Source organism: Dipodomys merriami, unplaced genomic scaffold (genome assembly GCF_024711535.1).
Source record: "Dipodomys merriami isolate MVZ:Mamm:240054 unplaced genomic scaffold, mDipMer1.0.p SCAF_3, whole genome shotgun sequence".
NCBI classification, from domain to species: domain Eukaryota; kingdom Metazoa; phylum Chordata; class Mammalia; order Rodentia; family Heteromyidae; genus Dipodomys; species Dipodomys merriami.
The window spans coordinates 77230275-77302184 of NW_027204492.1; positions in this window are offsets into that span (position 1 = coordinate 77230275).

The window sequence follows — 71910 nt, forward strand, 5'->3', positions numbered from 1 at the left end:
GGCACGCCACCACTCTCCATCCAGCATTATGGACGGCACTGCCTACATCTGGCTCTAATGAGTCCACGGTTGTATTCAGTCGAATGACCTCTGCCGGGAAAACTCAGAATGATGTTCTGAGTTGTTGGAACATAGGAGCGTTTCACTGCTTTCAAAGCTTCACAGGAAGAATTCCGGAATCTTGCTGCCGGCAGTCCTCCGGCTGTTCCGGGTGAACATCTCCTTCTAAATCCCCCGTCGTTTCTTGTACACCCGTGAAATTTGGGGAGGTTATGCAGCTTGCATTGCTGCACAATTGCGCCTGCCTAGCTCTGCGGAGGTTGCAAACATTCAGGCGTGGCAGGTAGATAGGCTTGTCCCCATCGGACACTACCAACGGACTGGGTATATCTGCTTCCGGTTCTTCTCACCTGAGTGCTACTGATTCCAGCTTTGACGGCTACACTCTGCTCAACCGGAGCAGTAAGTTGAACCTCAACTTAGGGCACTTTGTGAAAGTGTTGAGAATTAGAGCTCAGTTGTTTGGCACGCCACCACTGTCCATCCAGCACTATGGACGCCACTGCCTACATCTGGCTCTAATTAGTCCTCGGTTGTGTTCAGCCGAATGACCTCTGCCAGGAACACTCAGAATGAGGTTCTGAGTTGTTGGAACATAGGAGCGTTTCACTGCTTTCAAGGCTTCTTAGGAAGAATTTCGAAATCTTGCTGGCGGCAGGCCTCCTGCTGTTCCGGGTGAACATCTCCTTGTCAATCCCCGGTGGTTTCTTGTACACCCTTGAAATTTGGCCAGGTTATGCAGTTTGCATTGCTGCACAATTGCACCTGCCTAGCTCTGCCGCGGTTGCAAACATTCAGGCGTGGCAGCCAGATAGGCTGGTCCCCTTAGGACACTGCCAGGGGACTGGGTATATCTGTTTCCCGTTCTTCTCACCTGGGTGCTACTGATTCCAGCTTTGACGGCTACACTCTACTCAACCGGAGCAGTAAATTGAACCTCAACTTAGGGCACTTTGTGAAAGTGTTGAGAACTAGAGCTCAGTTGTTTGGCACGCCACCACTCTCCATCCAGCACTATGGACGGCACTGCCTACATCTGGCTCTAATTAGTCCACGATTGATTTCAGCTGAATGACCTCTGCCGGGAACACTCAGAATGATGTTCTGAGTTGTTGAAACATAGGAGCGTTTCACTGCTTTTAAGGCTTCTTAGGAAGAATTCCGGAATCTTGCTGCCGGCAGGCCTCCTGCTGTTCCTGGTAAACATCTCCTTCTAATTCCCCCGTTGTTTCTTGTACACCCGTGAAATTTGGGGAGGTTATGCAGTTTGCATTGCTGCACAATTGCGCCTGCCTAGCTCTGCCGCGGTTGCAAACATTCAGGCGTGGCAGCCTCATAGGCTGGTCCCAGTCGGACACTGCCAACGAACTGGGTATATCTGCTTCCCGTTCTTCTCACGTGAGTGCTACTGATTCCAGCTTTATCTGCTACACTCTACTCAACCGGACCAGTAAGTTGAACCTCAACTTCAGGCATTTTGTGAAAGTGTTGAGAACTAGAGCTCAGTTGTTTGGCACGCCATCACTGTCCTTCCAGCACTATGGACGGCACTGCCTACATCTGGCTCTAATTAATCCAGGGTTGTGTTCAGCCGAATGAACTCTGCCGGGAACAATCAGAATGAGGTTCTGAGTTATTGCAACAGAGGAACGTTTCACTGCTTTCAAGGCTTCACAGGTAGAATTTCGGAATCTTGCTGCCGGCAGGCCTCCGGCTGTTCCGGGTGAACATCTCCTTGTCAATCCCCGGTGGTTTCTTGTACACCCGTGAAATTTGGCCAGGTTATGCAGTTTGCATTGCTGCACAATTGCGCCTGCCTAGCTCTGCCGCGGTTGCAAACATTCAGGCGTGGCAGCCAAATAGGCTGGTCCCCGTAGGACACTGCCAGCAGACTGGTATATCTGCTTCCCGTTCTTCTCACCTGAGTGCTACTGATTCCAGCTTTGACGCCTACACTCTACTCAACCAGAGCAGTAAGTTGAACCTCAACTTTGGGCACTTTGTGAAAGTGTTGAGAACTAGAGCTCAGTTGTTTGGCACGCCACCACTGTCCATCCAGCACTATGGACGGCACTCCCTACATCTGGCTCTAATTAGTCCACGGTTGTGTTCAGCCGAATGACCTCTGCCGGGAACACTCAGAATGATGGTCTGAGTTGTTGGAACATAGGAGCGTTTCACTGCTTTCAAGGCTTCTCAGGAAGAATTCCGGAATCTTGCTGCCGGCAGGCCTCCGGCTGTTCCGGGTGAACATCCCCTTCTAAATTCACCGTCGTTTCTTGTACACCCGTGAAATTTGGGGAGGTTATGCAGTTTGCATTGCTGCACAATTGCGCCAGCCTAGCTCTGCCGCGGTTGCAAACATTCAGGCGTGGCAGCCAGATAGGCTGGTCCCCGTAGGACACTGCCAGCAGACTGGGTATATCTGCTTCCCGTGCTTCTCACCTGAGTGCTATTGATTCCAGCTTTGACGGCTACACTCTACTCAAGCGGACCAGTAAGTTGAACCTCAACTTAGGGCACTCTGTGAAAGTGTTGAGAACTAGAGCTCAGTTGTTTGGCACGCCACCACTCTCCATCCAGCACTATGGACTGCACTGCCTACATCTGGCTCTAATTAGTCCACGGTTGTGTTCAGCCAAATGACCTCTGCCGGGAACACTCAGAATGATGTTCTGAGTTGTTGGAACATAGGAGCGTTTCACTGCTTTCAAGGCTTCTCAGGAAGAATTCCGGAATCTTACTGCCGGCAGGCCTCCGGCTGTTCCGGGTGAACATCTCCTTCTAAATCCCCCGTCGTTTCTTGTACACCCGTGAAATTTGGGGAGGTTATGCAGTTTGCATTGCTGCACAATTGCGCCTGCCTAGCTCTGCCGCGTTTGCAAACATTCAGGCGTGGCGGCCAGATAGGCTGGTCCCCGTCGGACACTGCCAACGACCTGGGTATATCTGCTTCCCGTTCTTCTCACCCGAGTGCTACTGATTCCAGCGTTATCTGCTCCATTCTACTCAACCGGAGCAGTAAGTTGAACCTCAACTTAGGGCACTTTGTGAAAGTGTTGAGAACTAGAGCTCAGTTGTTTGGCACGCCACCACTGTCCATCCAGCACTATGGACGGCACTGACTACATCTGGCTCTAATTAGTCCACGGTTGTGTTCAGCCACATGACCTCTGCCTGGAACACTCAGAATGAGGTTCGGAGTTATTACAACATAGGAGCATTTTACTGCTTCAAGGCTTCATAGGAAGAATTCCGGAATGTTACTGCCGGCATGCTTCCGGATGTTCCGGGTGAACATCTCCTTCTAAATCCCCCGTCGTTTCTTGTACACCCGTGAAATTTGGGGAGGTTATGCAGTTTGCATTGCTGCACAATTGCGCCTGCCTATCTCTGGCGCTTTTGCAAACATTCAGGCGTGGCAGCCAGATAGGCTGGTCCCCGTAGGATACTGTCAGTGGACTGGGTATATTAGCTTCCTGTTCTTCTCACCTGAGTGCTACTGATTCCAGCTTTACCTACTACACTCTACTCAACCGGAGCAGTAAGTTGAAGCCCAACTTAGGGCACTTTGTGAAAGTATTGAGAACTAGAGCTCAGTTGTTTCGCACGCCACCACTGTCCATCCAGCCCTATGGACGGCACTGACTACATCTGGCTCTAATTCGTCCACGGTTGTGTTCAGCCGAATGACCTCTGCCGGGAACACTCAGAATGAGCTTCTGAGTTGTTGGCACATAGGAGCGTTTCACTGCTTTCAAGGCTTCTTAGGAAGAATTTCGGAATTTTGCTGCCGGCAGGCCTCCGGCTGTTCCGGGTGAACATCTCCTTGTCAATCCCCGGTGGTTTCTTGTTCACCCGTGAAATTTGGCCAGGTTATGTAGTTTGCATTGCTGCACAATTGCGCCTGCCTAGCTCTGCCGCGGTTGCAAACATTCAGGCGTGGCAGCCAGATAGGCTGGTCCCCGTAGTACACTGCCAACGAACTTGGTATATCTGCTTCCCGTTAATCTCCCCTGGGTGCTACTGATTCCAGCTTTGACGGCTACACTCTACTCAACCGGAGCAGTAAGTTGAACCTCAACTTATGGCACTTTGTGAAAGTGTTGAGAACTAGAGCTCAGTTGTTTGGCACGCCACCACTGTCCTTCCAGCACTATGAACGGCACTGCATACAGCTGGCTCTAATTAGTCCACGGTTGTGTTCAGCCGAATGACCTCTGCCGGGAACACTCAGAATGAGGTTCTGAGTTGTTGCATCATAGGAGCGTTTCACTGCTTTCAAGGCTTCACAGGAAGAATTCCGGAATCTTGCTACCGGCAGGCTTCCGGCTGTTCCGGATGAACATCTCCTTGTAAATCCCCTGTGGTTTCTTGTACACCCGTGAAATTTGGCCAGGTTATGCAGTTTGCCCTCCTGCACAATTGCGCCTGTCTAGCTCTGCCGTGCTTGCAAACATTCAGGCGTGGCAGCCAGATACGCTGGTCTGCGTAGGATACTGTCAGTGGACTCGGTATATTAGCTTCCTGTTCTTCTCACCTGAGTGCTACTGATTCCAGCTTTATCTACTACACTCTACTCAACCGGAGCAGTAAGTTGAAGCCCAACTTAGGGCACTTTGTGAAAGTGTTGAGAACTAGAGCTCAGTTGTTTGGCACGCCAACACTGTCCATCCAGCACTATGGACGGCACTGCCTACATCTGGCTCTAATTAGTCCACGGTTGTGTTCAGCCGAATGACCTCTGCCGGGAACACTCAGAATGAGGTTCTGAGTTGTTGGAACATAGGAGCGTTTCACTGCTTTCAAGGCTTCTTAGGAAGAATTTCGAAATCTTGCTGCCGGCAGGCCTCCGGCTGTTCCGGGTGAACATCTCCTTGTCAATCCCCGGTGGTTTCTAGTTCACCCGTGAAGTTTGGCCAGGTTATGCAGTTTGCATTGCTGCACAATTGCGCCTGCCTAGCTCTGCCGCGGTTGCAAACATTCAGGCGTGGCAGCCAGATAGGCTGGTCCCCGTCGGAAACTGCCAACGAACTTGGTATATCTGCTTCCCGTTCTTCTCCCCTGGATGCTACTGATTCCAGCTTTGACGGCTACACTCTACTCAACCGGAGCAGTAAATTGAACCTCAACTTAGGGCACTTTGTGAAAGTGTTGAGAACTATAGCTCAGTTGTTTGGCACGCCACCACTGTCCTTCCAGCACTATGAACGTCACTGCCTACAGCTGGCTCTAATTAGTCCACGGTTGTGTTCAGCCGAATGACCTCTGCCGGGAACACTCAGAATGAGGTTCTGAGTTGTTGCATCATATGAGCGTTTCACTGCTTTCAAGGCTTCACAGGAAGAATTCCGGAATCTTGCTGCCGGCAGGCCTCCGGCTGTTCCGGGTGAACATCTCCTTCTAAATCCCCCGTCGTTTCTTGCACACCCGTGAAACTTGGGGATGTTATGCAGTTTACATTGATGCACAATTGCTCCTGCCTAGCTCTGCCGCGGTTGCAAACATTCAGGCGTGGCAGCCAGATAGGCTGGTCCCCGTAGTTCACTGCCAGCAGACTGGTATATCTGCTTCCCGTTCTTCTCACCTGAGTGCTACTGATTCCAGCTTTGAAGCCTACACTCTACTCAACCAGAGCAGTAAGTTGAACCTCAACTTTGGGTACTTTGTGAAAGTGTTGAGAACTAGAGCTCAGTTGTTTGGCACGCCACCACTGTCCATCCAGCACTATGGACGGCACTGCCTACATCTGGCTCTAATTAGTCCACGGTTGTGTTCAGCCGAATGACCTCTGCCGGGAACACTCAGAATGAGGTTCTGAGTTGTTGGAACATAGGAGCGTTTCACTGCTTTCAAGGCTTCTTAGGAAGAATTCCTGAATCTTGCTGCCGGCAGTCCTCCGGCTGTTCCGGGTGAACATCTCCTTCTAAATCCCCCGTCGTTTCTTGTACACCCGTGAAATTTGGGGAGGTTATGCAGTTTGCATTGCTGCACAATTGCGCCTGCCCAGCTCTGCCGCGGTTGCAAACATTCAGGCGTGGCAGCCAGATAGGCTGGTCCCCGTAGTTCACTGCCAGCAGACTGGTATATCTGCTTCCCGTTCTTCTCACCTGAGTGCTACTGATTCCAGCTTTGAAGCCTACACTCTACTCAACCAGAGCAGTAAGTTGAACCTCAACTTAGGGCACTTTGTGAAAGTGTTGAGAACTAGTGCTCAGTTGTTTGGCACGCCACCACTCTCCATCCAGCACTATGGACGGCACTGCCTACATCTGGCTCTAATGAGTCCACGGTTGTATTCAGTCGAATGACCTCTGCCGGGAAAACTCAGAATGATGTTCTGAGTTGTTGGAACATAGGAGCGTTTCACTGCTTTCAAAGCTTCACAGGAAGAATTCCGGAATCTTGCTGCCGGCAGTCCTCTGGCTGTTCCGGGTGAACATCTCCTTCTAAATCCCCCGTCGTTTCTTGTACACCCGTGAAATTTGGGGAGGTTATGCAGTTTGCATTGCTGCACAATTGCGCCTGCCCAGCTCTGCAGCGGTTGCAAACATTCAGGCGTGGCAGCCAGATAGGCTGGTCCCCATAGGACACTGCCAGCAGACTGGGTATATCTGCTTCCCGTTCTTCTCACCTGAGTGCTATTGATTCCAGCTTTAACGACTACACTCTACTCAACCTGATCAGTAAGTTGAACCTCAACTTAGGGCACTCTGTGAAAGTATTGAGAACTACAGCTCAGTTGTTTGGCACGCCACCACTGTCCATCCAGCACTATGGACGCCACTGCCTACATCTGGCTCTAATTAGTCCTCGGTTGTGTTCAGCCGAATGACCTCTGCCAGGAACACTCAGAATGAGGTTCTGAGTTGTTGGAACATAGGAGCGTTTCACTGCTTTCAAGGCTTCTTAGGAAGAATTTCGAAATCTTGCTGGCGGCAGGCCTCCGGCTGTTCCGGGTGAACATCTCCTTGTCAATCCCCGGTGGTTTCTTGTACACCCGTGAAATTTGGCCAGGTTATGCAGTTTGCATTGCTGCACAATTGCACCTGCCTAGCTCTGCCGCGGTTGCAAACATTCAGGCGTGGCAGCCAGATAGGCTGGTCCCCTTAGGACACTGCCAGGGGACTGGGTATATCTGTTTCCCGTTCTTCTCACCTGGGTGCTACTGATTCCAGCTTTGACGGCTACACTCTACTCAACCGGAGCAGTAAATTGAACCTCAACTTAGGGCACTTTGTGAAAGTGTTGAGAACTAGAGCTCAGTTGTTTGGCACGCCACCACTCACCATCCAGCACTATGGACGGCACTGCCTACATCTGGCTCTAATTAGTCCACGATTGATTTCAGCTGAATGACCTCTGCCGGGAACACTCAGAATGATGTTCTGAGTTGTTGAAGCATAGGAGCGTTTCACTGCTTTTAAGGCTTCTTAGGAAGAATTCCGGAATCTTGCTGCCGGCAGGCCTCCGGCTGTTCCTGGTAAACATCTCCTTCTAATTCCCCCGTTGTTTCTTGTACACCCGTGAAATTTGGGGAGGTTATGCAGTTTGCATTGCTGCACAATTGCGCCTGCCTAGCTCTGCCGCGGTTGCAAACATTCAGGCGTGGCAGCCTGATAGGCTGGTCCCAGTCGGACACTGCCAACGAACTGGGTATATCTGCTTCCCGTTCTTCGCACCTGAGTGCTACTGATTCCAGCTTTATCTGCTACACTCTACTCAACCGGACCAGTAAGTTGAACCTCAACTTCAGGCATTTTGTGAAAGTGTTGAGAACTAGAGCTCAGTTGTTTGGCACGCCATCACTGTCCTTCCAGCACTATGGACGGCACTCCCTACATCTGGCTCTAATTAGTCCACGGTTGTGTTCAGCCGAATGACCTCTGCCGGGAACACTCAGAATGAGGTTCTGAGTTGTTGCATCATTGGAGCGTTTCACTGCTTTCAAGGCTTCACAGGAAGAATTCCGGAATCTTGCTGCCGGCAGGCCTCCGGCTGTTCCGGGTGAACATCTCCTTCTAAATCCCCCGTCGTTTCTTGTACACCCGTGAAACTTAGGGATGTTTTGCAGTTTACATTGATGCACAATTGCTCCTGCCTAGCTCTGCCGCGGTTGCAAACATTCAGGCGTGGCAGCCAGATAGGCTGGTCCCCGTAGTACACTGCCAGCAGACTGGTATATCTGCTTCCCGTTCTTCTCACCTGAGTGCTACTGATTCCAGCTTTGAAGCCTACACTCTACTCAACCAGAGCAGTAAGTTGAACCTCAACTTTGGGTACTTTGTGAAAGTGTTGAGAACTAGAGCTCAGTTGTTTGGCACGCCACCACTGTCCATCCAGCACTATGGACGGCACTGCCTACATCTGGCTCTAATTAGTCCACGGTTGTGTTCAGCCGAATGACCTCTGCCGGGAACACTCAGAATGAGGTTCTGAGTTGTTGGAACATAGGAGCGTTTCACTGCTTTCAAGGCTTCTTAGGAAGAATTCCTGAATCTTGCTGCCGGCAGTCCTCCGGCTGTTCCGGGTGAACATCTCCTTCTAAATCCCCCGTCGTTTCTTGTACACCCGTGAAATTCGGGGAGGTTATGCAGTTTGCATTGCTGCACAATTGCGCCTGCGTAGCTCTGCCGCGGTTGCAAACATTCAGGCGTGGCAACCAGATAGGCTGGTCCCCGTAGGACACTGCCAGCAGACTGGGTATATCTGCTTCCCGTTCTTCTCACCTGAGTGCTATTGATTCCAGCTTTGACGGCTACACTCTACTCAACCGGAGCAGTAAGTTGAACCTCAACTTAGGGCACTCTGTGAAAGTGTTGAGAACTAGAGCTCAGTTGTTTGGCACGCCACCACTGTCCATCCAGCATTATGGACGCCACTGCCTACATCTGGCCCTAATTAGTCCTCGGTTGTGTTCAGCCGAATGACCTCTGCCGGGAACACTCAGAATGATGTTCTGAGTTGTTGGAACATAGGAGCGTTTCACTGCTTTCAAGGCTTCTTAGGAAGAATTTCGAAATCTTGCTGGCGGCAGGCCTCCGGCTGTTCCGGGTGAACATCTCCTTGTCAATACCCGTTGGTTTCTTGTACACCCATGAAATTTGGCCAGGTTATGCAGTCTGCATTGCTGCACAATTGCGCCTGCCTAGCTCTACCGCGGTTGCAAACATTCAGGCGTGGCAGCCAGATAGGCTGGTCCACGTCGGACACTGCCAACGAACTTGGTATATCTGCTTCCCGTTCTTCTCCCCTGGGTGCTACTGTTTCCAGCTTTCACGGCTACACTGTACTCAACCGGAGCAGTAAGTTGAACCTCAACTTAGGGCACTTTGTGAAAGTGTTGAGAACTATAGCTCAGTTGTTTGGCACGCCACCACTGTCCTTCCAGCACTATGAACGGCACTGCCTACAGCTGGCTCTAATTAGTCCACGGTTGTGTTCAGCCGAATGACCTCTGCCGGGAACACTCAGAATGAGGTTCTGAGTTGTTGGAACATAGGAGCGTTTCACTGCTTTCAAGGCTTCACAGGAAGAATTCCGGAATCTTGCTGCCGGCAGGCCTCCGGCTGTTCCGGATGAACATCTCCTTTTAAATCCCCCGTGGTTTCTTTTAAACCCGTGAAATTTGGCCCGGTTATGCAGTTTGCACTGCTGCACAATTGCGCCTGCCTAGCTCTGCCGTGCTTGCAAACATTCAGGCGTGGCAGCCAGATACGCTGGTCCAAGTAGGATACTGCCAGTGGACTGTATATATTAGCTTCCTGTTCTTGTCACCTGAGTGCTACTGATTCCAGCTTTATCTACTACACTCCACTCAACCGGAGCAGTAAGTTGAAGCCCAACTTAGGGCACTTTGTGAAAGTGTTGAGAACTAGAGCTCAGTTGTTTGGCACGCCACCACTCTCCATCCAGCACTATGGACGGCACTGCCTACATCTGGCTCTAATTAGTCCACGGTTGTGTTCAGCCGAATGACCTCTGCCGGGAACACTCAGAATGAGGTTCTGAGTTGTTGGCACATAGGAGCGTTTCACTGCTTTCAAGGCTTCTTAGGAAGAATTTCGGAATTTTGCTGCCGGCAGGCCTCCGGCTGTTCCGGGTGAACATCTCCTTGTCAATCCCCGGTGGTTTCTTGTTCACCCGTGAAATTTGGCCAAGTTATGCAGTTTGCATTGCTGCACAATTGCGCCTGCCTAGCTCTGCCACGGTTGCAAACATTCAGGCGTGGCAGCCAGATAGGCTGGTCCCCGTCGGACACTGCCAACGAACTTGGTATATCTGCTTCCCGTTCTTCTCCCCTGGGTGCTACTGATTCCAGCTTTGACGGCTACACTCTACTCAACCGGAGCAGTAAGTTGAACCTCAACTTCGGGCACTTTGTGAAAGTGTTCAGAACTAGAGCTCAGTTGTTTGGCACGCCACCACTGTCCTTCCAGCACTATGAACGTCACTGCATACAGTTGGCTCTAATTAGTCCACGGTTGTGTTCAGCCAAATGACCTCTGCAGGGAACACTCAGAATGAAGTTCTGAGTTGTTGCATCATAGGAGCGTTTCACTGCTTTCAAGGCTTCACAGGAAGGATTCCGGAATCTTGCTACCGGCAGGCCTCCGGCTGTAATGGATGAACTTCTCCATGTAAATCCCCCGTGGTTTCTTGTACACCCGTGAAATTTGGCCAGGTTATGCAGTTTGCACTCCTGCACAATTGCGCCTGTCTAGCTCTGCCGTGCTTGCAAACATTCAGGCGTGGCAGCCAGATACGCTGGTCCGCGTAGGATACTGTCAGTGGACGCGGTATATTAGCTTCCTGTTCTTCTCACCTGAGTGCTACTGATTCCAGCTTTATCTACTACACTCTACTCAACCGGAGCAGTAAGTTGAACCTCAACTTAGGGCACTTTGTGAAAGTGTTGAGAACTAGAGCTCAGTTGTTTGGCACGCCACCACTGTCCATCCAGCACTATGGACGGCACTGCCTACATCTGGCTCTAATTAGTCCACGGTTGTGTTCAGCCGAATGACCTCTGCCGGGAACACTCAGAATGAGGTTCTGAGTTGTTGGAACATAGGAGCGTTTCACTGCTTTCAAGGCTTCTTAGGAAGAATTTCGAAATCTTGCTGCCGGCAGGCCTCCGGCTGTTCTGGGTGAACATCTCCTTGTCAATCCCCGGTGGTTTCTTGTTCACCCGTGAAGTTTGGCCAGGTTATGCAGTTTACATTGCTGCACAATTGCGCATGCCTAGCTCTGCCGCGGTTGCAAACATTCAGGCGTGGCAGCCAGATAGGCTGGTCCCCGTCGGAAACTGCCAACGAACTTGGTATATCTGCTTCCCGTTCTTCTCCCCTGGATGCTACTGATTCCAGCTTTGACGGCTACACTCTACTCAACCGGAGCAGTAAGTTGAACCTCAACTTAGGGCACTTTGTGAAAGTGTTGAGAACTATAGCTCAGTTGTTTGGCACGCCACCACTGTCCTTCCAGCACTATGAACGGCACTGCCTACAGCTGGCTCTAATTAGTCCACGGTTGTGTTCAGCCGAATGACCTCTGCCGGGAACACTCAGAATGAGGTTCTGAGTTGTTGCATCATAGGAGCGTTTCACTGCTTTCAAGGCTTCACAGGAAGAATTCCGGAATCTTGCTGCCGGCAGGCCTCCGGCTGTTCCGGGTGAACATCTCCTTCTAAATCCCCCGTCGTTTCTTGTACACCCGTGAAATTCGGGGAGGTTATGCACTTTGCATTGCTGCACAATTGCGCCTGCGTAGCTCTGCCGCGGTTGCAAACATTCAGGCGTGGCAACCAGATAGGCTGGTCCCCGTAGGACACTGCCAGCAGACTGGGTATATCTGCTTCCCGTTCTTCTCACATGAGTGCTATTGATTCCAGCTTTGACGGCTACACTCTACTCAACCGGAGCAGTAAGTTGAACCTCAACTTAGGGCACTCTGTGAAAGTGTTGAGAAGTAGAGCTCAGTTGTTTGGCACGCCACCACTGTCTATCCAGCACAATGGACGGCACTGCCTACATCTGGCTCTAATTAGTCCACGGTTGTGTTCAGCTGAATGACCTCTGCCGGGAACACTCAGAATGAGGTTCTGAGTTGTTGGAACATAGGAGCGTTTCACTGCTTTCAAGGCTTCACAGGAAGAATTCCGGAATCTTGCTGCCGGCAGGCCTCCGGCTGTTCCGGGTGAACATCTCCTTCTAAATCCCCCGTCGTTTCTTGTACACCCGTGAAATTTGGGGAGGTTATGCAGTTTGCATTGATCCACAATTGCTCCTGCCTAGCTCTGCGGAGGTTGCAAACATTCAGGCGTGGCAGGTAGATAGGCTTGTCCCCATCGGACACTACCAACGGACTGGGTATATCTGCTTCCGGTTCTTCTCACCTGAGTGCTACTGATTCCAGCTTTGACGGCTACACTCTGCTCAACCGGAGCAGTAAGTTGAACCTCAACTTAGGGCACTTTGTGAAAGTGTTGAGAATTAGAGCTCAGTTGTTTGGCACGCCACCACTCTCCATCCAGCATTATGGACGGCACTGCCTACATCTGGCTCTAATGAGTCCACGGTTGTATTCAGTCGAATGACCTCTGCCGGGAAAACTCAGAATGATGTTCTGAGTTGTTGGAACATAGGAGCGTTTCACTGCTTTCAAAGCTTCACAGGAAGAATTCCGGAATCTTGCTGCCGGCAGTCCTCCGGCTGTTCCGGGTGAACATCTCCTTCTAAATCCCCCGTCGTTTCTTGTACACCCGTGAAATTTGGGGAGGTTATGCAGCTTGCATTGCTGCACAATTGCGCCTGCCTAGCTCTGCCGCGTTTGCAAACATTCAGGCGTGGCAGGTAGATAGGCTTGTCCCCATCGGACACTACCAACGGACTGGGTATATCTGCTTCCGGTTCTTCTCACCTGAGTGCTACTGATTCCAGCTTTGACGGCTACACTCTGCTCAACCGGAGCAGTAAGTTGAACCTCAACTTAGGGCACTTTGTGAAAGTGTTGAGAATTAGAGCTCAGTTGTTTGGCACGCCACCACTGTCCATCCAGCACTATGGACGCCACTGCCTACATCTGGCTCTAATTAGTCCTCGGTTGTGTTCAGCCGAATGACCTCTGCCAGGAACACTCAGAATGAGGTTCTGAGTTGTTGGAACATAGGAGCGTTTCACTGCTTTCAAGGCTTCTTAGGAAGAATTTCGAAATCTTGCTGGCGGCAGGCCTCCTGCTGTTCCGGGTGAACATCTCCTTGTCAATCCCCGGTGGTTTCTTGTACACCCTTGAAATTTGGCCAGGTTATGCAGTTTGCATTGCTGCACAATTGCACCTGCCTAGCTCTGCCGCGGTTGCAAACATTCAGGCGTGGCAGCCAGATAGGCTGGTCCCCTTAGGACACTGCCAGGGGACTGGGTATATCTGTTTCCCGTTCTTCTCACCTGGGTGCTACTGATTCCAGCTTTGACGGCTACACTCTACTCAACCGGAGCAGTAAATTGAACCTCAACTTAGGGCACTTTGTGAAAGTGTTGAGAACTAGAGCTCAGTTGTTTGGCACGCCACCACTCTCCATCCAGCACTATGGACGGCACTGCCTACATCTGGCTCTAATTAGTCCACGATTGATTTCAGCTGAATGACCTCTGCCGGGAACACTCAGAATGATGTTCTGAGTTGTTGAAACATAGGAGCGTTTCACTGCTTTTAAGGCTTCTTAGGAAGAATTCCGGAATCTTGCTGCCGGCAGGCCTCCGGCTGTTCCTGGTAAACATCTCCTTCTAATTCCCCCGTTGTTTCTTGTACACCCGTGAAATTTGGGGAGGTTATGCAGTTTGCATTGCTGCACAATTGCGCCTGCCTAGCTCTGCCGCGGTTGCAAACATTCAGGCGTGGCAGCCTCATAGGCTGGTCCCAGTCGGACACTGCCAACGAACTGGGTATATCTGCTTCCCGTTCTTCTCACGTGAGTGCTACTGATTCCAGCTTTATCTGCTACACTCTACTCAACCGGACCAGTAAGTTGAACCTCAACTTCAGGCATTTTGTGAAAGTGTTGAGAACTAGAGCTCAGTTGTTTGGCACGCCATCACTGTCCTTCCAGCACTATGGACGGCACTGCCTACATCTGGCTCTAATTAATCCAGGGTTGTGTTCAGCCGAATGAACTCTGCCGGGAACAATCAGAATGAGGTTCTGAGTTATTGCAACAGAGGAACGTTTCACTGCTTTCAAGGCTTCACAGGTAGAATTTCGGAATCTTGCTGCCGGCAGGCCTCCGGCTGTTCCGGGTGAACATCTCCTTGTCAATCCCCGGTGGTTTCTTGTACACCCGTGAAATTTGGCCAGGTTATGCAGTTTGCATTGCTGCACAATTGCGCCTGCCTAGCTCTGCCGCGGTTGCAAACATTCAGGCGTGGCAGCCAAATAGGCTGGTCCCCGTAGGACACTGCCAGCAGACTGGTATATCTGCTTCCCGTTCTTCTCACCTGAGTGCTACTGATTCCAGCTTTGACGCCTACACTCTACTCAACCAGAGCAGTAAGTTGAACCTCAACTTTGGGCACTTTGTGAAAGTGTTGAGAACTAGAGCTCAGTTGTTTGGCACGCCACCACTGTCCATCCAGCACTATGGACGGCACTCCCTACATCTGGCTCTAATTAGTCCACGGTTGTGTTCAGCCGAATGACCTCTGCCGGGAACACTCAGAATGATGTTCTGAGTTGTTGGAACATAGGAGCGTTTCACTGCTTTCAAGGCTTCTCAGGAAGAATTCCGGAATCTTGCTGCCGGCAGGCCTCCGGCTGTTCCGGGTGAACATCCCCTTCTAAATTCACCGTCGTTTCTTGTACACCCGTGAAATTTGGGGAGGTTATGCAGTTTGCATTGCTGCACAATTGCGCCAGCCTAGCTCTGCCGCGGTTGCAAACATTCAGGCGTGGCAGCCAGATAGGCTGGTCCCCGTAGGACACTGCCAGCAGACTGGGTATATCTGCTTCCCGTTCTTCTCACCTGAGTGCTATTGATTCCAGCTTTGACGGCTACACTCTACTCAAGCGGACCAGTAAGTTGAACCTCAACTTAGGGCACTCTGTGAAAGTGTTGAGAACTAGAGCTCAGTTGTTTGGCACGCCACCACTCTCCATCCAGCACTATGGACTGCACTGCCTACATCTGGCTCTAATTAGTCCACGGTTGTGTTCAGCCAAATGACCTCTGCCGGGAACACTCAGAATGATGTTCTGAGTTGTTGGAACATAGGAGCGTTTCACTGCTTTCAAGGCTTCTCAGGAAGAATTCCGGAATCTTACTGCCGGCAGGCCTCCGGCTGTTCCGGGTGAACATCTCCTTCTAAATCCCCCGTCGTTTCTTGTACACCCGTGAAATTTGGGGAGGTTATGCAGTTTGCATTGCTGCACAATTGCGCCTGCCTAGCTCTGCCGCGTTTGCAAACATTCAGGCGTGGCGGCCAGATAGGCTGGTCCCCGTCGGACACTGCCAACGACCTGGGTATATCTGCTTCCCGTTCTTCTCACCCGAGTGCTACTGATTCCAGCGTTATCTGCTCCATTCTACTCAACCGGAGCAGTAAGTTGAACCTCAACTTAGGGCACTTTGTGAAAGTGTTGAGAACTAGAGCTCAGTTGTTTGGCACGCCACCACTGTCCATCCAGCACTATGGACGGCACTGACTACATCTGGCTCTAATTAGTCCACGGTTGTGTTCAGCCACATGACCTCTGCCTGGAACACTCAGAATGAGGTTCGGAGTTATTACAACATAGGAGCATTTTACTGCTTCAAGGCTTCATAGGAAGAATTCCGGAATGTTACTGCCGGCATGCTTCCGGATGTTCCGGGTGAACATCTCCTTCTAAATCCCCCGTCGTTTCTTGTACACCCGTGAAATTTGGGGAGGTTATGCAGTTTGCATTGCTGCACAATTGCGCCTGCCTATCTCTGGCGCTTTTGCAAACATTCAGGCGTGGCAGCCAGATAGGCTGGTCCCCGTAGGATACTGTCAGTGGACTGGGTATATTAGCTTCCTGTTCTTCTCACCTGAGTGCTACTGATTCCAGCTTTACCTACTACACTCTACTCAACCGGAGCAGTAAGTTGAAGCCCAACTTAGGGCACTTTGTGAAAGTATTGAGAACTAGAGCTCAGTTGTTTCGCACGCCACCACTGTCCATCCAGCCCTATGGACGGCACTGACTACATCTGGCTCTAATTCGTCCACGGTTGTGTTCAGCCGAATGACCTCTGCCGGGAACACTCAGAATGAGCTTCTGAGTTGTTGGCACATAGGAGCGTTTCACTGCTTTCAAGGCTTCTTAGGAAGAATTTCGGAATTTTGCTGCCGGCAGGCCTCCGGCTGTTCCGGGTGAACATCTCCTTGTCAATCCCCGGTGGTTTCTTGTTCACCCGTGAAATTTGGCCAGGTTATGTAGTTTGCATTGCTGCACAATTGCGCCTGCCTAGCTCTGCCGCGGTTGCAAACATTCAGGCGTGGCAGCCAGATAGGCTGGTCCCCGTCGGACACTGCCAACGAACTTGGTATATCTGCTTCCCGTTCTTCTCCCCTGGGTGCTACTGATTCCAGCTTTGACGGCTACACTCTACTCAACCGGAGCAGTAAGTTGAACCTCAACTTATGGCACTTTGTGAAAGTGTTGAGAACTAGAGCTCAGTTGTTTGGCACGCCACCACTGTCCTTCCAGCACTATGAACGGCACTGCATACAGCTGGCTCTAATTAGTCCACGGTTGTGTTCAGCCGAATGACCTCTGCCGGGAACACTCAGAATGAGGTTCTGAGTTGTTGCATCATAGGAGCGTTTCACTGCTTTCAAGGCTTCACAGGAAGAATTCCGGAATCTTGCTACCGGCAGGCTTCCGGCTGTTCCGGATGAACATCTCCTTGTAAATCCCCCGTGGTTTCTTGTACACCCGTGAAATTTGGCCAGGTTATGCAGTTTGCCCTCCTGCACAATTGCGCCTGTCTAGCTCTGCCGTGCTTGCAAACATTCAGGCGTGGCAGCCAGATACGCTGGTCTGCGTAGGATACTGTCAGTGGACTGGGTATATTAGCTTCCTGTTCTTCTCACCTGAGTGCTACTGATTCCAGCTTTATCTACTACACTCTACTCAACCGGAGCAGTAAGTTGAAGCCCAACTTAGGGCACTTTGTGAAAGTGTTGAGAACTAGAGCTCAGTTGTTTGGCACGCCAACACTGTCCATCCAGCACTATGGACGGCACTGCCTACATCTGGCTCTAATTAGTCCACGGTTGTGTTCAGCCGAATGACCTCTGCCGGGAACACTCAGAATGAGGTTCTGAGTTGTTGGAACATAGGAGCGTTTCACTGCTTTCAAGGCTTCTTAGGAAGAATTTCGAAATCTTGCTGCCGGCAGGCCTCCGGCTGTTCCGGGTGAACATCTCCTTGTCAATCCCCGGTGGTTTCTAGTTCACCCGTGAAGTTTGGCCAGGTTATGCAGTTTGCATTGCTGCACAATTGCGCCTGCCTAGCTCTGCCGCGGTTGCAAACATTCAGGCGTGGCAGCCAGATAGGCTGGTCCCCGTCGGAAACTGCCAACGAACTTGGTATATCTGCTTCCCGTTCTTCTCCCCTGGATGCTACTGATTCCAGCTTTGACGGCTACACTCTACTCAACCGGAGCAGTAAATTGAACCTCAACTTAGGGCACTTTGTGAAAGTGTTGAGAACTATAGCTCAGTTGTTTAGCACGCCACCACTGTCCTTCCAGCACTATGAACGTCACTGCCTACAGCTGGCTCTAATTAGTCCACGGTTGTGTTCAGCCGAATGACCTCTGCCGGGAACACTCAGAATGAGGTTCTGAGTTGTTGCATCATATGAGCGTTTCACTGCTTTCAAGGCTTCACAGGAAGAATTCCGGAATCTTGCTGCCGGCAGGCCTCCGGCTGTTCCGGGTGAACATCTCCTTCTAAATCCCCCGTCGTTTCTTGCACACCCGTGAAACTTGGGGATGTTATGCAGTTTACATTGATGCACAATTGCTCCTGCCTAGCTCTGCCGCGGTTGCAAACATTCAGGCGTGGCAGCCAGATAGGCTGGTCCCCGTAGTTCACTGCCAGCAGACTGGTATATCTGCTTCCCGTTCTTCTCACCTGAGTGCTACTGATTCCAGCTTTGAAGCCTACACTCTACTCAACCAGAGCAGTAAGTTGAACCTCAACTTTGGGCACTTTGTGAAAGTGTTGAGAACTAGAGCTCAGTTGTTTGGCACGCCACCACTGTCCATCCAGCACTATGGACGGCACTGCCTACATCTGGCTCTAATTAGTCCACGGTTGTGTTCAGCCGAATGACCTCTGCCGGGAACACTCAGAATGAGGTTCTGAGTTGTTGGAACATAGGAGCGTTTCACTGCTTTCAAGGCTTCTTAGGAAGAATTCCGGAATCTTGCTGCCGGCAGGCCTCCGGCTGTTCCGGGTGAACATCTCCTTCTAAATCCCCCGTCGTTTCTTGTACACCCGTGAAATTCGGGGAGGTTATGCTGTTTGCATTGCTGCACAATTGCGCCTGCGTAGCTCTGCCGCGGTTGCAAACATTCAGGCGTGGCAACCAGATAGGCTGGTCCCCGTAGGACACTGCCAGCAGACTGGGTATATCTGCTTCCCGTTCTTCTTACCTGAGTGCTATTGATTCCAGCTTTGACGGCTACACTCTACTCAACCGGAGCAGTAAGTTGAACCTCAACTTAGGGCACTCTGTGAAAGTGTTGAGAAGTAGAGCTCAGTTGTTTGGCACGCCACCACTGTCCATCCAGCACTATGGACACCACTGCCTACATCTGGCCCTAATTAGTCCTCGGTTGTGTTCAGCCGAATGACCTCTGCCGGGAACACTCAGAATGAAGTTCTGAGCTGTTGCAACATAGGAGCGTTTCACTGTTTTCAAGGCTTCTTAGGAAAAATTCCGGAATCTTGCTGCCGGCAGGCCTCCGGCTGTTCCGGGTGAACTTCTCCTTCTAAATCCCCTGTCGTTTCTTGTACGCCGGTGAAATTTGGGGAGGTTATGCAGTTTGCATTGCTGCACAATTGCGCCTGCCTAGCTCTGCCGCGGTTGCAAACATTCAGGCGTGGCAGGTAGATAGGCTTCTCCCCATCGGACACTGCCAACGGACTGGGTATATCTGCTTCCCTTTCTTCTCACCTGAGTGCTACTGATTCCAGCTTTATCTGCTACACTCTACTCAACCGGAGCAGTAAGTTGAACCTCAACTTAGGGCACTTTGTAAAAGTGTTGAGAATTAGAGCTCAGTTGTTTGGCACGCCACCACTGTCCATCCAGCACTATGGACGGCACTGCCTACATCTGGCTCTAATTAGTCCACGGTTGTGTTCAGCCGAATGACCTCTGCCCAGAACACTCAGAATGAGGTTCTGAGTTGTTGGAACATAGGAGCGTTTCACTGCTTTCAAGGCTTCTTAGGGAGAATTTCGGAATTTTGCTTTCGGCAGGCCTCCGGCTGTTCCGGGTGAACATATCCTTGTCAATCCCCGGTGGATTCTTGTTCACCCTTGAAATTTGGCCAGGTTATGCAGTTTGCATTGCTGCACAATTGCGCCTGCCTAGCTCTGCCGCGGTTGCAAACATTCAGGAGTGGCAGCCAGATAGGCTGGTCCCTTCGGACACTGCCAACGAACTTGGTATATCTGCTTCCCGTTCTTCTCCCCTGGGTGCTACTGATTCCAGCTTTGACGGCTACACTCTACTCAACCGGACCAGTAAGTTGAACCTCAACTTAGGGCACTTTGTGAAAGTGTTGAGAACTAGAGCTCAATTGTTTGGCACGCCACCACTGTCCATCCAGCACTATGGACGGCACTCCCTACAGCTGGCTCTAATTAGTCCACTGTTGTTTTCAGCCTAATGACCTCTGCCGGGAACACTCAGAATGAGGTTCTGAGTTGTTGCATCATAGGAGCGTTTCACTGCTTTCAAGGCTTCACAGGAAGAATTCCGGAATCTTGCTGCCGGCAGGCCTCCGGCTGTTCCGGGTGAACATCTCCTTCTAAATCCCCCGTAGTTTCTTGTACACCCGTGAAGTTTGGGGAGGTTATGCAGTTTGCATTGATCCACAATTGCTCCTGCCTAGCTCTGCCGCGGTTGCAAACATTCAGGCGTGGCAGGTAGATAGGCTTGTCCCCATCGGACACTGCCATCGGACTGGGTATATCTGCTTCCCCTTCTTCTCACCTGAGTGCTACTGATTCCAGCTTTGACGGCTACACTCTGCTCAACCGGAGCAGTAAGTTGAACCTCAACTTAGGGCACTTTGTGAAAGTGTTGAGAACTAGAGCTCAGTTGTTTGGCACGCCACCACTCTCCATCCAGCACTATGGACGGCACTGCCTACATCTGGCTCTAATGAGTCCACGGTTGTATTCAGTCGAATGACCTCTGCCGGGAAAACTCAGAATGATGTTCTGAGTTGTTGGAACATAGGAGCGTTTCACTGCTTTCAAAGCTTCACAGGAAGAATTCCGGAATCTTGCTGCCGGCAGTCCTCTGGCTGTTCCGGGTGAACATCTCCTTCTAAATCCCCCGTCGTTTCTTGTACACCCGTGAAATTTGGGGAGGTTATGCAGTTTGCATGGTTGCACAATTGCGCCTGCCTAGCTCTGCCGCGGTTGCAAACATTCAGGCGTGGCAGCCAGATAGGCTGGTCCCGTAGGACACTGCCAGCAGACTGGGTATATCTGCTTCCCGTTCTTCTCACCTGAGTGCTATTGATTCCAGCTTTGACGGCTACACTCTACTCAACCGGAGCAGTAAGTTGAACCTCAACTTAGGGCACTCTGTGAAAGTGTTGAGAACTAGAGCTCAGTTGTTTGGCACGCCACCACTCTCCATCCAGCACTATGGACTGCACTGCCTACATCTGGCTCTAATTAGTCCACGGTTGTGTTCAGCCGAATGACCTCTGCCGGGAACACTCAGAATGATGTTCTGAGTTGTTGGAACATAGGAGCGTTTCACTGCTTTCAAGGTTTCTTAGGAAGAATTCCGGAATCTTGCTGCCGGCAGGCCTCTGGCTGTTCCGGGTGAACATCTCCTTCTAAATCCCCCGTCGTTTCTTGTACACCCGTGAAATTTGGGGAGGTTATGCAGTTTGCATTGCTGAACAATTGCGCCTGCCTAGCTCTGCCGCGTTTGCAAACATTCAGGCGTGGCGGCCAGATAGGCTGGTCCCCGTCGGACACTGCCAACGAACTGGGTATATCTGCTTCCCGTTCTTCTCACCTGAGTACTACTGATTCCAGCTTTATGTGCTACACTCTACTCATCTGGAGCAGTAAGTTGAACCTCAACTTTGGGCACTTTGTGAAAGTGTTGAGAACTAGAGCTCAGTTGTTTGGCACGCCACCACTGTCCATCCAGCACTATGGACGGCACTCCCTACATCTGGCTCTAATTAGTCCACGGTTGTGTTCAGCCGAATGACCTCTCCCGGGAACACTCGGAGTCAGGTTCTGAGTTGTTGGAACATAGGAGCGTTTCACTGCTTTCAAAGCTTCACAGGAAGAATTCCGGAATCTTGCTGCCGGCAGTCCTCTGGCTGTTCCGGGTGAACATCTCCTTCTAAATCCCCTGTTGTTTCTTGTACACCCGTGAAATTTGGGGAGGTTATGCAGTTTGCATGGCTGCACAATTGCGCCTGCCTAGCTCTGCCGCGGTTGCAAACATTCAGGCGTGGCAGCCAGATAGGCTGGTCCCGTAGGACACATCCAGCAGACTGGGTATATCTGCTACCCGTTCTTCTCACCTGAGTGCTATTGATTCCAGCTTTGACGGCTACACTCTACTCAACCGGAGCAGTAAGTTGAACCTCAACTTAGGGCACTCTGTGAAAGTGTTGAGAACTACAGCTCAGTTGTTTGGCACGCCACCACTCTCCATCCAGCACTATGGACTGCACTGCCTACATCTGGCTCTAATTAGTCCACGGTTGTGTTCAGCCGAATGACCTCTGCCGGGAACACTCAGAATGATGTTCTGAGTTGTTGGAACATAGGAGCGTTTCACTGCTTTCAAGGCTTCTTAGGAAGAATTCCGGAATCTTGCTGCCAGCAGGCCTCCGGCTGTTCCGGGTGAACATCTCCTTCTAAATCCCCCGTCGTTTCTTGTACACCCGTGAAATTTGGGGAGGTTATGCAGTTTGCATTGCTGCACAATTGCGCCTGCCTAGCTCTGCCGCGTTTGCAAACATTCAGGCATGGCGGCCAGATAGGCTGGTCCCCGTCGGACACTGCCAACGAACTGGGTATATCTGCTTCCCGTTCTTCTCACCTGAGTGCTACTGATTCCAGCTTTATGTGCTACATTCTACTCATCTGGAGCAGTAAGTTGAACCTCAACTTAGGGCACTTTGTGAAAGTGTTGAGAACTAGAGCTCAGTTGTTTGGCACGCCACCACTGTCCATCCAGCACTATGGACGGCACTGCCTACATCTGGCTCTAATTAGTCCACGGTTGTGTTCAGCCGAATGACCTCTGCCGGGAACACTAAGAATGAAGTTCTGAGTTGTTGCAACATAGGAGCGTTTCACTGCTTTCAAGGCTTCTTAGGAAGAATTCCGGAATCTTGCTGCCGGCAGGCCTCCGGCTGTTCCGGGTGAACTTCTCCTTCTAAATCCCCTGTCGTTTCTTGTACACCCGTGAAATTTGGGGAGGTTATGCAGTTTCCATTGCTGCACAATTGCGCCTGCCTAGCTCTGTCGCGCTTGCAAACATTCCGGCGTGGCAGCCAGATAGGCTGGTCCCCGTAGGACACTGCCAGCAGACTGGTATATCTGCTTCCCGTTCTTCTCACCTGAGTGCTACTGATTCCAGCTTTGACGCCTACACTCTACTCAACCAGAGCAGTAAGTTGAACCTCAACTTTGGGCACTTTGTGAAAGTGTTGAGAACTAGAGCTCAGTTGTTTGGCACGCCACCACTGTCCATCCAGCACTATGGACGGCACTCCCTACATCTGGCTCTAATTAGTCCACGGTTGTGTTCAGCCGAATGACCTCTGCCGGGAACACTCGGAGTCAGATTCTGAGTTGTTGGAACATAGGAGCGTTTCACTGCTTTCAAAGCTTCACAGGAAGAATTCCGGAATCTTGCTGCCGGCAGTCCTCTGGCTGTTCCGGGTGAACATCTCCTTCTAAATCCCCCGTCGTTTCTTGTACACCCGTGAAATGTGGGGAGGTTATGCAGTTTGCATGGTTGCACAATTGCGCCTGCCTAGCTCTGCCGCGGTTGCAAACATTCAGGCGTGGCAGCCAGATAGGCTGGTCCCCGTAGGACACTGCCAGCAGACTGGGTATATCTGCTTCCCGTTCTTCTCACCTGAGTGCTATTGATTCCAGCTTTGACGGCTACACTCTACTCAACCGGAGCAGTAAGTTGAACCTCAATTTAGGGCACTCTGTGAAAGTGTTGAGAACTAGAGCTCAGTTGTTTGGCACGCCACCACTCTCCATCCAGCACTATGGACTGCACTGCCTACATCTGGCTCTAATTAGTCCACGGTTGTGTTCAGCCGAATGACCTCTGCCGGGAACACTCAGAATGATGTTCTGAGTTGTTGGAACATAGGAGCGTTTCACTGCTTTCAAGGCTTCTTAGGAAGAATTCCGGAATCTTGCTGCCGGCAGGCCTCCGGCTGTTCCAGGTGAACATCTTTTTCTAAATCCCCCGTCGTTTCTTGTACACCCGTGAAATTTGGGGAGGTTATGCAGTTTGCATTGCTGCACAATTGCGCCTGCCTAGCTCTGCCGCGTTTGCAAACATTCAGGCGTGGCGGCCAGATAGGCTGGTCCCCGTAGGACACTGCCAACGAACTGGGTATATCTGCTTCCCGTTCTTCTCACCTGAGTGCTACTGATTCCAGCTTTATGTGCTACACTCTACTCATCTGGAGCAGTAAGTTGAACCTCAACTTAGGGCACTTTGTGAAAGTGTTGAGAACTAGAGCTCAGTTGTTTGGCACGCCACCACTGTCCATCCAGCACTATGGACTGCACTGCCTACATCTGGCTCTAATTAGTCCACGGTTGTGTTCAGCCGAATGACCTCTGCCGCGAACACTCAGAATGAAGTTCTGAGTTGTTGCAACATAGGAGCGTTTCACTGCTTTCAAGGCTTCTTAGGAAGAATTCCGGAATCTTGCTGCCGGCAGGCCTCCGGCTGTTCCGGGTGAACTTCTCCTTCTAAATCCCCTGTCGTTTCTTGTACACCCGTGAAATTTGGGGAGGTGATGCAGTTTCCATTGCTGCACAATTGCGCCTGCCTAGCTCTGCCGCGGTTGCAAACATTCAGGCGTGGCAGCCAGATAGGCTGGTCCCCGTAGGACACTGCCAGCAGACTGGTATATCTGCTTCCCGTTCTTCTCACCTGAGTGCTACTGATTCCAGCTTTGACGCCTACACTCTACTCAACCAGAGCAGTAACTTGAACCTCAACTTTGGGCACTTTGTGAAAGTGTTGAGAACTAGAGCTCAGTTGTTTGGCACGCCACCACTGTCCATCCAGCACTATGGACGGCACTCCCTACATCTGGCTCTAATTAGTCCACGGTTGTGTTCAGCCGAATGACCTCTGCCGGGAACACTCGGAGTCAGATTCTGAGTTGTTGGAACATAGGAGCGTTTCACTGCTTTCAAGGCTTCACAGGAAGAATTCCGGAATCTTGCTGCCGGCCGGCCTCCGGCTGTTCCGGATGAACATCTCCTTGTAAATCCCCCGTGGTTTCTTGTACACCCTTGAAATTTGGCCAGGTTATGCAGTTTGCACTCCTGCACAATTGCGCCTGTCTAGCTCTGCCGTGCTTGCAAACATTCATGCGTGGCAGCCAGATACCCTGGTCCGCGTAGGATACTGTCAGTGGACTCGGTATATTAGCTTCCTGTTCTTCTCACCTGAGTGCTACTGATTCCAGCTTTATCTACTACACTCTACTCAACCGGAGCAGTAAGTTGAAGCCCAACTTAGGGCACTTTGTGAACGTGTTGAGAACTAGAGCTCAGTTGTTTGGCACGCCACCACTGTCCATCCAGCACTATGGACGGCACTGCCTACATCTGGCTCTAATTAGTCCACGGTTGTGTTCAGCCGAATGACCTCTGCCGGGAACACTCAGAATGAGGTTCTGAGTTGTTGGAACATAGGAGTGTTTCACTGCTTTCAAGGCTTCTTAGGAAGAATTTCGAAATCTTCCTGCGGGCAGGCCTCCGGCTGTTCCGGGGGAACATCTCCTTGTCAATCCCCGGTGGTTTCTTGTTCACCCGTGAAATTTGGCCAGGTTATGCAGTTTGCATTGCTGCACAATTGCGCCTGCCTAGCTCTGCCGCGGTTGCAAACATTCAGGCGTGGCTGCCAGATAGGCTGGTCCCCGTCGGAAACTGCCAACGAACTTGGTATATCTGCTTCCCGTTCTTCTCCCCTGGGTGCTACTGATTCCAGCTTTGACGGCTACACTCTACTCAACCGGAGCAGTAAGTTGAACCTCAACTTAGGGCACTTTGTGAAAGTGTTGAGAACTATAGCTCAGTTGTTGGGCACGCCACCATTGTCCATCCAGCACTATGAACGGCACTGCCTACAGCTGGCTCTAATTAGTCCACGGTTGTGTTCAGCCGAATGACCTCTGCCGGGAACACTCAGAATGAGGTTCTGAGTTGTTGGTACATAGGAGCGTTTCACTGCTTTCAAGGCTTCACAGGAAGAATTCCGGAATCTTGCTGCCGGCAGGCCTCCGGCTGTTCCGGGTGAACATCTCCTTGTAAATCCCCCGTGGTTTCTTGTACACCAGTGAAATTTGGCCAGGTTATGCAGTTTGCACTCCTGCACAATTGCGCCTGCCTAGCTCTGGCGTGCTTGCAAACATTCAGGCGTGGCAGCCAGATACGCTGGTCCGCGTAGGATACTGTCAGTGGACTGGGTATATTAGCTTCCTGTTCTTCTCACCTGAGTGCTACTGATTCCAGCTTTATCTACTACACTCTACTCAACCGGAGCAGTAAGTTGAAGGCCAACTTAGGGCACTTTGTGAAAGTGTTGAGAACTAGAGCTCAGTTGTTTGGCACGCCACCACTCTCCATCCAGCACTATGGACGGCACTGCCTACATCTGGCTCTAATTATTCCACGGTTGTGTTCAGCCGAATGACCTCTGCCGGGAACACTCAGAATGAGGTTCTGAGTTGTTGGAACATAGGAGCGTTTCACTGCTTTCAAGGCTTCTTAGGAAGAATTTCGGAATTTTGCTACCGGCAGGCCTCCGGCTGTTCTGGGTGAACATCTCCTTGTCAATCCCCGGTGGTTTCTTGTACACCCGTGAAATTTGGCCAGGTTATGCAGTTTGCATTGCTGCACAATTGCGCCTGCCTAGCTCTGCCGCGGTTGCAAACATTCAGGCGTGGCAGCCAGATAGGCTGGTCCCCGTCGGACACTGCCAACGAACTTGGTATATCTGCTTCCCGTTCTTCTCCCATGGGTGCTACTGATTCCAGCTTTGACGGCTACACTCTACTCAACCGGAGCAGTAAGTTGAACCTCAACTTAGGGCACTTTGTGAAAGTGTTGAGAACTATAGCTCAGTTGTTTGGCACGCCACCACTGTCCTTCCAGCACTATGAACGGCACTGCCTACAGCTGGCTCTAATTAGTCCACGGTTGTGTTCAGCCGAATGACCTCTGCCGGGAACACTCAGAATGAGGTTGTGAGTTGTTGCATCATAGGAGCGTTTCACTGCTTTCAAGGCTTCACAGGAAGAATTCCGGAATCTTGCTGCCGGCAGGCCTCCGGCTGTTCCGGATGAACATCTCCTTGTAAATCCCCCGTGGTTTCTTGTACACCCGTGAAATTTGGCCAGGTTATGCAGTTTGCACTCCTGCACAATTGCGCCTGCCTAGCTCTGCCGTGCTTGCAAACATTCAGGCGTGGCAGACAGATACGCTGGTCCGCATAGGATACTGTCAGTGGACTGGGTATATTAGCTTCCTGTTCTTCTCACCTGAGTGCTACTGATTCCAGCTTTATCTACTACACTCTACTCAACCGGAGCAGTAAGTTGAAGGCAATCTTAGGGCACTTTGTGAAAGTGTTGAGAACTATAGCTCAGTTGTTTGGCACGCCACCACTGTCCATCCAGCACTATGGACGGCACTGCCTACATCTGGCTGTAATTAGTCCATGGTTGTGTTCAGCCGAATGACCTCTGACGGGAACACTCACAATGAGGTTCTGAGTTGTTGCAACATAGGAGCGTTTCACTGCTTTCAATGCTTCTTAGGAAGAATTTCGGAATCTTGCTGCCGGCAGTCCTCCGGCTGTTCCGGGTGAACATCTCCTTGTAAATCCCCCGTGGTTTCTTGTACACCCGAGAAATTTGAACAGGTTATGCAGTTTGGATTTCTGCACAATTGCGCCTGCCTAGCTCTGCCGCTGTTGCAAACATTCAGGCGTGGCAGCCAGATAGGCTGGTCCCCGTAGGACACTGCCAACGAACTGGGTATATCTGTTTCCCGTTCTTCTCACCTGAGTGCTACTGATTCCAGCGTTATGTGCTTCACTCTACTCATGTGGAACAGTAAGTTGAACCTCAACTTAGGGCACTTTGTGAAAGTGTTGAGAACTAGAGCTCAGTTGTTTGGCACCCCACCACTGTCCATCCAGCACTATGGACGGCACTCCCTACATCTGGCTCTAATTAGCCCCCGGTTGTGTTCAGCCGAATGACCTCTGCCGGGAACACTCAGAATGATGTTCTGAGTTGTTGGAACATAGGAGCGTTTCACTGCTTTCAAAGCTTCACAGGAAGAATTCCGGAATCTTGCTGCCGGCAGTCCTCCGGCTGTTCCGGGTGAACATCTCCTTCTAAATCCCCCGTCGTTTCTTGTACACCCGTGAAATTTGGGGAGGTTATGCAGTTTGCATTGCTGCACAATTGCGCCTGCCTAGCTCTGCCGGGGTTGCAAACATTCAGGCGTGGCAGCCAGATAGGCTGGTCCCCGTAGGACACTGCCAGCAGACTGGGTATATCTGCTTCCCGTTCTTCTCACCTGAGTGCTATTGATTCCAGCTTTGACGGCTACACTCTACTCAACCGGAGCAGTAAGTTGAACCTCAACTTAGGGCACTTTGTTAAAGTGTTGAGAAGTAGAGCTCAGTTGTTTGGCACGCCACCACTGTCCATCCAGCACTATGGACGGCACTGACTACATCTGGCTCTAATTAGTCCAGGGTTGTGTTCAGCCGCATGACCTCTGCCTGGAACACTCAGAATGAGCTTCGGAGTTATTACAACGGAGGAGCATTTCACTGCTTCAAGGCTTCATAGGAAGAATTCCGGAATGTTGCTGCCGGCACGCCTCCGGCTCTTCCGGGTGAACATCTCCTTCTAAACCCCCCGTCGTTTCTTGTACACCCGTGAAATTTGGGGAGGTTATGCAGTTTGCATTGCTGCACAATTGCGCCTGCCTAGCTCTGCCGCTTTTGCAAACATTCAGGCGTGGCAGCCAGATAGGCTGGTCCCCGTCGGACACTGCCAACGAACTGGGTATATCTGCTTCCCGTTCTTCTCACGTGAGTGCTACTGATTCCAGCTTTATCTGCTACACTCTACTCAACCGGAGCAGTAAGTTGAACCTCAACTTATGGCACTTTGTGAAAGTGTTGAGAACTAGAGCTCAGTTGTTTGGCACGCCACCACTGTCCTTCCAGCACTAAGGACGGCACTGCCTACAGCTGGCTCTAATTAGTCCACGGTTGTGTTCAGCCGAATGACATCTGCTGGGAACACTCAGAATGAAATTCTGAGTTATTGCAACAGAGGAGCGTTTCACTGCATTAAGGCTTCACAGGAAGAATTTCGGAATCTTGCTGCCGGCAGGCCTCCGGCTGTTCCGGGTGAATATCTCCTTGTCAATTCCCGGTGGTTTCTTGTACACCCTTGAAATTTGGCCAGGTTATGCAGTTTGCATTGCTGCACAACTGCACCTGCCTAGCTCTGCGGCAGATGCAAACATTCAGGCGTGGCAGCCAGATAGGCTGGTCCCCGTAGCACACTGCCAGCAGACTGGGTATATCTGCTGCCCGTTCTTCTCACCTGAGTGCTATTGATTCCAGCTTTGACGGCTACACTCTACTCAACCGGAGCAGTAAGTTGAACCTCAACTTAGGGCACTTTGTGAAAGTGTTGAGAACTAGAGCTCAGTTGTTTGGCACGCCACCACTGTGCATCCAGCACTATGGACGGCACTGCCTACATCTGGCTCTAATTAGTCCACGGTTGTGTTCAGCCGAATGACCTCTGCCGGGAACACTCAGAATGAGGTTCTGAGTTGTTGGAACATAGGAGCGTTTCACTGCTTTCAAGGCTTCTTAGGAAGAATTCCTGAATCTTGCTGCCGGCGGGCCTCCGGCTGTTCCGGGTGAACATCTCCTTCTAAATCCCCCGTCGTTTCTTGTACACCCGAGAAATTTGAACAGGTTATGCAGTTTGCATTTCTGCACAATTGCGCCTGCCTAGCTCTGCCGCTGTTGCAAACATTCAGGCGTGGCAGCCAGATAGGCTGGTCCCCGTAGGACACTGCCAATGAACTGGGTATATCTGTTTCCCGTTCTTCTCACCTGAGTGCTACTGATTCCAGCTTTATCTGCTACACTCTACTCAACCAGAGCAGTAAGTTGAACCTCAACTTATGGCACTTTGTGAAAGTGTTGAGAAATAGAGCTCAGTTGTTTGGCACGCCACCACTGTCCACCCAGCACTATGGACGGCACTGCCTACATCTGGCTCTAATTAGTCCACGGTTGTGTTCAGCCGAATGACATCTGCTGGGAACACTCAGAATGAAATTCTGAGCTGTTGCAACATAGGAGCGTTTCACTGTTTTCAAGGCTTCTTAGGAAAAATTCCGGAATCTTGCTGCCGGCAGGCCTCCGGCTGTTCCGGATGAACATCTCCTTGTAAATCCCCCGTGGTTTCTTGTACACCCGTGAAATTTGGCCAGGTTATGCAGTTTGCACTCCTGCACAATTGCGCCTGCCTAGCTCTGCAGTGCTTGCAAACATTCAGGCGTGGCAGCCAGATACGCTGGTCCGCATAGGATACTGTCAGTGGACTGGGTATATTAGCTTCCTGTTCTTCTCACCTGAGTGCTACTGATTCCAGCTTTATCTACTACACTCTACTCAACCGGAGCAGTAAGTTGAAGGCCAACTTAGGGCACTTTGTGAAAGTGTTGAGAACTAGAGCTCAGTTGTTTGGCACGCCACCACTGTCCATCCAGCACTATGGACGGCACTGCCTACATCTGGCTCTAATTAGTCCACGGTTGTGTTCAGCCGAATGACCTCTGCCGGGAACACTCAGAATGAGGTTCTGAGTTGTTGGAACATAGGAGCGTTTCACTGCTTTCAAGGCTTCTTAGGAAGAATTTCGGAATTTTGCTGCCGGCAGGCCTCCGGCTGTTCCGGGTGAACATCTCCTTGTCAATCCCCAGTGGTTTCTTGTTCACCCGTGAAATTTGGCCAGGTTATGCAGTTTGCATTGCTGCACAATTGCGCCTGCCTAGCTCTGCAGCGGTTGCAAACATTCAGGCGTGGCAGCCAGATAGGCTGGTCCCCGTAGGACAGTGCCAGCAGACTGGGTATATCTGCTTCCCGTTCTTCTCACCTGAGTGCTATTGATTCCAGCTTTGACGGCTACACTCTACTCAACCGGACCAGTAAGTTGAACCTCAACTTACGGCACTTTTTGAAAGTGTTGAGAACAAGAGCTCAGTTGTTTGGCACGCCACCACTCTCCATCCAGCACTATGGACGGCACTGCCTACATCTGGCTCTAATTAGTCCACGGTTGTGTTCAGCCGAATGACCTCTGCCGGGAACACTCACAATGAGGTTCTGAGTTGTTGCAACATAGGAGCGTTTCACTGCTTTCAATGCTTCTTAGGAAGAATTTCGGAATCTTGCTGCCGGCAGTCCTCCGGCTGTTCCGGGTGAACATCTCCTTGTAAATCCCCCGTCGTTTCTTGTACACCCGTGAAATTTGAACAGGTTATGCAGTTTGCATTTCTGCACAACTGCGCCTGCCTAGCTCTGCCGCTGTTGCAAACATTCAGGCGTGGCAGCCAGATAGGCTGGTCCCCGTAGGACACTGCCAACGAACTGGGTATATCTGTTTCCCGTTCTTCTCACCTGAGTGCTACTGATTCCAGCTTTATGTGCTTCACTCTACTCATCTGGAGCAGTAAGTTGAACCTCAACTTATGGCACTTTGTGAAAGTGTTGAGAACTAGAGCTCAGTTGTTTGGCACCCCACCACTGTCCATCCAGCACTATGGACGGCACTCCCTACATCTGGCTCTAATTAGCCCACGGTTGTGTTCAGCCGAATGACCTCTGCCGGGAACACTCAGAATGATGTTCTGAGTTGTTGGAACATAGGAGCGTTTCACTGCTTTCAAATCTTCAGAGGAAGAATTCCGGAATCTTGCTGCCGGCAGTCCTCCGGCTGTTCCGGGTGAACATCTCCTTCTAAATCCCCCGTCGTTTCTTGTACACCCGTGAAATTTGGGGAGGTTATGCAGTTTGCATTGCTGCACAATTGCGCCTGCCTAGCTCTGCCGCGGTTGCAAACATTCAGGCGTGGCAGCCAGATAGGCTGGTCCCCATAGGACACTGCCAGCAGACTGGGTATATCTGCTTCCCGTTCTTCTCACGTGAGTGCTACTGATTCCAGCTTTATCTGCTACACTCTACTCAACCGGAGCAGTAAGTTGAACCTCAACTTATGGCACTTTGTGAAAGTGTTGAGAACTAGAGCTCAGTTGTTTGGCACGCCACCACTGTCCTTCCAGCACTAAGGACGGCACTGCCTACAGCTGGCTCTAATTAGTCCACGGTTGTGTTCAGCCGAATGACCTCTGCCGGGAACACTCAGAATGAGGTTCTGAGTTATTGCAACAGAGGAGCGTTTCACTCCTTTAAGGCTTCACAGGAAGAATTTCGGAGTCTTGCTGCCGGCAGGCCTCCGGCTGTTCCGGGTGAATATCTCCTTGTCAATTCCCGGTGGTTTCTTGTACACCCTTGAAATTTGGCCAGGTTATATAGTTTGCATTGCTGCACAATTGCGCCTGCCTAGCTCTGCGGCAGATGCAAACATTCACGCGGGGCAGCCAGATAGGCTGGTCCCCGTAGGACACTGCCAGCAGACTGGGTATATCTGCTGCCCGTTCTTCTCACCTGAGTGCTATTGATTCCAGCTTTGACGGCTACACTCTACTCAACCGGAGCAGTAAGTTGAACCTCAACTTAGGGCACTTTGTGAAAGTGTTGAGAACTAGAGCTCAGTTGTTTGGCACGCCACCACTGTCCATCCAGCACTATGGACGGCACTGCCTACATCTGGCTCTAATTAGTCCACAGTTGTGTTCAGCCGAATGACCTCTGCCGGGAACACTCAGAATGAGGTTCTGAGTTGTTGCATCATAGGAGCGTTTCACTGCTTTCAAGGCTTCTTAGGAAGAATTCCTGAATCTTGCTGCCGGTGGGCCTCCGGCTGTTCCGGGTGAACATCTCCTTCTAAATCCCCCGTCGTTTCTTGTACACCCGAGAAATTTGAACAGGTTATGCAGTTTGAATTGCTGCACAATTGCGCCTGCCTAGCTCTGCCGCAGTTGCAAACATTCAGGCGTGGCAGGTAGATAGGCTGGTCCCCGTAGGACACTGCCAACCAACTGGGTATATCTGTTTCCCGTTCTTCTCACCTGAGTGCTACTGATTCCAGCTTTGACGGCTACAGTCTACTCACCGGAGCAGTAAGTTGAACCTCAACTTAGGGCACTTTGTGAAAGTGTTGAGAACTAGAGCTCAGTTGTTTGGCACGCCACCACTCTCCATCCAGCACTATGGACGGCACTCCCTACAGCTGGCTCTAATTAGTCCACGGTTGTGTTCAGCCGAATGACCTCTGCCGGGAACACTCAGAATGAGGTTCTGAGTTGTTGCATCATAGGAGCGTTTCACTGCTTTCAAGGCTTCACAGGAAGAATTCCGGAATCTTGCTGCCGGCAGGCCTCCGGCTGTTCCGGGTGAACATCTCCTTCTAAATCCCCCGTCGTTTCTTGTACACCCGTGAAATTTGGGGAGGTTATGCAGTTTGCATTGATCCACAATTGCTCCTGCCTAGCTCTGCCACGGTTGCAAACATTCAGGCGTGGCAGGTAGATAGCCTTGTCCCCATCGGACACTGCCAAAGGACTGGGTATATCTGCTGCCCGTTCTTCTCACCTGAGTGCTACTGATTCCAGCTTTGACGGCTACACTCTGCTCAACCGGAGCAGTAAGTTGAACCTCAACTTAGGGCACTTTGTGAAAGTGTTGAGAACTAGATCTCAGTTGTTTGGCACGCCACCACTGTCCATCCATCACTATGGACGGCACTGCCTACAACTGGCTCTAATTAGTCCACGGTTGTATTCAGTCGAATGAACTCTGCCGGGAAAACTCAGAATGATGTTCTGAGTTGTTGGAACATAGGAGCGTTTCACTGCTTTCAAAGCTTCACAGGAAGAATTCCGGAATCTTGCTGCCGGCAGTCCTCCGGCTGTTCCGGGTGAACATCTCCTTCTAAAGCCCCGTCGTTTCTTGTACACCCGTGAAATTTGGGGAGGTTATGCAGTTTTCATTGCTGCACAATTGCGCCTGCCCAGCTCTGCCGTGGTTGCAAACATTCAGGCGTGGCAGCCAGATAGGCTGGTCCCCGTAGGAAACTGCCAGCAGACTGGGTATATCTGCTTCCCATTCTTCTCACCTGAGTGCTATTGATTCCAGCTTTGACGGCTACACTCTACTCAACCTGATCAGTAAGTTGAACCTCAACTTAGGGCACTCTGTGAAAGTATTGAGAACTACAGCTCAGTTGTTTGGCACGCCACCACTGTCCATCCAGCACTATGGACGCCACTGCCTACATCTGGCTCTAATTAGTCCTCGGTTGTGTTCAGCCGAATGACCTCTGCTGGGAACACTCAGAATGAGGTTCTGAGTTGTTGGAACATAGGAGCGTTTCACTGCTTTCAAGGCTTCTTAGGAAGAATTTCGAAATCTTGCTGGCGGCAGGCCTCCGGCTGTTCCGGGTGAACATCTCCTTGTCAATCCCCGGTGGTTTCTTGTACACTCGTGAAATTTGGCCAGGCTATGCAGTTTGCATTGCTGCACAATTGCACCTGCCTAGCTCTGCCGCGGTTGCAAACATTCAGGCGTAGCAGCCAGATAGGCTGGTCCCCTTAGGACACTGCCAGGGGACTGGGTATATCTGTTTCCCGTTCTTCTCACCTGGGTGCTACTGATTCCAGCTTTGACGGCTACACTCTACTCAACCGGAGCAGTAAATTGAACCTCAACTTAGGGCACTTTGTGAAAGTGTTGAGAACTAGAGCTCAGTTGTTTGGCACGCCACCACTCTCCATCCAGCACTATGGACGCCACTGCCTACATCTGGCTCTAATTAGTCCACGATTGATTTCAGCTGAATGACCTCTGCCGGGAACACTCAGAATGATGTTCTGAGTTGTTGAAACATAGGAGCGTTTCACTGCTTTTAAGGCTTCTTAGGAAGAATTCCGGAATCTTGCTGCCGGCAGGCCTCCGGCTGTTCCTGGTAAACATCTCCTTCTAATTCCCCCGTTGTTTCTTGTACACCCGTGAAATTTGGGGAGGTTATGCAGTTTGCATTGCTGCACAATTGCGCCTGCCTAGCTCTGCCGCGGTTGCAAACATTCAGGCGTGGCAGCCTGATAGGCTGGTCCCAGTCGGACACTGCCAACGAACTGGGTATATCTGCTTCCCGTTCTTCGCACCTGAGTGCTACTGATTCCAGCTTTATCTGCTACACTCTACTCAACCGGAGGAGTAAGTTGAACCTCAACTTCAGGCATTTTGTGAAAGTGTTGAGAACTAGAGCTCAGTTGTTGGGCACGTCATCACTGTCCTTCCAGCACTATGGACGGCACTGCCTACATCTGCCTCTAATTAGTCCACGGTTGTGTTCAGCCGAATGAACTCTGCCGGGAACAATCAGAATGAGGTTCTGAGTTATTGCAACAGAGGAGCATTTCACTGCTTTCAAGGCTTCACAGGTAGAATTTCGGAATCTTGCTGCCGGCAGGCCTCCGGCTGTTCCGGGTGAACATCTCCTTGTCAATCCCCGGTGGTTTCTTGTACACCCGTGAAATTTGGCCAGGTTATGCAGTTTGCATTGCTGCACAATTGCGCCTGCCCAGCTCTGCCGCGGTTGCAAACATTCAGGCGTGGCAGCCAGATAGACTGGTCCCCGTAGGACACTGCCAGCAGACTGGGTATATCTGCTTCCCGGTCTTCTCACCTGAGTGCTACTGATTCCAGCTTTGACGCCTACACTCTACTCAACCAGAGCAGTAAGTTGAACCTCAACTTTGGGCACTTTGTGAAAGTGTTGAGAACTAGAGCTCAGTTGTTTGGCACGCCACCACTGTCCATCCAGCACTATGGACGGAACTGCTTACATCTGGCTCTAATTAGTCCACGGTTGTGTTCAGCCGAATGACCTCTGCCGGAAACACTCAGAATGAGGTTCTGAGTTGTTGGAACATAGGAGCGTTTCACTGCTTTCAAAGCTTCACAGGAAGAATTCCGGAATCTTGCTGCCTGCATTCCTCCGGCCGTTCCAGGTGAACATCTCCTTCTAAATCCCCCGTCGTTTCTTGTACACCCGTGAAATTTGGGGAGGTTATGCAGTTTGCATTGCTGCACAATTGCGCCTGCCTACCTCTGCCGCAGTTGCAAACATTCAGGCGTGGCAGCCAGATAGGCTGGTCCCCGTAGGACACTGCCAGCAGACTGGTATATCTGCTTCCCGTTCTTCTCACCTGAGTGCTATTGATTCCAGCTTTGACGGCTACACTCTACTCAACCAGAACAGTAAGGTGAACCTCAACTTAGGGCACTTTGTGAAAGTGTTGAGAACTAGAGCTCAGTTGTTTGGCACGCCACCACTGTCCATCCAGCACTATGGACGGCACTCCCTACATCTGGCTCTAATTAGTCCACGGTTGTGTTCAGCCGAATGACCTCTGCCGGGAACACTCAGAATGATGTTCTGAGTTGTTGGAACATAGGAGCGTTTCACTGCTTTCAAGGCTTCTTAGGAAGAATTCCGGAATCTTGCTGCTGGCAGGCCTCTGGCTGTTCCGGGTGAACATCTCCTTCTAAATCCCCCGTCGTTTCTTGTACACCCGTGAAATTTGGGGAGGTTATGCAGTTTCCATTGCTGGACAATTGCGCCTGCCTAGCTCTGCCGCGGTTGCAAACATTCAGGCGTGGCAGCCAGATAGGCTGTTCCCCGTAGGACACTGCCAGCAGACTGTTATATCTGCTTCCCGTTCTTCTCACCTGAGTGCTACTGATTCCAGCTTTGACGCCTACACTCTACTCAACCAGAGCAGTAAGTTGAAGCTCAACTTTGGGCACTTTGTGAAAGTGTTGAGAACTAGAGCTCAGTTGTTTGGCACGCCACCACTGTCCATCCAACACTATGGACGGCACTCCCTACATCTGGCTCTAATTAGTCCACGGTTGTGTTCAGCCGAATGACCTCTGCCGGGAACACTCGGAGTCAGGTTCTGAGTTGTTGGAACATAGGAGCGTTTCACTGCTTTCAAAGCTTCACAGGAAGAATTCCGGAATCTTGCTGCCGGCAGTCCTCTGGCTGTTCCGGGTGAACATCTCCTTCTAAATCCCCCGTCGTTTCTTGTACACCCGTGAAATTTGGGGAGGTTATGCAGTTTGCATGGCTGCACAATTGCGCCTGCCTAGCTCTGCCGCGGTTGCAAACATTCAGGCGTGGCAGCCAGATAGGCTGGTCCCCGTAGGACACTGCCAGCAGACTGGGTATATCTGCTTCCCGTTCTTCTCACCTGAGTGCTGTTGATTCCAGCTTTGACGGCTACACTCTACTCAACCGGAGCAGTAAGTTGAACCTCAACTTAGGGCACTCTGTGAAAGTGTTGAGAACTAGAGCTCAGTTGTTTGGCACGCCACCACTCTCCATCCAGCACTATGGACTGCACTGCCTACATCTGGCTCTAATTAGTCCACGGTTGTGTTCAGCCGAATGACCTCTGCCGGGAACACTCAGAATGATGTTCTGAGTTGTTGGAACATAGGAGCGTTTCACTGCTTTCAAGGCTTCTTAGGAAGAATTCCGGAATCTTGCTGCCGGCAGGCCTCCGGCTGTTCCGGGTGAACATCTCCTTCTAAATCCCCCGTCGTTTCTTGTACACCCGTGAAATTTGGGAAGGTTATGCAGTTTGCATTGCTGCACAATTGCGCCTGCCTAGCTCTGCCGCGTTTGCAAACATTCAGGCGTGGCGGCCAGATAGGCTGGTCCCCGTCGGACACTGCCAACGGACTGGGTATATCTGCTTCCCGTTCTTCTCACCTGAGTGCTAGTGATTCCAGCTTTATGTGCTACACTCTACTCATCTGGAGCAGTAAGTTGAACCTCAACTTAGGGCACTTTGTGAAAGTGTTGAGAACTAGAGCTCAGTTGTTTGGCACGCCACCACTGTCCTTCCAGCACTATGAACGGCACTGCCTACAGCTGGCTCTAATTAGTCCACGGTTGTGTTCAGCCGAATGACCTCTGCCGGGAACACTCAGAATGAGGTTCTGAGTTGTTGCATCATTGGAGCGTTTCACTGCTTTCAAGGCTTCACAGGAAGAATTCCGGAATCTTGCTGCCGGCAGGCCTGCGGCTATTCCGGATGAACATCTCCTTGTAAATCCCCCGTGGTTTCTTGTACACCCGTGAAATTTGGCCAGGTTATGCAGTTTGCACTCCTGCAGAATTGTGCCTGCCTAGCTCTGCCGTGCTTGCAAACATTCAGGCTGGCAGCCAGATACGCTGGTCCGCGTAGGATACTGTCAGTGGACTGGGTATATTAGCTTCCTGTTATTCTCACCTGAGTGCTACTGATTCCAGCTTTACCTACTACACTCTACTCAACCGGAGCAGTAAGTTGAAGCCCAACTTAGGGCACTTTGTGAAAGTGTTGAGAACTAGAGCTCAGTTGTTTGGAACGCCACCACTGTCCATCCAGCCCTATGGACGGCACTGTCTACATCTGGCTCTAATTAGTCCACGGTTGTGTTCAGCCGAATGACCTCTGCCGGGAACACTCAGAATGATCTTCTGAGTTATTGGCACATAGGAGCGTTTCACTGCTTTCAAGGCTTCTTACGAAGACTTTCGGAATTTTGCTGCCAGCAGGCCTCCGGCTGTTCCGGGTGAACATCTCCTTGTCAATCCCCGGTGGTTTCTTGTTCACCCGTGAAATTTGGCCAGGTTATGCAGTTTGCATTGCTGCACAATTGCGCCTGCCTAGCTCTGCCGCGGTTGCAAACATTCAGGCGTCGCAGACAGATAGGCTGGTCCCCGTCGGACACTGCCAAAGAACTTGGTATATCTGCTTCCCGTTCTTCTCCCCTGGGTGCTACTGATTCCAGCTTTGACGGCTACACTCTACTCAACCGGAGCAGTATGTTGAACCTCAACTTATGGCACTTTGTGAAAGTGTTGAGAACTAGAGCTCAGTTGTTTGGCACGCCACCACTGTCCTTCCAGCACTATGAACGGCACTGCCTACAGCTGGCTCTAATTAGTCCACGGTTGTGTTCAGCTGAATGACCTCTGCCGGGAACACTCAGAATGAGGTTCTGAGTTGTTGCATCATAGGAGCGTTTCACTGCTTTCAAGGCTTCACAGGAAGAATTCCGGAATCTTGCTGCCGGCAGGCCTCCGGCTGTTCCGGATGAACATCTCCTTGTAAATCCCCCGTGGTTTCTTGTACACCCTTGAAATTTGGCCAGGTTATGCAGTTTGCACTCCTGCACAATTGCGCCTGTCTAGCTCTGCCGTGCTTGCAAACATTCATGTGTGGCAGCCAGATACCCTGGTCCGCGTAGGATACTGTCAGTGGACTCGGTATATTAGCTTCCTGTTCTTCTCACCTGAGTGCTACTGATTCCAGCTTTATCTACTACACTCTACTCAACCGGAGCAGTAAGTTGAAGCCCAACTTAGGGCACTTTGTGAAAGTGTTGAGAACTAGAGCTCAGTTGTTTGGCACGCCACCACTGTCCATCCAGCACTATGGACGGCACTGCCTACATCTGGCTCTAATTAGTCCACGGTTGTGTTCAGCCGAATGACCTCTGCCGGGAACACTCAGAATGAGGTTCTGAGTTGTTGGAACATAGGAGTGCTTCACTGCTTTCAAGGGTTCTTAGGAAGAATTTCGAAATCTTGCTGCGGGCAGGCCTCCGGCTGTTCCGGGTGAACATCTCCTTGTCAATCCCCGGTGGTTTCTAGTTCACCCGTGAAATTTGGCCAGGTTATGCAGTTTGCATTGCTGCACAATTGCGCCTTCCTAGCTCTGCCGCGGTTGCAAACATTCAGGCGTGGCAGCCAGATAGGCTGGTCCCCGTCTGACACTGCCAACGAACTTGGTATATCTGCTTCCCGTTCTTCTCCCCTGGGTGCTACTGATTCCAGCTTTGACGGCTACACTCTACTCAACCGGAGCAGTAAGTTGAACCTCAACTTAGGGCACTTTGTGAAAGTGTTGAGAACTATAGCTCAGTTGTTTGGCACGCCACCACTGTCCTTCCAGCACTATGAACGGCACTGCCTACAGCTGGCTCTAATTAGTCCACGGTTGTGTTCAGCCGAATGACCTCTGCCGGGAACACTCAGAATGAGGTTCTGAGTTGTTGCATCATAGGAGCGTTTCACTGCTTTCAAGGCTTCACAGGAAGAATTCTGGAATCTTGCTGACGGCAGGCCTCCGGCTGTTCCGGGTGAACATCTCCTTCTAAATCCCCCGTCGTTTCTTGTGCACCCGTGAAATTTGGGGAGGTTATGCAGTTTGCATTGCTGCACAATTGCGCCTGCCTAGCTCTGCCGCGGTTGCAAACATTCAGGCGTGGCAGCCAATAGGCTGGTCCCCTTAGGACACTGCCAGCAGACAGGGTATATCTGCTTCCCGTTCTTCTCACCTGAGTGCTATTGATTCCAGCTTTGACGGCTACACTCTACTCAACCGGAGCAGTAAGTTGAACCTCAACTTAGGGCACTTTGTGAAAGTGTTGAGAAGTAGAGCTCATTTGTTTGGCACGCCACCACTGTCCATCCAGCACTATGGACGGCACTGACTACATCTGGCTCTAATTAGTCCACGGTTGTGTTCAGCCGCATGACCTCTGCCTGGAACACTCAGAATGAGGTTCGGAGTTATTACAACAGAGGAGCATTTCACTGCTTCAAGGCTTCATTGGAAGAATTCCGGAATCTTGCTGCCGGCATGCCTCCGGCTGTTCCGGGTGAACATCTCCTTCTAAATCCCCCGTCGTTTCTTGTACACCCGTGAAATTTGGGGAGGTTATGCAGTTTGCATTGCTGCACAATTGCGCCTGCCTATCTCTGCCGCTTTTGCAAACATTCAGGCGTGGCAGCCAGATAAGCTGGTCCCCGTAGGACACTGCCAGCAGACTGGTATATTTGCTTCCCGTTCTTCTCACCTGAGTGCTACTGATTCCAGCTTTGACTCCTACACTCTACTCAACCAGAGCAGTAAGTTGAACCTCAACTTTGGGCACTTTGTGAAAGTGTTGAGAACTAGAGCTCAGTTGTTTGGCACGCCACCACTGTCCATCCAGCACTGTGGACGGCACTGCCTACATCTGGCTCTAATAGTCCACGGTTGTGTTCACCCGAATGACCTCTGCCGGGAACACTGAGAATGAGGTTCTGAGTTATTGCAACAGAGGAGCGTTTCACTGCTTTAAGGCTTCACAGGAAGAATTTCGGAATCTTGCTGCCGGCAGGCCTCCGGCTGTTCCGGGTGAATATCTCCTTGTCAATTCCCGGTGGTTTCTTGTACACCCGTGAAATTTGGCCAGGTCATGCAGTTTGTACTCCTGCACAATTACGCCTGCCTAGCTCTGCCGTGCTTGCAAACATTCAGGCGTGGCAGCCAGATATGCTGGTCCGCGTAGGATACTGTCAGTGGACTGGGTATATTAGCTTCCTGTTCTTCTCACCTGAGTGCTACTGATTCCAGCTTTATCTACTACACTCTACTCAACCGGAGCAGTAAGTTGAAGCCCAACTTAGGGCACTTTGTGAAAGTGTTGAGAACTAGAGCTCAGTTGTTTGGCACGCCACCTCTGTCCATCCAGCACTATGGACGGCACTGCCTACATCTGGCTCTAATTAGTCCACGGTTGTGTTCAGCCGAATGACCTCTGCCGGGAACACTCAGAATGAGGTTCTGAGTTCTTGGAACATAGGAGCGTTTCACTGCTTTCAAGGCTTCTTAGGAAGAATTTCGGAATTTTGCTGCCAGAAGGCCTCCGGCTGTTCCGGGTGAACATCTCCTTGTCAATCCCCGGTGGTTTCTTGTTCACCCGTGAAATTTGGCCAGGTTATGCAGTTTGCATTGCTGCACAATTGCACCTGCCTAGCTCTGCCGCGGTTGCAAACATTCAGGCGTGGGAGCCAGATAGGCTGGTCCCCGTCGGACACTGCCAACGAACTTGGTATATCTGCTTCCCGTTCTTCTCCCCTGGGTGCTGCTGATTCCAACTTTGACGGCTACACTCTACTCAACCGGAGCAGTAAGTTGAACCTCAACTTAGGGCACTTTGTGAAAGTGTTGAGAACTAGAGCTCAGTTGTTTGGCACGCCACCACTGTCCTTCCAGCACTATGAACGTCACTGCCTACAGCTGGCTCTAATTAGTCCACGGTTGTGTTCAGCCGAATGACCTCTGCCGGGAACACTCGGAATGAGGTTCTGAGTTGTTGGAACATAGGAGCGTTTCACTGCTTTCAAGGCTTCTTAGGAAGAATTCCGGAATCTTGCTGCCGGCAGGCCTCCGGCTGTTCCGGGTGAACATCTCCTTCTAAATCCCCCGTCGTTTCTTGTACACCTGTGAAACTTGGAGAGGTTATGCAGTTTGCATTGATGCACAATTGCGCCTGCTTAGCTCTGCCGCGGTTGCAAACATTCAGGCGTGGCAGCCAGATAGGCTGGTCCCAGTAGGACACTGCCAGCAGACTGGTATATCTGCTTCCCGTTCTTCTCACCTGAGTGCTACTGATTCCAGCTTTGACGCCTACACTCTACTCAACCAGAGCAGTAATTTGAACCTCAACTTTGGGCACTTTGTGAAAGTGTTGAGAACTAGAGCTCAGTTGTTTGGCACGCCACCACTCTCCATCCAGCACTATGGACGGCACTGCCTACATCGGGCTCTAATTAGTCCACGGTTGTGTTCAGCTGAATGACCTCTGCCGGGAACACTCAGAATGAGGTTCTGAGTTGTTGGAACATAGGAGCGTTTCACTGCTTTCAAAGCTTCACAGGAAGAATTCCGGAATCTTGCTGCCGGCAGGCCTCCAGCTGTTCCGGGTGAACATCTCCTTTTAAATCCCCCGTCGTTTCTTGTACACCCGTGAAATTTGGGGAGGTTATGCAGTTTGCATTGCTGCACAATTGCGCCTGCCTAGCTCTGCCGCGGTTGCAAACATTCAGGCGTGGCAGCCAGATAGGCTGGTCCCCGTAGGACACTGCCAGCAGACTGGGTATATCTGCTTCCCGTTCTTCTCACCTGAGTGTTATTGATTCCAGCTTTGACGGCTACACTCTACTCAACCGGAGCAGTAAGTTGAACCTCAACTTAGGGCACTTTGTGAAAGTGTTGAGAACTAGAGCTCAGTTGTTTGGCACGCCACCACTCTCCATCCAGCACTATGGACAGCACTGCCTACATCTGGCTCTAATTAGTCCACAGTTGATTTCAGCCAAATGACCTCTGCCGGTAACACTTAGAATGATGTTCTGAGTTGTTGGAACATAGGAGCGTTTCACTGCTTTCAAGGCTTCTTAGGAAGAATTCCGGAATCTTGCTGCCGGCAGGCCTCCGGCTGTTCCCGGTGAACATCTCCTTCTAAATCCCCCGTCGTTTCTTGTACACCCGTGAAATTTGGGGAGGTTATGCAGTTTGCATTGCTGCACAATTTCGCCTCCCTAGCTCTGCCGCGGTTGCAAACATTCAGGCGTGGCAGGTAGATAGGCTTGTCCCCATCGGACACTGCCAACGGACTGGGTATATCTGCTTCCCGTTCTTCTCACCTGAGTGCTACTGATTCCAGCTTTATCTGCTACACTCTACTCAACCGGAGCAGTAAGTTGAACCTCAACTTATGGCACTTTGTGAAAGTGTTGAGAACTAGAGCTCAGTTGTTTGGCACGCCACCACTGTCCATCCAGCACTATGGACGGCACTGCCTACATCTGGCTCTAATTAGTCCACGGTTGTGTTCAGCGGAATGACCTCTGCCGGGAACACTCAGAATGAGCTTCTGAGTTGTTGCAACACAGGAGTGTTTCACTGCTTTCAAGGCTTCCTTGTAAGAATTCCGGAATCTTGCTGCCGGCAGGCCTCCGGCTGTTCCGGATGAACTTCTCCTTCTAAATCCCCCGTCGTTTCTTGTACACCCGTGAAATTTGGGGAGGTTATGCAGTTTGCATTGCTGCACAATTGCGCCTGCCTAGCTCTGCCGCGGTTGCAAACATTCAGGCGTGGCAGGTAGATAGGCTTGTCCCCTTCGGACACTGCCAACGGACTGGGTATATCTGCTTCCCGTTCTTTTCACCTGAGTGCTACTGATTCCAGCTTTATCTACTACACTCTACTCAACCGGAGCAGTAAGTTGAACCTCAACTTAGGGCACTTGGTGAAAGTGTTGAGAACTAGAGCTCAGTTGTTTGGCACGCCACCACTGTCCATCCAGCACTATGGACGGCACTGCCTACATCTGGCTCTAATTAGTCCACGGTTGTGTTCAGCCGAATGACCTCTGCCGGGAACACTCAGAATGAGGTTCTGAGTTGTTGGAACATAGGAGCGTTTCACTGCTTTCAAGGCTTCTTAGGAAGAATTTCGGAATTTTGCTGCCGGCAGGCCTCCGGCTGTTCCGGGTGAACATCTCCTTGTCAATCCCCGGTGGTTTCTTGTTCACCCGTGAAATTTGGCCAGGTTATGCAGTTTGCATTGCTGCACAATTGCGCCTGCCTAGCTCTGCCGCGGTTGCAAACATTCAGGCGTGGCAGCCTGATAGGCTGGTCCCAGTCGGACACTGCCAACGAACTGGGTATATCTGCTTCCCGTTCTTCGCACCTGAGTGCTACTGATTCCAGCTTTATCTGCTACACTCTACTCAACCAGAGCAGTAAGTTGAACCTCAACTTCGGGCATTTTGTGAAAGTGTTGAGAACTAGAGCTCAGTTGTTGGGCACGCCACCACTGTCCTTCCTGCACTATGGACAGCACTGCCTACATCTGGCTCTAATTAGTCCACGGTTGTGTTCAGCCGAATGAACTCTGCCGGGAACACTCAGAATGATGTTCTGAGTTATTGCAACATAGGAGCATTTCACTGCTTTCAAGGCTTCACAGGTAGAATTTCGGAATCTTGCTGCCGACAGGCCTCCGGCTGTTCCGGGTGAACATCTCCTTGTCAATCCCCGGTGGTTTCTTGTATACCAGTGAAATTTGACCAGGTTATGCAGTTTGCATTGCTGCACAATTGCGCCTGCCTAGCTCTGCCGCGGTTGCAAACATTCACGTGTGGCAGCCAGATAGGCTGGTCCCCGTAGGACAGTGCCAGCAGACTGGGTATATCTGCTTCCCGTTCTTTTCACCTGAGTGCTATTGATTCCAGCTTTGACGGCTACACTCTACTCAACCGGATCAGTAAGTTGAACCTCAACTTAGGGCACTTTGTTAAAGTGTTGAGAACTAGAGCTCACTTGTTTGGCACGCCACCACTCTCCATCCAGCACTATGGACGGCACTGCCTACATCTGGCTCTAATTAGTCCACGGTTGTGTTCAGCCGAATGACTTCTGCCGGGAACACTCAGAATGAGGTTCTGAGTTGTTGGAACATAGGAGCGTTTCACTGCTTTCAAGGCTTCTTAGGAAGAATTCCTGAATCTTGCTGCCAGCGGGCCTCCGGCTGTTCCGGGTGAACATCTCCTTCTAAATCCCCCGTCGTTTCTTGTACACCCGTGAAATTTGGGGAGGTTATTCAGTTTGCATTGCTGCACAATTGCGCCTCCCTAGCTCTGCCGCTTTTGCAAACATTCAGGCGTGGCAGCCAGATAGGCTGGTCCCCGTCGGACACTGCCAACGAACTGGGTATATCTGGCTTCCCGTTCTTCTCACCTGAGAGCTACCAATTCCAGCGTTATCTGCTACACTCTACTCAACCGGAGCAGTAAGATGAACCTCAACTTAGGGCACTTTGTGAAAGGGTTGAGAACTACAGCTGAGTTGTTAGGCACGCCACCACTGTCCATCCAGCACTATGGACAGCACTGCCTACTTCTGGCTCTAATTAGTCCACGGTCCTGTTCAGCCGAATGACCTCTGCCGGGAACACTCAGAATGATGTTCTGAGTTATTGCAACATAGGAGCATTTCACTGCTTTCAAGGCTTAATAGGAAGAATTCCGGAATCTTGCTCCCGCCAGGCCTCCGGCTGTTCCGGGTGAACATCTCCTTGTAAATCCCCCGTGGTTTCTTGTACACCCGTGTAATTTGGGGAGGTTATGCAGTTTGCATTGCTGCACAATTGCGCCTGCATAGCTCTGCCGTGCTTGCAAACATTCAGGCATGGCAGCCAGATAGGCTGGTCCGCGTATGACACTGCAAGCGGACTGGGTATATTTGCTTCTTGTTCTTCTCACCTGAGTGCTACTGATTCCAGCTTTATGTGCTACACTCTACTCAACCGGAGCAGTAAGTTGAACCTCAACTTAGGGCAATTTGTGAAAGTGTTGAGAACTAGAGCTCAGTTGTTTGGCACGCCACCACTGTCCATCCAGCATTATGGACGGCACTGCCTACATCTGGCTCTAATTAGTCCACAGTTGATTTCAGCCGAATGACCTCTGCCGGGAACACTCAGAATGATGTTCTGAGTTGTTGGAACATAGGAGCGTTTCACTGCTTCCAAAGCTTCACAGGAAGAATTCCGGAATCTTGCTGCCGGCAGTCCTCCGGCTGTTCCGGGTGAACATCTCCTTCTAAATCCCCCGTCGTTTCTTGTACACCCGTGAAATTTGGGGAGGTTATGCAGTTTGCATTGCTGCACAATTGCGCCTGCTTAGCTCTGCCGTGCTTGCAAATATTCAGGCGTGGCAGCCAGATAGGCTGGGCCCCGTCGGACACTGCCAGCAGACTGGGTATATCTGCTTCCCGTTCTTCTCACCTGAGTGCTATTGATTCCAGCTATGACGGCTGCACTCTACTCAACCGGAGCAGTAAGTTGAACCTCAACTTAGGGCACTTTGTGAAAGTGTTGAGAACTAGAGCTCAGTTGTTTGGCACGCCACCACACTCCATCCAGCACTATGGACAGCACTGCCTACATCTGGCTCTAATTAGTACACGGTTGTGTTCAGCCGAATGACCTCTGCCGGGAACACTCAGAATGAGGTTCTGAGTTGTTGGAACATAGGAGCCTTTCACTGCTTTCAAGGCTTCTTAGGAAGAATTCCTGAATCTTGCTGCCGGCGGGACTCCGGCTGTTCCGGGTGAACATCTCCTTCTAAATCCCCCGTCGTTTCTTGTACACCCGAGAAATTTGAACAGGTTATGCAGTTTGCATTTCTGCACAATTGCGCCTGCCTAACTCTTCCGCTGTTGCAAACATTCAGGCGTGGCAGCCAGATAGGCTGGTCCCCTTAGGACACTGCCAACGAACTGGGTATATCTGTTTCCCGTTCTTCTCACCTGAGTGCTACTGATTCCAGCTTTATCTGCTACACTCTACTCAACCGGAGCAGTAAGTTGAACCTCAACTTATGGCACTTTGTAAAAGTGTTGAGAACTAGAGCTCAGTTGTTTGGCATGCCACCACTGTCCATCCAGGATTATGGACGGCACTGCTACATCTGGCTCTAAATAGTCCACGGTTGTGTTCAGCCGAATGACCTCTGCAGGGAACACTCAGAATGAAGTTCTGAGCTGTTGCAATGTAGGAGCGTTTCACTGTTTTTAAGGCTTCTTAGGAAAAATTCCGGAATCTTGCTGCCGGCAGGCCTCCGGCTGTTCCGGGTGAACTTCTCCTTCTAAATCACCCGTCGTTTCTTGTACACCCGTGAAATTTGGGGAGGTTATGCAGTTTGCATTGCTGCACAATTGCGCCTGCCTAGCTCTGCCGCGTTTGCAAACATTCAGGCGTGGCAGGTAGATAGGCTTGGCCCCATCGGACACTGCCAATGGACTGGGTATATCTGCTTGCCGTTCTTCTCACCTGAGTGCTACTGATTCCAGCTTTATCTGCTACACTCTACTCAACCGGAGCAGTAAGTTGAACCTCAACTTAGGGCACTTTGTGAAAGTGTTGAGAACTAGAGCTCAGTTGTTGGGCACGCCACCACTGTCCATCCAGCACTATGGACGGCACTGCCTACATCTGGCTCTAATTAGTCCACGGTTGTGTTCAGCCGAATGACCTCTGCCGGGAACACTCAGAATGAGCTTCTGAGTTATTGCAACATAGGAGCGTTTCACTGCTTTCAAGGCTTCACAGGAAGAATTCCGGAATCTTACTTCCGGCAGGCCTCCCGCTGTTCCGGATGAACATCTCCTTGTAAATCCCCTGTGGTTTCTTGTACACCCGTGAAATTTGGCCAGGTTATGCAGTTTGCACTCCTGCACAATTGCGCCTGCCTAGCTCTGCCGTGCTTGCAAACATTCAGGCGTGGCAGCCAGATACGCTGGTCCGCGTATGATACTGTCAGTGGACTGGGTATATTAGCTTCCTGTTCTTCTCACCTGAGTGCTACTGATTCCAGCTTTTTCTACTACACTCTACTCAACCGGAGCAGTAAGTTGAATCCCAACTTAGGGCACTTTGTGAAATTGTTGAGAACTAGAGCTCAGTTGTTTGGCACGCCACCACTCTCCATCCAGCACTATGGACGGCACTGCCTACATCTGGCTCTAATTAGTCCACGGTTGTGTTCAGCCGAATGACCTCTGCAGGGAACACTCAGAATGAAGTTCTGAGCTGTTGCAATATAGGAGCGTTTCACTGTTTTCAAGCCTTCTTAGGAAAAATTCCTGAATCTTGCTGCCGGCAGGCCTCCGGCTGTTCCGGGTGAACTTCTCCTTCTAAATCCCCCGTCGTTTCTTGTACACCCGTGAAATTTGGGGAGGTTATGCAGTTTGCATTGCTGCACAATTGCGCCTGCCTAGCTCTGCCGCGTTTGCAAACATTACGGCGTGGCAGGTAGATAGGCTTGGCCCCATCGGACACTGCCAACGGACTGGGTATATCTGCTTCCCGTTCTTCTCACCTGAGTGCTACTGATTCCAGCTTTATATGCTACACTCTACTCAACCGGAGCAGTAAGTTGAACCTCAACTTAGGGCACTTTGTGAAAGTGTTGAGAACTAGAGCTCAGTTGTTGGGCACGCCACCACTGTCCATCCAGCACTATGGACGGCACTGCCTACATCTGGCTCTAATTAGTCCACGGTTGTGTTCAGCCGAATGACCTCTGCCGGGAACACTCAGAATGAGCTTCTGAGTTATTGCTACATAGGAGCGTTTCACTGCTTTCAAGGCTTCACAGGAAGAATTCCGGAATCTTGCTTCCGGCAGGCCTCCCGCTGTTCCGGATGAACATCTCCTTGTAAATCCCCGGTGGTTTCTTGTACACCCGTGAAATTTGGCCAGGTTATGCAGTTTGCACTCCTGCACAATTGTGCCTGCCTAGCTCTGCCGTGCTTCCAAACATTCAGGCGTGGCAGCCAGATACGCTGGTCCGCGTAGGATACTGTCAGTGGACTGGGTATATTAGCTTCCTGTTCTTCTCACCTGAGTGCTACTGATTCCAGCTTTTTCTACTACACTCTACTCAACCGGAGCAGTAAGTTGAATCCCAACTTAGGGCACTTTGTGAAAGTGTTGAGAACTAGAGCTCAGTTGTTTGGCACGCCACCACTCTCCATCCAGCACTATGGACGGCACTGCCTACATCTGGCTCTAATTAGTCCACAGTTGTGTTCAGCCAAATGACCTCTGCCGGGAACACTCAGAATGAGGTTCTGAGTTGTTGGAACATAGGAGTGTTTCACTGCTTTCAAGGATTAACAGGAAGAATTCCGGAATCTTGCTGCCGCCAGGCCTCCGGCTGTTCCGGGTGAACATCTCCTTGTAAATCCCCCGTGGTTTCATGTACACCCGTGAAATTTGGCCAGGTTATGCAGTTTGCATTGCTGCACAATTGCGCCTGCATAGCTCTGCCGTGCTTGCAAACATTCAGGCATGGCAGCCAGATAGGCTGGTCCGCGTATGACACTGCCAGCGGACTGGGTATATTTGCTTCTTGTTCTTCTCACCTGAGTGCTACTGATTCCAGCTTTATGTGCTACACTCTACTCAACCGGAGCAGTAAGTTGAACCTCAACTTAGGGCACTTTGTGAAAGTGTTGAGAACTAGAGCTCAGTTGTTTGGCACGCCACCACTGTCCATCCAGCATTATGGACGGCACTGCCTACATCTAGCTCTAATTAGTCCACAGTTGATTTCAGCCGAATGACCTCTGCCGGGAACACTCAGAATGATGTTCTGAGTTGTTGGAACATAGGAGCGTTTCACTGCTTTCAAGGTTTCTTAGGAAGAATTCCGGAATCTTGCTGCCGGCAGGCCTCCGGCTGTTCCTGGTGAACATCTCCTTACAATTCCCCCGTCGTTTCGTGTACACCCTTGAAATTTGGGGAGGTTATGCAGTTTGCATTGCTGCACAATTGCGCCTGCCTAGCTCTGCCACGGTTGCAAACATTCAGGCGTGGCAGCCAGATTGGTTGGTCCCCGTCGGACACTGCCAACGAACTGGGTATATCTGCTTCCCGTTCTTCGCACCTGAGTGCTACTGATTCCAGCTTTATCTGCTACACTCTACTCAACCGGAGCAGTAAGTTGAACCTCAACTTCGGGCATTTTGTGAAAGTGTTGAGAACTAGAGCTCAGTTGTTGGGCACGCCACCACTGTCCATCCAGCACTATGGACGGCACTGCCTACATCGGCTCTAATTAGTCCACGGTTGTGTTCAGCCGAATGACCTCTGCCGGGAACACTCAGAATGATGTTCTGAGTTGTTGGAACATAGGAGCGTTTCACTGCTTCCAAAGCTTCACAGGAAGAATTCCGGAATCTTGCTGCCGGCAGTCCTCCGGCTGTTCCGGGTGAACATCTCCTTCTAAATCCCCCGTCGTTTATTGTACACCCGTGAAATTTGGGGAGGTTATGCAGTTTGCATTGCTGCACAATTGCGCCTGCCTAGCTCTGCCGCGGTTGCAAACATTCAGGCGTGGCAGCCAGATAGGCTGGTCCCCGTAGGACACTGCCAGCAGACTGGGTATATCTGCTTCCCGTTCTTCTCACCTGAGTGCTATTGATTCCAGCTTTGACGGCTACACTCTACTCAACCGGAGCAGTAAGTTGAACCTCAACTTAGGGCACTTTGTGAAAGTGTTGAGAACTAGAGCGCAGTTGTTTGGCACGCCACCACTCTCCATCCAGCACTATGGACGGCACTGCCTACATCTGGCTCTAATTAGTCCACGGTTGTGTTCAGCCAAATGACCTCTGCCGGGAACACTCAGAATGAGGTTCTGAGTTGTTGGAACATAGGAGCGTTTCACTGCTTTCAAGGCTTCTTAGGAAGAATTCCTGAATCTTGCTGCCGGCGGGACTCCGGCTGTTCCGGGTCAACATCTCCTTCTAAATCCCCCGTCGTTTCTTGTACACCCGAGAAATTTGAACAGGTTATGCAGTTTGCATTTCTGCACTATTGCGCCTGCCTAGCTCTGCCGCTGTTGCAAACATTCAGGCGTGGCAGCCAGATAGGCTGGTCCCCGTAGGACACTGCCAACGAACTGGGTATATCTGTTTCCCGTTCTTCTCACCTGAGTGCTACTGATTCCATCTTTATCTGCTACACTCTACTCAACCGGAGCAGTAAGTTGAACCTCAACTTATGGCACTTTGTGAAAGTGTTGAGAACTAGAGCTCAGTTGTTTGGCACGCCACCACTGTCCATCCAGCACTATGGACGGCACTGCCTACATCTGGCTCTAATTAGTCCACGGTTGTGTTCAGCCGAATGACCTCTGCCGGGAACACTCAGAATGATGTTCTGAGTTGTTGGAACATAGGAGCGTTTCACTGCTTTCAAAGCTTCACTGGAAGAATTCCGGAATCTTGCTGCCGGCAGGCCTCCGGCTGTTCCGGGTGAACATCTCCTTCTAAATCCCCCGTCGTTTCTTGTACACCCGTGAAATTTGGGGAGGTTATGCAGTTTGCATTGCTGCACAATTGCGCCTGCTTAGCTCTGCCGCGGTTGCAAACATTCACGCGTGGCAGCCAGATAGGCTGGTCCCCGTAGGACACTGCCAGCAGACTGGGTATATCTGCTTCCCGTTCTTCTCACCTGAGTGCTATTGATTCCAGCTTTGACGGCTACACTCTACTCAACCGGAGCAGTAAGTTGAACCTCAACTTAGGGCAATTTGTGAAAGTGTTCAGAACTAGAGCTCAGTTGTTGGGCACGCCACCACTGTCCATTCAGCACTATGGACGGCACTGCCTACATCTGGCTCTAATTAGTCCACGGTTGTGTTCAGCCGAATGACCTCTGCCGGGAACACTCAGAATGAGCTTCTGAGTTATTGCAACATAGGAGCGTTTCACTGCTTTCAAGGCTTCACAGGAAGAATTCCGGAATCTTGCTGCCGACAGGCCTCCGGCTGTTCCGGATGAACATCTCCTTTTAAATCCCCCGTGGTTTCTTGTAAACCCGTGAAATTTGGCCAGGTTATGCAGTTTGCACTGCTGCACAATTGCGCCTGCCTAGCTCTGCCGTGCTTGCAAACATTCAGGCTTGGCAGCCAAATACGCTGGTCCGCGTAGGATACTGCCAGTGGACTGTATATATTAGCTTCCTGTTCTTCTCACCTGAGTGCTACTTTTTCCAGCTTTATCTACTACACTCTACTCAACCGGAGCAGTAAGTTGAAGCCCAACTTAGGGCACTTTGTGAAAGTGTTCAGAACTAGAGCTCAGTTCTTTGGCACGCCACCACTGTCCATCCAGCACTATGGACGGCACTGCCTACATCTGGCTCTAATTATTCCACGGTTGTGTTCAGCCGAATGACCTCTGCCGGGAACACTCAGAATGATGTTCTGAGTTGTTGCAACATAGGAGTGTTTCACTGCTTTCAAGGCTTCCTAGTAAGAATTCCGGAATCTTGCTGCCGGCAGGCCTCCGGCTGTTCCGGGTGAACTTCTCCTTCTAAATCCACCGTCGTTTCTTGTACACCTGTGAAATTTGGGGAGGTTATGCAGTTTGCATTGCTGCACAATTGTGCCTGCGTAGCTCTGCCCCGGTTGCAAACATTCAGGCGTGGCAGGTAGATAGGCTTGTCCCCATCGGACACTGCCAACGGACTGGGTATATCTGCTTCCCGTTCTTTTCACCTGAGTGCTACTGATTCCAGCTTTATCTACTACACTCTACTCAACCGGAGCAGTAAGTTGAACCTCAACTTAGGGCACTTTGTGAAAGTGTTGAGAACTAGAGCTCAGTTGTTGGGCACGCCACCACTGTCCATCCAGCACTATGGACGGCACTGCCTACATCTGGCTCTAATTAGTCCACGGTTGTGTTCAGCCGAATGACCTCTGCCGGGAACACTCAGAATGATGTTCTGAGTTGTTGGAACATAGGAGCGTTTCACTGCTTCCAAAGCTTCACAGGAAGAATTCCGGAATCTTGCTGCCGGCAGTCCTCCGGCTGTTCCGGGTGAACATCTCCTTCTAAATCCCCCGTCGTTTCTTGTACACCCGAGAAATTTGAACAGATTATGCAGTTTGCATTTCTGCACAATTGCGCCTGCCTAGCTCTGCCGCTGTTGCAAACATTCAGGCGTGGCAGCCAGATAGGCTGGTCCCCGTAGGACACTGCCAACGAACTGGCTATATCTGTTTCCCGTTCTTCTCACCTGAGTGCTACTGATTCCAGCTTTATCTGCTACACTCTACTCAACCGCAGCAGTAAGTTGAACCTCAACTTATGGCACTTTGTGAAAGTGTTGAGAACTAGAGCTCAGTTGTTTGGCACGCCACCACTGTCCATCCAGCATTATGGACGGCACTGCCTACATCTGGCTCTAATTAGTCCACGGTTGTGTTCAGCCGAATGACCTCTGCTGGGAACACTCAGAATGAAGTTCTGAGCTGTTGCAATATAGGAGCGTTTCACTGTTTTCAAGGCTTCTTAGGAAAAATTCCGGAATCTTGCTTCCGGCAGGCCTCCGGCTGTTCCGGATGAACATCTCCTTGTAAATCCCCTGTGGTTTCTTGAACACCCGTGAAATTTGGCCAGGTTATGCAGTTTGCACTCCTGCACAATTGCGCCTGCCTAGCTCTGCCGTGCTTGCAAACATTCAGGCGTGGCAGCCAGATAGGCTGGTCCCCGTAGGACACTGCCAACGAACTTGGTATATCTGCTTCCCGTTCTTCTCCCCTGGGTGCTACTGATTCCAGCTTTGACGCCTACACTCTACTCCACCAGAGCAGTAAGTTGAACCTCAACTTAGGGCACTTTGTGAAAGTGTTGAGAACTAGAGCTCAGTTGTTTGGCACGCCACCACTGTCCATCCAGCACTATGGATGGCACTGCCTACATCTGGCTCTAATTAGTCCACGGTTCTGTTCAGCCGAATGACCTCTGCCGGGAACACTCAGAATGAAGTTCTGAGTTGTTGCAACATAGGAGTGTTTCACTGCTTTCAAGGCTTCCTAGTAAGAATTCCGGAATCTTGCTGCCGGCAGTCCTCCGGCTGTTCCTGGTGAAAATCTCCTTCTAAATCCCCCGTCGTTTCTTGTACACCCGTGAAATTTGGGGTAGGTTATGCAGTTTGCATTGCTGCACAATTGCGCCTGCCTAGCTCTGCCGCGGTTGCAAACATTCAGGCGTGGCAGCCAGATAGGCTGGTCCCCGTAGGACACTGCCAGCAGACTGGGTATATCTGCTTCCCGTTCTTCGCACCTGAGTGCTACTGATTCCAGCTTTATCTGCTACACTCTACTCAACCGGAGCAGTAAGTTGAACCTCAACTTCGGGCATTTTGTGAAAGTGTTGAGAACTAGAGCTCAGTTGTTTGCCACGCCACCACTGTCCTTCCAGCACTATGGACGGCACTTCCTACATCTGGCTCTAATTAGTCCACGGTTGTGTTCAGCCGAATGAACTCTGCCGGGAACACTCAGAATGAGGTTCTGAGTTATTGCAACAGAGGAGCGTTTCACTGCTTTCAAGGCTTCACAGGTAGAATTTCGGAATCTTGCTGCCGGCAGGCCTCCGGCTGTTCCGGGTGAACATCTCCTTCTAAATCCCCCGTCGTTTCTTGTACACCCGAGAAATTTGGGGAGGTTATGCAGTTTGCATTGCTGCACAATTGCGCCTGCCTAGCTCTGCCGCGGTTGCAAACATTCAGGCGTGGCAGCCAGATAGGATGGTCCCCGTAGGACAGTGCCAGCATACTGGGTATATCTGCTTCCCGTTCTTCTCACCTGAGTGCTATTGATTCCAGCTTTGACGGCTACACTCTACTCAACCGGAGCAGTAAGTTGAACCTCAACTTAGGGCACTTTGTGAAAGTGTTGAGAACTAGAGCTCAGTTGTTTGGCACGCCACCACTGTCCGTCCAGCACTATGGACGGCACTGCCTACATCTGGCTCTAATTAGTCCACGGTTGTGTTCATCCGAATGACCTCTGCCGGGAACACTCAGAATGAAGTTCTGAGTTGTTGCAACATAGGAGTGTTTCACTGCTTTCAAGGTTTCCTAGTAGGAATTCCGGAATCTTGCTGCCGGCAGGCCTCCGGCTGTTCCAGGTGAACTTCTCCTTCTAAATCCCCCGTCGTTTCTTGTACACCCGTGAAATTAGGGGAGGTTATGCAGTTTGCATTGCTGCACAATTGTTCCTGCCTACCTCTGCCGCGGTTACAAACATTCAGGCGTGGCAGGTAGATAGGCTTGTCCCCATCGGACACTGCCAACGGACTGGGTATATCTGCTTCCCGTTCTTTTCACCTGAGTGCTACTGATTCCAGCTTTATCTACTACACTCTACTCAACCGGAGCAGTAAGTTGAACCTCAACTTAGGGCACTTTGTGAAAGTGTTGAGAACTAGAGCTCAGTTGTTGGGCACGCCACCACTGTCCATCCAGCACTATGGACGGCACTGCCTACATCTGGCTCTAATTAGTCCACGGTTGTGTTCAGCCGAATGACCTCTGCCGGGAACACTCAGAATGATGTTCTGAGTTGTTGGAACATAGGAGCGTTTCACTGCTTCCAAAGCTTCACAGGAAGAATTCCGGAATCTTGCTGCCGGCAGTCCTCCGGCTGTTCCGGGTGAACATCTCCTTCTAAATCCCCCGTCGTTTCTTGTACACCCGAGAAATTTGAACAGATTATGCAGTTTGCATTTCTGCACAATTGCGCCTGCCTAGCTCTGCCGCTGTTGCAAACATTCAGGCGTGGCAGCCAGATAGGCTGGTCCCCGTAGGACACTGCCAACGAACTGGCTATATCTGTTTCCCGTTCTTCTCACCTGAGTGCTACTGATTCCAGCTTTATCTGCTACACTCTACTCAACCGCAGCAGTAAGTTGAACCTCAACTTATGGCACTTTGTGAAAGTGTTGAGAACTAGAGCTCAGTTGTTTGGCACGCCACCACTGTCCATCCAGCATTATGGACGGCACTGCCTACATCTGGCTCTAATTAGTCCACGGTTGTGTTCAGCCGAATGACCTCTGCTGGGAACACTCAGAATGAAGTTCTGAGCTGTTGCAATATAGGAGCGTTTCACTGTTTTCAAGGCTTCTTAGGAAAAATTCCGGAATCTTGCTTCCGGCAGGCCTCCGGCTGTTCCGGATGAACATCTCCTTGTAAATCCCCTGTGGTTTCTTGAACACCCGTGAAATTTGGCCAGGTTATGCAGTTTGCACTCCTGCACAATTGCGCCTGCCTAGCTCTGCCGTGCTTGCAAACATTCAGGCGTGGCAGCCAGATAGGCTGGTCCCCGTAGGACACTGCCAACGAACTTGGTATATCTGCTTCCCGTTCTTCTCCCCTGGGTGCTACTGATTCCAGCTTTGACGCCTACACTCTACTCCACCAGAGCAGTAAGTTGAACCTCAACTTAGGGCACTTTGTGAAAGTGTTGAGAACTAGAGCTCAGTTGTTTGGCACGCCACCACTGTCCATCCAGCACTATGGATGGCACTGCCTACATCTGGCTCTAATTAGTCCACGGTTCTGTTCAGCCGAATGACCTCTGCCGGGAACACTCAGAATGAAGTTCTGAGTTGTTGCAACATAGGAGTGTTTCACTGCTTTCAAGGCTTCCTAGTAAGAATTCCGGAATCTTGCTGCCGGCAGTCCTCCGGCTGTTCCTGGTGAAAATCTCCTTCTAAATCCCCCGTCGTTTCTTGTACACCCGTGAAATTTGGGGTAGGTTATGCAGTTTGCATTGCTGCACAATTGCGCCTGCCTAGCTCTGCCGCGGTTGCAAACATTCAGGCGTGGCAGCCAGATAGGCTGGTCCCCGTAGGACACTGCCAGCAGACTGGGTATATCTGCTTCCCGTTCTTCGCACCTGAGTGCTACTGATTCCAGCTTTATCTGCTACACTCTACTCAACCGGAGCAGTAAGTTGAACCTCAACTTCGGGCATTTTGTGAAAGTGTTGAGAACTAGAGCTCAGTTGTTTGCCACGCCACCACTGTCCTTCCAGCACTATGGACGGCACTTCCTACATCTGGCTCTAATTAGTCCACGGTTGTGTTCAGCCGAATGAACTCTGCCGGGAACACTCAGAATGAGGTTCTGAGTTATTGCAACAGAGGAGCGTTTCACTGCTTTCAAGGCTTCACAGGTAGAATTTCGGAATCTTGCTGCCGGCAGGCCTCCGGCTGTTCCGGGTGAACATCTCCTTCTAAATCCCCCGTCGTTTCTTGTACACCCGAGAAATTTGGGGAGGTTATGCAGTTTGCATTGCTGCACAATTGCGCCTGCCTAGCTCTGCCGCGGTTGCAAACATTCAGGCGTGGCAGCCAGATAGGATGGTCCCCGTAGGACAGTGCCAGCATACTGGGTATATCTGCTTCCCGTTCTTCTCACCTGAGTGCTATTGATTCCAGCTTTGACGGCTACACTCTACTCAACCGGAGCAGTAAGTTGAACCTCAACTTAGGGCACTTTGTGAAAGTGTTGAGAACTAGAGCTCAGTTGTTTGGCACGCCACCACTGTCCGTCCAGCACTATGGACGGCACTGCCTACATCTGGCTCTAATTAGTCCACGGTTGTGTTCATCCGAATGACCTCTGCCGGGAACACTCAGAATGAAGTTCTGAGTTGTTGCAACATAGGAGTGTTTCACTGCTTTCAAGGTTTCCTAGTAGGAATTCCGGAATCTTGCTGCCGGCAGGCCTCCGGCTGTTCCAGGTGAACTTCTCCTTCTAAATCCCCCGTCGTTTCTTGTACACCCGTGAAATTAGGGGAGGTTATGCAGTTTGCATTGCTGCACAATTGTTCCTGCCTACCTCTGCCGCGGTTACAAACATTCAGGCGTGGCAGGTAGATAGGCTTGTCCCCATCGGACACTGCCAACGGACTGGGTATATCTGCTTCCCGTTCTTTTCACCTGAGTGCTAATGATTCCAGCTTTATCTACTACACTCTACTCAACCGGAGCAGTAAGTTGAACCTCAACTTGGGGCACTTTGTGAAAGTGTTGAGAACTAGAGCTCAGTTGTCTGGCACGCCACCACTCTCCATCCAGCACTATGGACGGCACTGCCTACATCTGGCTCTAATTAGTCCACGGTTGTGTTCAGCCGAATGACCTCTGCCGGGAACACTCAGAATGATGTTCTGAGTTGTTGGAACATAGGAGCGTTTCACTGCTTCCAAAGCTTCACAGGAAGAATTCCGGAATCTTGCTGCCGGCAGGCCTCCGGCTGTTCCGGGTGAACATCTCCTTCTAAATCCCCCGTCGTTTCTTGTACACCCGAGAAATTTGGGGAGGTTATGCAGTTTGCATTGCTGCACAATTGCGCCTGCTTAGCTCTGCTGCGGTTGCAAACATTCAGGCGTGGCAGCCAGATAGGCTAGTCCCAGTAGGACACTGCCAGCAGACTGGGTATATCTGCTTCCCGTTCTTCTCACCTGAGTGCTATTGATAACAGCTTTGACGGCTACACTCTACTCAACCGGAGCAGTAAGTTGAACCTCAACTTAGGGCACTTTGTGAAAGTGTTGAGAACTAGAGCTCAGTTGTTTGGCACGCCACCACTCTCCATCCAGCACTATGGACTGCACTGCCTACATCTGGCTCTAATTAGTCCACGGTTGTGTTCAGCCGAATGACCTCTGCCGGGAACACTCAGAATGAGGTTCTGAGTTGTTGGAACATAGGAGCGTTTCACTGCTTTCAAGGCTTCTTAGGAAGAATTTCAGAATTTTGCTGCCGGCAGGCCTCCTGCTGTTCCGGGTGAACATCTCCTTGTCAATCCCCGGTGGTTTCTTGTTCACCCGTGAAATTTGGCCAGGTTATGCAGTTTGCACTGCTGCACAATTGCGCCTGCCTAGCTCTGCCGTGCTTGCAAACATTCAGGCGTGGCAGCCAGATACGCTGGTCCGCGTAGGATACTGTCAGTGGACTGGGTATATTAGCTTCCTGTTCTTCTCACCTGAGTGCTACTGATTCCAGCTTTATCTACTACACTCTACTCAACCGGAGCAGTAACTTGAAGCCCAACTTAGGGCACTTTGTGAAAGTGTTGAGAACTAGAGCTCAGTTGTTTGGCACGCCACCACTGTCAATCCAGCACTATGGACGGCACTGCCTACATCTGGCTCTAATTAGTCCACGGTTGTGTTCAGCCGAATGACCTCTGCCCGGAACACTCAGAATGAGGTTCTGGGTTGTTGGAACCTAGGAGCGTTTCACTGCTTTCAAGGCTTCGTAGGAAGAATTTCGTAATTTTGCTGCCGGCAGGTCTCCGGCTGTTCCGGGTGAACATCTCCTTGTCAATCCACGGTGGTTTCTTGATCACCCGTGAAATTTGGCCAGGTTATGCAGTTTGCATTGCTGCACAATTGCGCCTGCCTAGCTCTGCCGCGGTTGCAAACATTCAGGCGTGGCAGCCAGATAGGCTGGTCCCCGTCGGACACTGCCAACGAACTGGGTATATCTGCTTCCCGTTCTTCTCCCCTGGTTGTTTGGCACGCCACCACTGTCCTTCCAGCACTATGAACGGCACTGCCTACAGCTGGCTCTAATTAGTCCACGGTTGTGTTCAGCCGAATGACCTCTGCCGCGAACACTCAGAATGAGGTTCTGAGTTTTTGCATCATAGGAGCGTTTCACTGCTTTCAAGGCTTCTTAGGAAGAATTCTGGAATCTTGCTGACGGCAGGCCTCCGGCTGTTCCGGGTGAACATCTCCTTCTAAATCCCCCGTCGTTACTTGTACACCCGTGAAACTTGGGGATGTTATGCAGTTTTCATTGATGCACAATTGCTCCTGCCTAGCTCTGCCGCTGTTGCAAACATTCAGGCGTGGCAGCCAGATAGGCTGGTCCCCGTAGTACAATGCCAGCATACTGGTATATCTGCTTCCCGTTCTTCTCACCTGAGTGCTACTGATTCCAGCTTTGACGGCTACACTCTCTCAACCGGAGCAGTAAGTTGAACCGCAACTTAGGGCACTTTGTGAAAGTGTTGAGAACTAGATCTCAGTTGTTTGGCACGCCACCACTCTCCATCCAGCACTATGGACGGCACTGCCTACATCTGGCTCTAATTAGTCCACGGTTGTGTTCAGTCGAATGACCTCTGCCGGGAACACTCATAATGATGTTCTGAGTTGTTGGAACATAGGAGCGTTTCACTGCTTTCAAGGCTTCTTAGGAAGATTTTCGAAATCTTGCTGGCGGCAGACCTCCGGCTGTTCCGGGTGAACATCTCCTTGGTAATCCCCGGTGGTTTCTTGTACACCCGTGAAATTTGGCAAGGTTATGCAGTTTGCATTGCTGCACAATTGCGCCTGCCTAGCTCTGCCGCGGTTGCAAACATTCACGCGTGGCAGCCAGATAGGCTGGTCCTCGTAGGACAGTGCCAGCAGACTGTGTATATCTGCTTCCCGTTCTTATCACCTGAGTGCTATTGATTCCAGCTTTGACGGATACACTCTACTCAACCGGAGGAGTAAGTTCAACCTCAACTTAGGGCACTTTGTGAAAGTGTTGAGAACAAGAGCTCAGTTGTTTGGCACGCCACCACTGTCCATCCAGCACTATGGATGGCACTGACTACATCTGGCTCTAATTAGTCCACGGTTGTGTTCAGCCGAATGACCTCTGCCGGGAACACTCAGAATGAGGTTATGAGTTGTTGCAACATAGGAGCGTTTCACTGCTTTCAGTGCTTCTTAGGAAGAATTTCGGAATCTTGCTGCCGGCAGGCCTCCGGCTGTTCCGGGTGAACATCTCCTTGTAAATCCCCCGTGGTTTCTTGTACACCCGTGAAATTTGGGGAGGTTATGCAGTTTGCATTGCTGCACAATTGCGCCTGCCTAGCTCTGCCGCGGTTGCAAACATTCAGGCGTGGCAGCCAGATAGGCTGGTCCCCGTAGGACACTGCCAGCAGACTGGGTATATCTGCTTCCTGTTCTTCTCACCTGAGTGCTACTGATTCCAGCTTTGACGCCTACACTCTACTCAACCAGAGCAGTAAGTTGAACCTCAACTTAGGGCACTTTGTGAAAGTGTTGAGAACTAGAGCTCAGTTGTTCGGCACACCACCACTGTCCATCCAGCACTATGTACGGCACTGCCTACATCTGGCTCTAATTAGTCCACGGTTGTGTTCAGCCGAATTACCTCTGCCGGGAACACTCAGAATGAGCTTCTGAGTTATTGCAACATAGGAGCGTTTCACTGCTTTCAAGGCTTCACAGGAAGAACTCCGGAATCTTGCTGCCGACAGGCCTCCGGCTGTTCCGGATGAACATCTCCTTTTAAATCCCCCGTGGTTTCTTGTAAACCCGTGAAATTTGGCCAGGTTATGCAGATTGCACTGCTGCACAATTGCTCCTGCCTAGCTCTGCCGTGCTTGCAAACATTCAGGCGTGGCAGCCAGATACGCTGGTCCGCGAAGGATACTGCCAGTGGACTGTATATATTAGCTTCCTGTTCTTCTCACCTGAGTGCTACTTTTTCCAGCTTTATCTACTACACTCTACTCAACCGGAGCAGTAAGTTGAAGCCCAACTTAGGGCACTTTGTGAAAGTGTTGAGAACTAGAGCTCAGTTCTTTGGCATGCCACTACTGTCCATCCAGCACTATTGACGGCACTGCCTACATCTGGCTCTAATTAGTCCACGGTGGTGTTCAGCCGAATGACCTCTGCCGGGAACACTCAGAATGAGGTTCTGAGTTGTTGGAACATAGGAGCGTTTCACTGCTTTCAAGGCTTCTTAGGAAGAATTCCGGAATCTTGCTGCCGGCAGGCCTCCGGCTGTTCCGGGTGAACATCTCCTTGTCAATCCCCGGTGGTTTCTTGTTCACCCGTGAAATTTGGCCAGGTTATGCAGTTTGGATTGCTGCACAATTGCGCCTGCCTAGCTCTGCCGCGGTTGCAAACATTCAGGCGTGGCAGCCAGATAGGCTGGTCCCCGTCGGACACTGCCAACGAACTTGGTATATCTGCTTCCCGTTCTTCTCCCCTGGGTGCTACGGATTCCAGCTTTGACGGCTACACTGTACTCAACCGGAGCAGTAAGTTGAACCTCAACTTAGGGCACTTTGTGAAAGTGTTGAGAACTAGAGCTCAGTTGTTTGGCACGCCACCACTGTCCTTCCAGCACTATGAACGGCACTGCCTACAGCTGGCTCTAATTAGTCCACGGTTGTGTTCAGCCGAATGATCTCTGCCGGGAACACTCAGAATGAGGTTCTGAGTTTTTGCATCATAGGAGCGTTTCACTGCTTTCAAGGCTTCTTAGGAAGAATTCCGGAATCTTGCTGCCAGCAGGCCTCCGGCTGTTCCGGGTGAACATCTCCTTCTAAATCCCCCGTCGTTTCTTGTACACCCGTGAAACTTGGGGATGTTATGCAGTTTGCATTGATGCACAATTGCTCCTGCATAGCTCTGCAGCGGTTGCAAACATTCAGGCGTGGCAGCCAGATAGGCTGGTCCCCGTAGTACACTGCCAGCAGGCTGGTATATCTGCTTCCCGTTCTTCTCACCTGAGTGCTACTTATTCCAGCATTGACGCCTACAATCTACTCAACCAGAGCAGTAAGTTGAACCTCAACTTAGGGCACTTTGTGAAAGTGTTGAGAACTAGAGCTCAGTTGTTGGGCACGCCACCACTGTCCATCCAGCACTATGGACGGCACTGCCTACATCTGGCTCTAATTAGTCCACGGTTGTGTTCAGCCGAATTACGTCTGCCAGGAACACTCAGAATGAGCTTCTGATTTATTGCAACATAGGAGCGTTTCACTGCTTTCAAGGCTTCACAGGAAGAATTCCGGAATCTTGCTGCCGGCAGGCCTCCGGCTGTTCCGGATGAACATCTCCTTTTAAATCCCCCGTGGTTTCTTGTAAACCCGTGAAATTTGGCCAGGTTATGCAGTTTGCACTGCTGCACAATTGCGCCTGCCTAGCTCTGCCGTGCTTGCAAACATTCAGGCGTGGCAGCCAGATACGCTGGTCCGCGTAGGATACTGCCAGTAGACTGTATATATTAGCTTCCTGTTCTTCTCACCTGAGTGCTACTTTTTCCAGCTTTATCTACTACACTCTACTCAACTGGAGCAGTAAGTTGAAGCCGAACTTAGGGCAATTTGTGAAAGTGTTGAGAACTAGAGCTCAGTTCTTTGGCACGCCACCACTGTCCATCCAGCACTATGGACGGCACTGCATACATTTGACTCTAATTAGTCCACGGTTGTGTTCAGCCGAATGACCTCTGCCGGGAACACTCAGAATGAGGTTCTGAGTTGTTGGAACATAGGAGCGTTTCACTGCTTTCCAGGCTTCTTAGGAAGAATTTCGGAATTTTGCTGCCAGCAGGCCCCAGGCTGTTCCGGGTGAACATCTCCTTGTCAATCCCCAGTGGTTTCTTGTACACCCGTGAAATTTGGCCAGGTTATGCAGTTTGCATTGCTGCACAATTGCGCCTGCCTAGCTCTGCCGCGGTTGCAAACATTCAGGCGTGGCAGCCCGATAGGCTGGTCCCCGTCGGACACTGCCAACGAACTTGGTATATCTGCTTCCCGTTCTTCTCCCCTGGGTGCTACTGATTCCAGCTTTGACGGCTACACTCTACTCAACCGGAGCAGTAAGTTGAACTTCAACTTAGGGCACTTTGTGAAAGTGTTGAGATCTAGAGCTCAGTTGTTTGGCACGCCACCACTGTCCTTCCAGCACTATGAACGGCACTGCCTACAGCTGGCTCTAATTAGTCCACGGTTGTGTTCAGCCGAATGACCTCTGCCGGGAACACTCAGAATGAGTTTCTGAGTTTTTGCATCATAGGAGCGTTTCACTGCTTTCAAGGCTTCTTAGGAAGAATTCTGGAATCTTGCTGCCGGCAGGCCTCCGGCTGTTCCGGGTGAACATCTCCTTCTAAATCCCCCGTCGTTACTTGTACACCCGTGAAACTTGGGGATGTTATGCAGTTTGCATTGATGCACAATTGCTCCTGCCTAGCTCTGCCGCTGTTGCAAACATTCAGGAGTGGCAGCCAGATAGGCTGGTCCCCGTAGTACACTGCCAGCAGACTGGTATATCTGCTTCACGTTCTTCTCACCTGAGTGCTACTGATTCCAGCTTTGACGCCTACACTCTACTCAACCAGAGCAGTAAGTTGAACCTCAACTTTGGGCACTTTGTGAAAGTGTTGAGAACTAGATCTCAGTTGTTTGGCACGCCACCACGCTCCATCCAGCACTATGGACGGCACTGCCTACATCTGGCTCTAATTAGTCCACGGTTGTGTTCAGCCGAATGACCTCTGCCGGGAACACTCAGAATGAGGTTCTGAGTTGTTGGAACATAGGAGCGTTTCACTGCTTTCAAGGCTTCTTAGGAAGAATTCCGGAATCTTGCTGCCGGCAGGCCTCCGGCTGTTCCGGGTGAACATCTCCTTGTCAATCCCCGGTGGTTTCTTGTTCACCCGTGAAATTTGGCCAGGTTATGCAGTTTGCATTGCTGCACAATTGCGCCTGCCTAGCTCTGCCGCGGTTGCAAACATTCAGGCGTGGCAGCCAGATAGGCTGGTCCCCGTCGGACACTGCCATCGAACTTGGTATATCTGCTTCCCGTTCTTCTCACATGGGTGCTACTGATTCCAGCTTTGACGGCTACACTCTACTCAACCGGAGCAGTAAGTTGAACCTCAACTTAGGGCACTTTGTGAAAGTGTTGAGAACTAGAGCTCAGTTGTTTGGCACGCCACCACTCTCCATCCAGCACTATGGACGGCACTGCCTACATCTGGCTCTAATTAGTCCACAGTTGATTTCAGCTGAATGACCTCTGCCGGGAACACTCAGAATGAGGTTCTGAGTTGTTGAAACATAGGAGCGTTTCACTGCTTTTAAGGCTTCTTAGGAAGAATTCCGAAATCTTGCTGCCGGCAGGCCTCCGGCTGTTCCTGGTGAACATCTCCTTCTAATTCCCCCGTCGTTTCTTGTACACCCGTGAAATTTGGGGAGGTTATGCAGTTTGCATTGCTGCACAATGGCGCCTGCTTAGCTCTGCCGCGGTTGCAAACATTCAGGCGTGGCAGCCAGATAGGCTGGTCCCCGTAGGACACTGCCAGCAGACTGGATATATCTGCTGCCCGTTCTTCGCACCTGAGTGCTACTGATTCCAGCTTTATCTGCTACACTCTACTCAACCAGAGCAGTAAGTTGAACCTCAACTTCGGGCATTTTGTGAAAGTGTTGAGAACTAGAGCTCAGTTGTTTGGCACGCCACCACTGTCCTTCCAGCACTATGGACGGCACTGCCTACATCTGGCTCTAAATAGTCCACGGTTGTGTTCAGCCGAATGACCTCTGCCGGGAACACTCAGAATAAGGTTCTGAGTTATTGCAACAGAGGAGCGTTTCACTGCTTTCAAGGCTTCACAGGTAGAATTTCGGAATCTTGCTGCCGACAGGCCTCCGGCTGTTCCGGGTGAACATCTCCTTGTCAATCCCCGGTGGTTTCTTGTATACCCGTGAAATTTGACCAGGTTATGCAGTTTACATTGCTGCACAATTGCGCCTGCCTAGCTCTGCCGCGGTTGCAAACATTCAGGCGTGGCAGCCAGATAGGCTGGTCCCCGTAGGACAGTGCCAGCAGACTGGGTGTATCTGCTTCCCGTTCTTCTCACCTGAGTGCTATTGATTCCAGCTTTGACGGCTACACTCTACTCAACCGGAGCAGTAAGTTGAACCTCAACTTAGGGCACTTTGTGAAAGTGTTGAGAACTAGAGCTCAGTTGTTTGGCACGCCACCACTCTCCATCCAGCACTATGGACGGCACTGCCTACATCTGGCTCTAATTAGTCCACGGCTGTGTTCAGCCGAATGACCTCTGCCGGGAACACTCAGAATGAGGTTCTGAGTTATTGCAACAGAGGAGCGTTTCACTGCTTTCAAGGCTTCTTAGGAAGAATTCCTGAATCTTGCTGCCAGCGGGCCTCCGGCTGTTCCGGGTGAACATCTCCTTCTAAATCCCCCGTCGTTTCTTGTACAACCATGAAATTTTGGGAGGTTATGCAGTTTGCATTGCTGCGCAATTGCGCCTGCCTAGCTCTGCCGCTTTTGCAAACATTCAGGCGTGGCAGCCAGATAGGCTGGTCCCCGTCGGACACTGCCAACGAACTGGGTATATCTGGCTTCCCGTTCTTCTCACCTGAGTGCTACCGATTCCAGCGTTATCTTCTACACTCTACTCAACCGGAGCAGTAAGATGAACCTCAACTTAGGGCACTTTGTGAAAGGGTTGAGAACTAGACCTCAGTTGTTGGGCACGCCACCACTGTCCATCCAGCACTATCGACGGCACTGCCTACTTCTGGCTCTAATTAGTCCACGGTCCTGTTCAGCCGAATGACCTCTGCCCGGAACACTCAGAATGATGTTCTGAGTTATTGCAACATAGGAGCGTTTCACTGCTTTCAAGGCTTCACAGGAAGAATTCCGGAATCTTGCTGCCGACAGGCCTCCGGCTGTTCCGGTTGAACATCTCCTTGTAAATCCCCCGTCGTTTCTTGTACACCCGTGAAATTTGGCCAGGTTATGCAGTTTGCATTGCTGCACAATTGCGCCTGCATAGCTCTGCCGCTGTTGCAAACATTCAGGCGTGGCAGCCAGATAGGCTGGTCCCCGTAGTACACTGCCAGCAGACTGGTATATCTGCTTCCCCTTCTTCTCACCTGAGTGCGACTGATTCCAGCCTTGACCCCTACACTCTACTCAACCAGAGCAGTAAGTTGAACCTCAACTTTGGGCACTTTGTGAAAGTGTTGAGAACTAGAGCTCAGTTGTTTGGCACGCCAGCACTGTCCATCCAGCACTATGGACGGCACTCCCTACATCTGGCTCTAATTAGTCCACGGTTGTGTTCAGTCGAATGACCTCTGCCGGGAACACTCATAATGATGTTCTGAGTTGTTGGAACATAGGAGCGTTTCACTGCTTTCAAAGCTTCACAGGAAGAATTTCGGAATCTTGCTGCCGGCAGTCCTCCGGCTGTTCCGGGTGAACATCTCCTTCTAAATCCCCCGTCGTTTCTTGTACACCCGTGAAATTCGGGGAGGTTAAGCAGTTTGCATTGCTGCACAATTGCGCCTGCCTAGCTCTGCCGCGGTGGCAAACATTCAGGCGTGGCAGCCAGATAGGCTGGTCCCAGTCGGACACTGCCAACGAACTGGGTATATCTGCTTCCCGTTCTTCGCACCTGAGTGCTACTGATTCCAGCTTTATCTGCTACACTCTACTCAACCGGAGCAGTAAGTTGAACCTCAACTTAGGGCACTTTGTGAAAGTGTTGAGAACTACAGCTCAGTTGTTTGGCACGCCACCACTGTCCTTCCAGCACTATGAACGGCACTGCCTACAGCTGGCTCTAATTAGTCCACGGTTGTGTTCAGCCGAATGACCTCTGCCGGGAACACTCAGAATGAGGTTCTGAGTTGTTGCAACATAGGAGCGTTTCACTGCTTTCAGTGCTTCTTAGGAAGAATTTCGGAATCTTGCTGCCGGCAGGCCTCCGGCTGTTCCGGGTGAACATCTCCTTGTCAATCCCCGGTGGTTTTTTGTACACCCTTGAAATTTGGCCAGGTTATGCAGTTTGCATTGCTGCACAATTGCGCCTGCATAGCTCTGCCGCTGTTGCAAACATTCACGCGTGGCAGCCAGATAGGCTGGTCCCCGTAGGACACTGCCAGCAGACTGGGTATATCTGCTTCCCGTTCTTCTCACCTGAGTGCTATTGATTCCAGCTTTGACGGCTAAACTCTACTCAACCGGAGCAGTAAGTTGAACCTCAACTTAGGGCACTTTGTGAAAGTGTTGAGAACTACAGCTCAGTTGTTTGGCACGCCACCACTGTCCTTCCAGCACTATGAACGGCACTGCCTACAGCTGGCTCTAATTAGTCCACGGTTGTGTTCAGCCGAATGACCTCTGCCGGGAACACTCGGAATGAGGTTCTGAGTTTTTGCATCATAAGGGCGTTTCACTGCTTTCAAGGCTTCTTAGGAAGAATTCCGGAATCTTGCTGCCGGCAGGCCTACGGCTGTTCCGGGTGAACATCTCCTTCTAAATCCCCCGTCGTTTCTTGTATACCCGTGAAACTTGGGGAGGTTATGCAGTTTGCATTGATGCACAATTGCGCCTGCCTAGCTCTGCCGCGGTTGCAAACATTCAGGCCTGGCAGCCAGATAGGCTGGTCCCCGTAGGACACTGCCAGCAGACTGGTATATCTGCTTCCCGTTCTTCTCACCTGAGTGCTACTGATTCCAGCTTTGACGCCTACACTCTACTCAACCAGAGCAGTAAGTTGAACCTCAACTTTGGGCACTTTGTGAAAGTGTTGAGAACTTGAGCTCAGTTGTTTGGCACGCCACCACTGTCCATCCAGCACTATGGACGGCACTGCCTACATCTGGCTCTAATTAGTCCACGGTTGTGTTCAGCCGAATGACCTCTGCCGGGAACACTCAGAATGAGCTTCTGAGTTATTGCAACATAGGAGCGTTTCACTGCTTTCAAGGCTTCACAGGAAGAATTCCGGAATCTTGCTGCCGGCAGGCCTCCGGCTGTTCCGGATGAACATCTCCTTTTAAATCCCCCTTGGTTTCTTGTAAACCCGTGAAATTTGGCCAGGTTATGCAGTTTGCACTGCTGCACAATTGCGCCTGCATGGCTCTGCCGTGCTTGCAAACATTCAGGCGTGGCAGCCAAATACGCTGGTCCGCGTAGGATACTGCCAGTGGACTGTTTATATTAGCTTCCTGTTCTTCTCACCTGAGTGCTACTTTTTCCAGCGTTATCTACTACACTCTACTCAACCGGACCAGTAAGTTGAAGCCCAACTTAGGGCACTTTGTGAAAGTGTTGAGAACTAGAGCTCAGTTGTTTGGCACGCCACCACTGTCCATCCAGCACTATGGACGGCACTGCCTACATCTGGCTCTAATTAGTCCACGGTTGTGTTCAGCCGAATGACCTCTGCCGGGAACCCTCAGAATGAGGTTCTGAGTTGTTGGAACATAGGAGCATTTCACTGCTTTCAAGGCTTCTTTGGAAGAATTTCGGAATTTTGCTGCCGGCAGGCCTCCGGCTGTTCTGGGTGAATATCTCCTTGTCAATCCCCGGTGGTTTCTTGTACACCCGTGAAATTTGGCCAGGTTATGCAGTTTGCATTGCTGCACAATTGCGCCTGCCTAGCTCTGCCGCGGTTGCAAATATTCAGGCATGGCAGCCAGATAGGCTGGTCCCCGACGGACACTGCCAACGAACTTGGTATATCTGCTTCCCGTTCTTCTCCCCTGGGTGCTACTGATTCCAGCTTTGACGGCTACACTCTACTCAACCGGAGCAGTAAGTTGAACCTCAACTTAGGGCACTTTGTGAAAGTGTTGAGAACTATAGCTCAGTTGTTTGGCACGCCACCACTGTCCTTCCAGCACTATGAACGGCACTGCCTACAGCTGGCTCTAATTAGTCCACGGTTGTGTTCAGCCGAATGACCTCTGCCGGGAACACTCAGAATGAGGTTCTGAGTTGTTGCATCATAGGAGCTTTCACTGCTTTCAATGCTTCTTAGGAAGAATTTCGGAATCTTGCTGCCGGCAGGCCTCCGGCTCTTCCGGGTGAACATCTCCTTGTAAATCCCCCGTGGTTTCTTGTACACCCGAGAAATTTAAACAGGTTATGCAGTTTGCATTTCTGCACAATTGCGCCTGCCTAGCTCTGCCGCTGTTGCAAACATTCAGGCGTGGCAGCCAGATAGGCTGATCCCCGTAGGACACTGCCAACGAACTGGCTATATCTGTTTCCCGTTCTTCTCACCTGAGTGCTACTGAATCCAGCTTTATGTGCTACACTCTACTCATCTGGAGCAGTAAGTTGAACCTCAACTTAGGGCACTTTGTGAAAGTGTTGAGAACTAGAGCTCAGTTGTTTGGCACGCCACCACTGTCCATTAAGCACTATGGACGGCACTGCCTACATCTGGCTCTAATTAGTCCACGGTTGTGTTCAGCCTAATGACCTCTGCCGGGAACACTCAGAATGAAGTTCTGAGTTGTTGCAACATAGGAGCGTTTCACTGCTTTCGAGGCTTCTTAGGAAGAATTCCGGAATCTTGCTGCCGGCAGGCCTCCGGCTGTTCCGGGTGAACTCCTTCTAAATCCCCCGTCGTTTCTTGTACACCCGTGAAATTTGGCGAGGTTATGCAGTTTGCATTGCTGCAAAATTGCGCCTGCCTAGCTCTGCCGCGGTTGCAAACATTCAGGCGTGGCAGCCAGATAGGCTGGTCCCCGTAGGACACTGCCAGCAGACTGGTATATCTGCTTCCCGTTCTTCTCACCTGAGTGCTACGGATTCCAGCTTTGACGCCTACACTCTACTCAACCAGAGCAGTAAGTTGAACCTCAACTTTGGGCACTTTGTGAAAGTGTTGAGAACTATAGCTCAGTTGTTTGGCACGCCACCACTGTCCTTCCAGCACTATGAACGGCACTGCGTACAGCTGGCTCTAATTAGTCCACGGTTGTGTTCAGCCGAATGACCTCTGCCGGGAACACTCAGAATGAGGTTCTGAGTTGTTGCATCATAGGAGCGTTTCACTGCTTTCAAGGCTTCACAGGAAGAATTCCGGAATCTTGCTGCCGACAGGCCTCCGGCTGTTCCGGATGAACATCTCCTTGTAAATCCCCCGTGGTTTCTTGTACAGCCGTGAAATTTGGCCAGGTTATGCAGTTTGCACTCCTGCACAATTGCGCCTGCCTAGCTCTGCCGTGCTTGCAAACATTCAGGCGTGGCAGCCAGATACGCTGGTCCGCGTATGATACTGTCAGTGGACTGGGTATATTAGCTTCCTGTTCTTCTCACCTGAGTGCTACTGATTCCAGCTTTATCTACTACACTCTACTCAACCGGAGCAGTAAGTTGAAGCCCAACTTAGGGCACTTTGTGAAAGTGTTGAGAACTAGAGCTCAGTTGTTTGGCACGCCACCACTATCCATCCAGCACTATGGACGGCACTGCCTACATCTGGCTCTAATTAGTCCACGGTTGTGTTCAGCCGAATGACCTCTGCCGGGAACACTCAGAATGAGGTTCTGAGTTGATGAAACATAGGAGCGTTTCACTGCTTTCAAGGCTTCTTAGGAAGAATTTCGGAATTTTGCTGCCGGCAGGCCTCCGGCTGTTCCGGGTGAACATCTCCTTGTCAATCCCCGGTGGTTTCTTGTTCACCCGTGAAATTTGGCCAGGTTATGCAGTTTGCATTGCTGCACAATTGCGCCTGCCTAGCTCTGCCGCGGTTGCAAACATTCAGGCCTGGCAGCCAGATAGGCTGGTCCCCGTAGGACACTGCCAACGAACTTGGTATATCTGCTTCCCGTTCTTCTCCCCTGGGTGCTACTGATTCCAGCTTTGACGGCTACACTCTACTCAACCGGAGCAGTAAGTTGAACCTCAACTTCGGGCACTTTGTGAAAGTGTTGAGAACTAGAGCTCAGTTGTTTGGCACGCCACCACTGTCCTTCCAGCACTATGGACGGCACTGCCTACATCTGGCTCTAATTAGTCCACGGTTGTGTTCAGCCGAATGACCTCTGCCGGGAACACTCAGAATGATGTTCTGAGTTGTTGGAACATAGGAGCGTTTCACTGCTTTCAAAGCTTCACAGGAAGAATTCTGGAATCTTGCTACCGGCAGTCCTCCGGCTGTTCCGGGTGAACATCTCCTTCTAAATCCCCCGTCGTTTCTTGTACACCCGTGAAATT